This window comes from Furipterus horrens, unplaced genomic scaffold (genome assembly GCF_987537825.1).
Source record: "Furipterus horrens unplaced genomic scaffold, mFurHor1.1.pri manual_scaffold_1, whole genome shotgun sequence".
Classification (NCBI taxonomy): domain Eukaryota; kingdom Metazoa; phylum Chordata; class Mammalia; order Chiroptera; family Furipteridae; genus Furipterus; species Furipterus horrens.
The window spans coordinates 106,032,265-106,104,353 of NW_028327171.1; the positions used below are offsets into that span (position 1 = coordinate 106,032,265).

At 41.9% G+C, this 72,089-nt stretch overlaps 1 protein-coding gene across 2 annotated transcripts; it reads left to right on the forward strand.

Annotated features, from left to right (window-relative positions):
* The first annotated feature begins 6,129 nt into the window (after positions 1-6,129).
* On the forward strand, positions 6,130-45,496 carry CASR (calcium sensing receptor). Of its 2 annotated transcripts, none has more exons than XM_090265914.1 (6): positions 6,130-6,314; positions 8,570-8,876; positions 13,216-14,100; positions 23,419-23,649; positions 42,342-42,495; positions 43,774-45,496. In XM_090265914.1, exons 1-6 carry the CDS (start codon positions 6,130-6,132, stop codon positions 45,291-45,293), a joined length of 3,282 nt encoding a protein of 1,093 aa, XP_090122040.1. In that variant the 3' UTR covers positions 45,294-45,496. The 2 variants fall into 2 exon arrangements, with proteins under 2 accessions (XP_090122040.1, XP_090122050.1); XM_090265924.1 differs by having other exon boundaries at positions 42,372-42,495.
* The last annotated feature ends 26,593 nt before the right edge of the window (positions 45,497-72,089 follow it).

Here is a 72,089-nt window from a genome sequence, read left to right on the forward strand (position 1 = left end):
TCTGCTAGCTCGCCGTAGAGGAGGTCTTTGGGGATACGGCCTGCATCCATTCTTTTGACATGGCCGAGCCACCTGAGGCGTCTCTCGCTAAGAACTGCATGCAAACTGCTCATATTGGCTCGCTTCAGCACCTCGGTGTTGGGGACCTTATCCTGCCAGGCGACATGCAGGACGCATCGCAGGCACCTCATGTGGAAGCTGTTGAGTTTCCTTTCGTGCCTTGCGTAGGTGGTCCACGTCTCGCTGCCATAGAGGAGAGTGCTGAGTACGCAGGCTTGGTAGATGCGCAGTCTGGTTTTCTCAGTGAGGCTGGAATTGTTCCACGCTCGCCGGTTCAGTCTGGCCATAACTGTGGCTGCCCTGGCGATTCTCCGGTTGACCTCCAAGTCGACTGACAGAGAGCTCGAGATGGTGGACCCGAGGTAAGTGAAGTCGTTGACAACCTCCAGGGTGTACCCGTCGATGGTGATGCATGGGGGAGTCCCCGTGCCTTGAGCCATAACATTCGTCTTCGTCAGGCTGATGGCTAGTCTGAACTCCTTGCATGCGTGGGAAAGGCAAGTGACTAGCTGCTGGAGTCCCTCTTCGGAGTGTGATGTCAAAGCTGCGTCGTCGGCGAAGAGCATCTCACGGATGAGCACCTCTTTGACTTTGTTCTTGGCTCGTAGACGGGCCAGGTTGTAGAGCTTGCCATCGGATCTGGTGTGAATGAAGACACCCTCGCTGCAGTCCTTAAAGGCGTATTGGAGGAGCATGGAGAAGAAGATTCCGAACAGCGTAGGCGCGAGGACGCAGCCCTGCTTTACTCCGCTGCTGACTGGGAAGGCCTCAGAGGTTGCGCCGTTGTAGGACACCGTGCTGTGCATGTTGTCGTGAAAGGACATGACCACAGCAAGCAGATGTGGTGGACAGCCAATCTTCCGTAGCAAGCTGAAGAGACCGCTTCGACTGACTAGATCAAACGCCTTCGTAAGGTCGATAAAGGCGAGGTAGAGTGATTTATGCTGCTCGTGACACTTCTCCTGCAGCTGGCGTAGGGAGAAGATCATGTCCACTGTTGAACGGCCAGCTCTGAAGCCACACTGGGACTCTGGGTAGACGCGGGAAGCAAGGGTCTGCAGGCGGGCAAGAGCGACCCGGGCGAATACTTTGCCGACGACGCTGAGGAGAGAGATGCCCCGGTAGTTGTTGCAGTCGCTGCGGTCTCCTTTGTTCTTGTACATGGTGATAATGTTGGCATCTCTCATATCCTGGGGGATGTAACCCTCCTTCCAGCAGCGACAGAGTAGATGGTGGAGCGGCTGTAGCAGGACTGGTTTCCCACTCTTTAGGATTTCTGGAGGGATTCCGTCGCTTCCTGGTGCTTTCCCGCAAGCGAGGCGGTCGATGGCTTTGCTGAGCTCTGCCGCAGTAGGTGGGGTGTCTAGCTCCTCCATGACTGGTAGGTCTGGGGTGGCGTTAAGAGCAGTGTCTGTTACGGTGTTCTTCGTTGTGTACAGCTCGAGGTAGTGCTCGGTCCACCGCCGCATTTGCTGTTCCTGGTCAGTGATGACCTCACCTGTCTTGGACTCAAGGGGGACGATCTTGGAGGGGATTGGGCCTGTTGCCTTCTTGATACCCTCATACATTCCTCGTGCATTGCCTATATCGGCGGCTTCCTGAATGCTTCTGCACAGGTTTAGCCAATAGGTGTTGGCACAGTGGCGGGCGGTCTTCTGGACTTTGTTCCTGGCAGCCCGTAGAGCTTGAAGTGTACTGGGAGTGGGCGTGACCTTGTAAGCCAGTAGGGCCTTCCTCTTAGCCTCAATCACGGGTTCCATTTCTTCCCAGTGAGCCTCATACCAGTCAGCGTTCTTCCGCTCTTTCTTCCCGTAAGCAATAATGGCGGAGTTGTATATGGCGTCGCGGAGACGTGGCCAATTGGATTCGATAATGTCATCTGCCGCCACTCCCTCGCCGAGTGCATCTTCCATCTTGTTGATGAATTGCTGGGTCTTAACTGGGTTGCTGGCACAACTGGTGTTGATGCGTGGGCGACCCTTCATCTTGGAGTGGTGCAACCTCTTCGGCATTATGCGCACCTTGCTTACCACGAGGGCATGGTCCGTGTCGCAGTCTGCACTGTGGTAGCTGCGGGTGAGGAGGGTGCTGCCAATATCCGTTCTTCTGGTGATGACGAGGTCAAGCTGGTGCCAATGGCGGGAGCGGGGGTGCCTCCATGACACCTGGTGGATCTCTTTGCACTTGAAGAATCTGTTTGTCACGCACAGGCCGTGGTGACACGAAAGCTCAAGCAGTCGCTGACCATTCTCATTGATCTTTCCTCTCCCAAAGTTTCCAAGGCAGGTGGGCCAGGCCATGTGGTCGGCTCCTACTCTTGCGTTGAAGTCTCCAAGGAGATAGAGAGCGTTACTTCTGGGGATCTTGGATAACGCTTCGTCCAGTGCATGGTAGAACTGTTCTTTCTCTTCGATGGTGGCGCAGAGGGTTGGGGCGTACGCGCTAAGAATGCTGACTGGGCCGAAAGTTGTTGACAATCGGAGGGTAAGTAATCTCTCTGTGCCTCCTGTGGGTGGCTCTATGGAGTTAACAAGCGTGTTCTTCACAGCAAACCCAACACCGTGCTGTCTTGGTTGGTCCGGAGACTTCCCTTGCCAGTAGAAGGTGTAGTTGGTTTCTCTGATAGTTCCGTTGTTGGCCAACCGGGTCTCCTGTAGAACCGCAATGTCGATGTTTAGTCGTGCCAGTTCCCTATCGATGACAGCGGTTTTCCTGGCACCCTTGATCCACGGAAGGTCTGCAGTAAGTCCGGGGCACATGGTCCTGATGTTCCAGCTAGCGAGGCGAAGAGCCGGAGGCTTCTTTCTTGTTGTTTGCTTGGAATTAACTGGTGCGGGTGTTTTGTGGCCCACTTTTCGAGAGGCGCCTCTCTGATCCCCACGCACCCAGTGGGGCAGGCGAGCCATGGCGAGACGGCACCTAATTGGCTGGGGCTGCCCAGCTTGAGGCGGGCGGTAGCTGTCCAGTGAGGTGCGATGACCTCTCCCACCGTCAGAGGAGACCCCTGGCGCTCGTTTCCTTCGCCAATCGGATGAGCTTATAACCGTTATCTGTCTCCTCCCGTGTTGAGTCGACATCTTGCGATGACGCTGGAGTGTCCTCTCCAGTGAAACTGAAGCTACAGAGCCTGGGCAGGGTGATATGGAGGGTCTGCTGTTGCCCATGCAGCAGACCCCCCCTCTCTTCGCAGCTGAAGGGTCCAAGGGAAAGACAAAGTCAATACAGCTTGGCTTCAGGTGCGCCGCAGGAGTTGCCGGTGTTGACTATAATGTCAAACCGCCTTAGGGACTCCGGCTCCGGATTTTCTGTCGGGGTTTACTCCCTTAGCCTTTCCCCTGAAGAGGTATGCCGCAAGGCAGCGGAGGTTTTTTGGAGTCAGAGTTTTCCTTCTCTGATTTTAGAGATGTCCTTCCTCTTTCCTCCTTTACAGGAGTAGAGATGGCCCACTTGCTGGATTACCACCTCAGAAAAAGCTAGGTTGTGTCTGTTTACACAACACCCGCAAGACTGGACTATTTGGAAAAGACCAATACCAGAGTTTAGCGAAAAGAAAAAGAATTGTTTATTTAACAGTTATATAGATTTAGTTATTTGCAGATTTCTGTTGTTAAGTCTTATGCTCTTTAAAATACCCACAAACACATATCCTTGCCTCCCCTTACCAAACCAGGCTAGTTTTAGGAAAGTCAGAGAAACCGTTTCCCTACTGAATATATGACCCAGGTTCAAGAAATGAAGCCAAAAAACCTAAAAGCAGGACTGAAGTTAGGGAATCAGGGTGGTCATAGTTGTTCAGACATTACTGGAAGCAATTTCATGAATGTTGAGTATCTGCTGGGTGCTCCTTCTAATGGGGCTCAGCACCCTGTTCTAGAACAGCTGTTGGAGGGGCTAGGGGTCTTAAGAGGCAAGGGGTAGCCTATGACAATGACTAAGAGTGTGGGCTTTGGAATCAGGCATTTATGTATATAATTATAATAAGTGTAATGAATATTTCAAGAAGGGAATTCCAATATCCAAGATGTTAAAGACAATAACAGGTGGACCAACCTGGCCTGAGCATTCAGAGAAGGCCTCTTTGAAGAGTCCTATAAGTTGCTTACTGCACAACTGAGGTGTTGGCACAGGTGGAAATCCAGCCTTTGTTCCACTCCCCAGGCAGTAGGTTCACATTGGCCCAAGACTGTATCTTCCCCAGAGGAGTTCTTTCTCTGTTTATTCAAAGTACCCACAATTCACCATGCCTTCCCCGCCTGCTACTCCTCAGTCATGCCTCCAAAGTTATGGGCATCCAAAAGCTGAATGATAAGCAGATGTTTTCCAAAGTTTAGGCCAGAGGGACCAAGAAGGGGAGCAGCATGTATGAAGTCTGGGGGATTTAAAAGAAGCCTGGTGTATTTGAGGACCTGAAGGAAGTTCGTTGTGGCTGGAATGTGGAGTGCAAAGGGAAGACTAGCAAGAGTGAGGCTGGAAAGGTACTCAAATAGCTGACATTTTCTGTGAGTTTACCATTTATGCTGTGCTCATGGATCTCCATGCATTATTATTTTATCTAGAGCACAGAGGTTAAGTGACTTGCCCAGAGTCATGTTAGGAAATAGTGGAACTGTGATTCAAAGCCAGATTTAATTCCAGAGCCTATGTTCCAAACCACTTGTACCATGGCATCCAAAGATTTACAATGGTGGATTGCCAAGGGACAAAACTGGAGAAGGGAAGGCCAGTTAAGAAATAGTTGCAGAATCCAGGTAAGCAATGTTGGTGGACTTCAGATGGCCTTGGGAATGGGAAGGAGTGCCTGGATTGCAGAAAAATATAGGCAGTAGAATCTATAAGACTTGGTGCTTGTTTAAATATGAAGGACAATGATGAGAAGAGGAAGGAGGCAAGGATGACTTCTTATTTTGTGTCCTTGTGGATGGCATGTCATTTGCTGAGAGAGAAATGGTGAAGGAGGGACAAGTCTGAGAGAGAAAACTTGTCTGAGGGACAAGTTTGAAAGGAAGGTGAGCTTAGAGCCTGTCAAGTTGGAAGCACCTGTGGGTCATTCAAGTGGCGATGTCTAGTTGCTGGTTGGAGGCCTGGGTGGGCCTGAAACTCAGGAGAGGCTGTATAGCTAGCTGCCATCTACATGCAATTGTTAACTGACCCACAGAGTGGATGATGTAGAGTGTAGAGTGGGAAAGGCAGGAGTTCCTACTAAAGCAGAAGAACTTTTCCCTATATCCAGCTGTTGAGCTTTGTAGAGCATAACCTGACCCTTAATTTAAATGAGTCGTTTTCAAAAACTATTTTTCAAAAGTCTATGGAGTGTCATATTACAAATTGTAATCAGAGGTCTGTGTGAGGAGACACAAAAAAGGGGGGCTACCATAATAAGTAAAGAATATGTGGTCTTTTCTGACATTTTTGTTCAATTTAAAGTCAGATTTAAATTTAAATATGACTTCATCTATATTTTATATAAGAACATGTTGCTGAATAAAGTATAATTATTATTATCATACAAGGAATTGCCAAGTCTATGCATTATTTGCACAGAATAAATGGATTAAAATATAGTGGCAACATCAGTGGAGGCCTTAACTTACCAGTGGCCTCTTTAAAATGTGGCCCTCACAACTGAACACAGTCCTTTTCCCACATGAGCAATTAAAGTTTTCTGTCTTACATGAAGTGCTATATAAATGAGACTCTGAGCCAAGCCTTCCCCACCTGCTACCCTTCAGCCTCTCAAATAGAACTTCTGAGCCACCTCTGTTGCAGTCGTCATAACAAGATGGGATTTAGGCTTAGCAGAATTCATTTCATCTCTCCTTTCTTTCAGAAAGCATCACAGAAAGGCTCTACATGATGTGGCTTCTAAAGACTCAAGAATCATCTGCCTTACTAGTCTGCAATGAAGAAGGCAAAAATGGAAATTCAAACACCAAAACTTCCATTCTGTTATTAGTTGCTCTGTAGACATGTGCCTCCTCCGCTGGGAGTGAGCTGCACCAAGGGGGAAAGTTCTTGGGTCCCCAAGCCTCCAGCACTCCTTGTCTCTCTTCCTGGAGAGAAAGCAGAACTATGGCGCTTTATAGCTGCTGTTTGATCCTCTTGGCACTTACCTGGAGCACTCTTGCCTATGGGCCTGACCAGAGAGCCCAGAAGAAAGGGGACATTATCCTTGGGGGGCTCTTTCCTATTCATTTTGGAGTAGCAGCCAAAGATCAAGATCTAAAGTCAAGGCCAGAGTCTGTGGAATGTATCAGGTAAGGAAAGGAGCCAAGTCAAAGGGTCTCTTTTCTTCTGTGCAGATGGAGTAAAGCTGTACCAAACCCAAAACAATTTTTTCCAACTTGGTTCTCTCTCTTCAAAAGTGGTGATTAGAAATCAAATCATGCTGAAACTTATTATTCCCCCACCCCTGACTTTTTAAAGAAGTTTTTTTCCAAAAGTAAAATGTCAATGGTACTGAGTAGAAAAATCCATAGCCTGTTGTAACATAGGCTCAGTCACTTGGTAACTGGTACACCTGGTAGCAGTGTTGCTTAACAGAAGACTAAGTACCTTGGTGGAAATTTATTATAGGTCTAGCAACCCTGAGTGGTAATATCTCCATTGACCTTAAGTGCCCCAATGGTCAGTAATAGCTGAGTGTTGGCTGCATCACTCAGACTTTTTTTTTAAAGACTTATAGTCGAAGAAAACCTTGGTGGTTGGCATGACCCAGGCATCTTCAAAATGAAGCCCATGGCATTTTGGAAACACTCCCCTTAGAAAGTCTTTGTTCTAGAAAGCTAAACACCCCTGCTAACACAGATGGAGAAACACAGAATCCATTTAACTCAACTGGACTCTCTTCATCCATTTGAAGACAGCTTACTTATCCCCTTGAATGATTTCTTTTCCAGACCAGACAGTCTCAGTTTTCTAAATAATTACTTCATGACATGATTTCCAGACCCCTCACCCTTCTGGTTGCCCTCCACTTGTTACTCCCTAATTCATTATGACTCTCTTAGAATATGGCAGACACCTACAACTAGGCACATTTCCCTCAAACAGGATTTGCAGAGTCCAGTGGGGTATACATCACCTTTCTTAATCTGGATATCAGAGACCACTACTGCACCCCAAGCCTCAAGCCATATTCTAAGAGAGAATAGCACTTTATTTTTGAGATTTACAACTTCCAAAAGTGGTCTTTCTTCCTGGTAGCTGGAAAATTAAAACTAAAATTAGGATTTTTCCAACGAAACTGGATTTCTGTTTTAGTTTTAATGAGAGCTCACAAATTAGATAATATTTTCACACATTTCTTATGAATGCAGAAACACTAAGTGCAGAATTTTACTGATTCTGATTCTATTCTTCACAGAACCCATGTGACAAATACCCTCTTCGTTGTACCCTGCTGGACAGAGTTGTGCATGTGCCACATATATACCTAAGATCAAGCAAGAAGCTTGAGCTTAAATAATATATATTTTTAATTAAGCAAAGATAACAAAATTAGTTTAGCAATCTAGATGTTTTATGTAATAAAAAATTATATAGTATCTCTGAATAATTGCGGGTTTTAAACAAATCATTAAATAACAGAAACATAAAACGACTAAGAGAAAACATCACATTAAAAGTTAGATCAGGACCTTTAGGACCCTAAACAATACAGTGGAGTAGAATAGATTGTATTTCTTACCTCCTGTCATTGAATTCAAGTAGGACAGCCCATTATGAAAAGAGAGAACCTGCGGAGTTGTTTCGGGCACTGATACACTGATTCAGCACATTTATGGAGCCCTCACTCTAGCCAAGTCTTCGCAGAGTAAAACTGTGTCACTGATCCTATTTCTCTGTGTTAATTTGCTTGATTTTTATTTAAAACAATGTTCTTTAAAAAGTAATCCATACTCATTTTAGAAGAGAAAGTATAAATAAACCAAAAGCACACAATTTTAAAACTCATTCTGCCACCCAGAAGTAACCACTGTTTGTAAACAGTCTTCCTGTGCATATTTGTTTGTTTACAAAGATAAGGTTACTCATTTTCCTTTCCCCTTTAATCTCCAGGGTTGTCATGGTCTAAATTTGTGACTTTGAAAATCTGAGGTTATTCTTGGGCTCCCACATGTTAAAATCCTAATCTATTTTTATTTTCCCTAGGTTTTTTTTTTTTCTTTTTAAATTTCTGTATTACTAAAGTAACCTCACATTAGCTAATTCAAATTCTTTGCTGAATGAGACAAATACAAATTATTCATTCCGTTATGGTCTCCATTCTTATTGCTCCCTAACTCTGTGGACATCATGCTGAGAATTTTGCATAATTATCTCTTGTTTGCAGCCACTCTGAGGGAAGTGTTACCTCCATTTACAGAAAGACCTTGAGTCTCAAAGAACTCAGTGTCATGAAATCAGAAAGTTAACAGAGTCAGGGTTCCAACCCAGCTTTGCCCACTCCTTACTTTAAAGTAAGTGACCAGAAAGCCTTTCATTTTCTTCCAATTCTTCTTTCTTCCAGGTATAATTTTCGGGGCTTTCGCTGGTTACAAGCCATGATATTTGCCATAGAGGAAATAAACAGCAGCCCAGCCCTTCTTCCCAACATGACACTGGGATACAGGATATTCGACACTTGCAACACCGTTTCTAAAGCCTTGGAGGCCACCCTGAGTTTTGTGGCCCAGAACAAAATTGATTCTTTGAACCTTGATGAATTCTGCAACTGCTCACAGCACATCCCCTCTACTATTGCTGTGGTGGGGGCAACTGGCTCGGGCATCTCCACGGCGGTGGCAAACCTGCTGGGGCTCTTCTACATTCCCCAGGTACCTACCTGAGCCTTCTAAGACGGGCGGTGTGGGCTGCGGTCAGGAGAACCAGGCTTGGAGGACTGCCATACCCAGTGCCCAGTTTGCTCTTTTCCTATCTCTGGCTTTACATGGGCACAAAAGACCTTTTAATTAGTTGGGACACTGGATCATGACCATTTGGGAATTCTAAGACCCCCAAAGTCAACATCAACTAGACCTTCACAACTCTTCCAAAATTCATTTAAATATACCTTATATAAAACTTTATATATGCCTTTTATTTATTTATTTTTATACCTTGCATACAACGTTGTTCCCAGAGTGTTCAGGTCTTTATTTTCCACTCTATTCCTTTAGCAAATGACCTTATGTCTGCCTTTACTAAAAGGAATGAGACCATCTGATGTAACTCCGTCCTTTCAAACCCCACATATGTCCCTAATTTTATTCCCTTAAACATCTCTGCCTCTCAACCATCTGGTTGAAAATTTAGCTCAGAGGGAAGTAAAGCATATTTTCTCACAAAGCAGGAACTTAGTTACTATGTTGCACATTCTAAAAACAGAAAACATCCTATTTCATTTAACAACTATGTTTACAGTGTATATGAAGAAGCAGTTTCCACCCTGCAGGAACTCAGCCTAGGTAGGGGGATGTCTGCATTTTCAGTGAATTGGGTATTCACTGAAGCAAGTGCTTTTATAAATATTTGTTCAAAGTTGCATACTTTTTCACCAACCCCCAACCCAGCAAACTCTAAATGTCATTTTATAACTTGATTTTTCCCCTAAACTATAAAGCAAACCTTTTTTAATGTTATTATTTATAGATCTATGGCATCACTTTATCATAGTGAAAAATTGGAAACAACCTAAATGTCTATGGATGGGAGCATCAGCTCAATTGTGATACATTCCTTATATCAATTTTAAAATTAAATTATAAATCACATTTAATAAATCAAATTTAAATTTATTTTTTTCATGTCTAATATATAAAGTGTATAAAGTACCCTTGATAAATTCACATTTCTATATTGTGAGGTCTTTGTTTGCTTGGTGATAGCCATTATCCCTTTATATACACATGACAACTGAGAAAATCTTGTCATCATTTCCCGAATCCTTATTTCAGGGAATAAAAGGTGTTTACCACGGGGAAGCCCCGGCTCTATAACTTTTGTACTAAAATGGTCTAACAAAGCCCACATCAGTGAATGTGTTGTGCAAGATGCAAATATACATTTTGTAAACTTGATATGTTGTGCAGTATTATTTTCAATACACAGTTAAAGTAGATTGTCATTATCCCACGGATAACAGGTATAACATGTAATTATCATAAAGAAAGAACATGAAGAGGAAGATTTTAATTTTTTGTGGTTTGAATGAAAGATAACGTTAAATTGAATTTAAATTTTAGAAGTGCTAAGAAGACTAGAATAATTATCAGTAACAGAAACAGTTACAATAGAAAGTAATTAAACTTAAGCACAATTCCAACACTCATTTTATAGTTTAGTCTAATTCTGTATTTTTTAATTACAGCAGAGAAACATCGTAATTTCTTCATTTTATAGAACTTCTGAAGATAAAAGTCTGGCCTCACATCTTACATAGTCATTCATGTCTTGCATATGTACCTTGATTTTTATTTTTTGTTTTACTTTATTTTTATTTAAGTACAGTCACTATACAATATTAGTTTCAAGTATACAATATAGTGATTCTACATTTATATACCTTACAATGTGATCACCACACTAAGTCTAGTAATCATCTGTCACGGTGTAGATATCAGTGCATCTATGGCAGTGGTTCTCTGCAGTGGCTGTATGTTGAAATCATGTGGGAAGTTTTAAAAATACAGCTGCCTGGGTCTTATTCTCCAGAGATCCTGGTTCATGAGATGCAGCTTGGGCACTGGGAGTTTTGAAAGCTCCTGGGGCAACTCTAACTTGCAACAGAGTTGGGAACCACTGCTCTTAGGGTGGGGTCAGTGGCGTTTCTATGCCACTCATACCTCTAAGTGGATGAAACAAGCAGACCAGCTAGATTATTATACCCATTATAAGTTGTGGTTAGAACAGTTTTCTGAATCACCCATGAAATTCTCCCCTTTTACAATAAAAAAAATTTTTGTGTGTTTTTAAGGGGCTTTTAGGGGGAGGGGGTACAAGGTGGTTGTTTAGCTCCAAACTGGGCAAATGTTATGAATGCATTCTTTAAGAGAAACATACACACGGGGGTATTTTTGTTTATTTGTTTTTTAAACCCTTTTCAGCCCAGTTTAAAAAAAGAAAGAAAGAAAGAAGCAATAGTGGATAGATTTATAAAATGCCTAATTAGGTTTTTCACTTGCAAAAACTTGATTCAGTAGCCTATTGGTTGAGTCTACAAATAGAACTTTCTTTTTTTCTTTTTTAAATAATTTCTTTATTTGTTTGTTTACTTATTTTATTTTTAGAGAGAGGGGAAAGGAGAAAGAGAGGGAGAGAAACATCTCTGTGTTGTTGCCTCTCACTCGCCCCCCAACTGGGGACCTGACGTGCAATCTAGTCATGTGCTGTGACTGGAAATCGAACCAGCGACATTTGGCTTGCAGGCTGACACTCAATCCACTGAGCCACAGCAGCCAGGGCTAGGACTTTCTTAAAAACAATAACATCTCAACAAATTATTTCATCTAACTACCTACCTCATTAACTCCAATAGTAGAGCAAGAAGGGGCTAATTCTGATCAAAGAAAAAAATTGTCAAGTTCATATTATAACTTCCAAATTCAGAGTTCTTATTTTTAAAAATATGTCTGTCCTTTAGCAAGGTTGGCCCAGTTCTTTCATAGATCAATGCCTTTCATGTTTCTGATGTAGAAACTATTCATTGATAAGAATGAACATATTGGAAAATTTCATTTAAAACACTGAATATACAAATGAATTGTTTCAATTGGTGATAAATATTGAAAAAGGCATTCCCCCAAATTTCTTTAACGTCATATTCTTAAGAAGTTTAAAATCTCTCTAGAAAAATGGAAATCAAGTAATATTAAACATCCCTCATTACCTAGAAGAAATTCCTTTAAGTATAAAAATGCTTTGTTCTTCAGAAGAAATGATCCAGTAACTCAGAACTTGCTCTCTGCTGAGCAAGGACACACAGGTGCGCTATGGATTGGCCACGCCTGTCGAGATGCCGATTCCCTCAAAGTTTGGGATGGCAAGGTGGGGCCGAGGGCAGACAGGGCAGCCCCTACCAGGTTTGGTCAGCCTCTTTCATTAACCCCAACTTCTATGCTTGCCACAATATGCAAAGAAAAAGTTGAGAAGCTCTGCACTAAGAAACGCTTTACACAATATTCAGATACTTCTTCAGGAAATGACCTTTTACTGTCAAAGGTAAGGCTTTCTTCCCTTTATGGGCCACACCCATACTTAGATGTAGAACTAGCTATTTCTAAGAAAGTGGAAACACAGCAAGGCAGCTTCTCCAGGCTGCCTTTTCAGCCTCTCTAGGTTTTAGAGACTCACATCAAAAGCATGTCAATTAAACCTACGGAGAAGCCAGGAGAGGAAAGGATGCTTTTCTGACTACATTTAATGATGTACATCACTGTTATCGTGGTACAGGGGAATGGAGCCTCATAAACCTAATGGCTAATTGAACCTAAAGGTAAACAGTTCTTAGAAATGACTGAAATTGAGGGTGCTTTTATCTAAAGTACTGTGGGGAGGGCAGAGCAGAAAATGGGGGAGGGAAGAGAGTAAATGGCTGGAGACTGGAAACAGACAGGAAGGGACAAACTAGGCAGACTAAGAAAGGGGAACCCCTCGGGGCTCTTCTGAAGAGATTTAGGTTCATAACCCAAAGGGAACCTATACCTTTCAGAAGTGAGTCATGGACAAAGCGTTCATCACCATAAAGGGGAAGCTACAATGTTCAGATCAGAACCAGGACCCAACAGGCAGAAGATGTGTACGTGGGTATATTATAACCAGTGAGGCAGTATGGCGGAGGTTAGGAGAAATGTGGAACAGTGCACAAACACTCCCTTGAAAGAATAAATAGATCCTGCTATTGTTGGGTTGACTTTATGGCCAGACCCATGTTTGAAGGTAGAATTGTGAAGACCCACCCACTGGGAATCAGAATGCTCCCTGAGAGACTGACAGGCGCTTGGATATTCACACTGGAAAGGAACAGATTCTGGTTGTCTTCACCCTTTCCCCGCATTTGCAGTGAACAACACATTTGATAAATTATGTTAATAAATGTTCAACAAGCTACCTCCACACAACCTTGAAGCTCACCCAGCACCCCACTCACTCACTCATTGTGTTCTATATTCTTTTCAGGTCAGTTATGCCTCCTCCAGCAGACTCCTCAGCAATAAGAATCAATTCAAGTCCTTCCTTCGTACCATCCCCAATGACGAACACCAGGCCACCGCTATGGCAGACATCATCGAGTATTTCCGCTGGAACTGGGTGGGCACCATTGCCGCTGATGATGACTATGGTCGGCCAGGGATCGAGAAGTTCCGAGAAGAAGCTGAGGAAAGGGACATCTGCATTGACTTTAGCGAACTCATCTCCCAGTACTCTGATGAGGAAGAGATGCAGCAGGTGGTAGAGGTGATCCAGAACTCCACAGCCAAGGTCATCGTTGTTTTCTCCAGTGGCCCAGACCTCGAGCCCCTCATTAAGGAGATTGTTCGGCGCAATATCACGGGCAGGATCTGGCTGGCCAGCGAGGCCTGGGCCAGCTCTTCTTTGATTGCCATGCCGGAATACTTCCATGTGGTCGGAGGCACCATCGGATTTGCTCTGAAAGCTGGGCAGATACCAGGTTTCCGGGAATTCCTGCAGAAAGTCCATCCCAGGAAGTCTGTCCACAATGGTTTTGCCAAGGAGTTTTGGGAAGAAACATTTAACTGCCACCTCCAAGAAGGCATTAAAGGACCTTTACCCATGGATACCTTCCTGAGAGGTCAAGAAGGTGGTGGTGGCCAGATAAGCAACAGCTCTACTGCCTTCCGACCTCTCTGTACAGGGGATGAGAACATCAGCAGTGTTGAGACCCCTTACATGGATTATACACACTTACGCATATCCTACAATGTCTACTTAGCCGTCTACTCCATTGCTCACGCCCTGCAAGATATATCTACCTGCTTACCTGGGAGAGGGCTCTTCGCCAATGGCTCCTGTGCTGACATCAAGAAGGTTGAGGCTTGGCAGGTACATCCTTCACTTAGATAACAGTTCTCTGTGTAATAAAGCAGGTTTGGGCTGATCCAGGCAAGGCAGATAAAATGGTAACCTCAAAAAGATAAGATCTATATAAGATCACTAAATGTAGCTTTGGATTCAAATCGCCTTTTCAAACGTCTGAGCAACTGGCTTCTGAACAATTGATAGTAGTTTCATTTGATTATCTGTTTAAAGCATTGGCTCGGCTGTTCTTTAGCCTAGTGGTTCAGAATATCTAGAGTATGGCTCCTAAAAGATTTTTAATATCCTGGAACAAATTTAGTACTGAGTGGAGGATGTTTTTCCAATGCTTTGAGTTAAAGATACTGTTCCCTTGTGAGTAACAATTATTTGTTGAGTATCTATTATGTTCCACAGGTTAACGAACATAAAACTAGTATTACTCTGCCACTTTTGCCATTATATTACTCAAAATATAACATGCTGGACCACCCAACAGGCCAACTAAGCTTAGGACAGAAGCAAATCAAAGACACAGAAAAAACTTGTCTTAAAAGGATTTGATATTGGATATTTTGAAAAGAAGCACTAAAATAGTTAAAAGAGAAAATAATCAGAACTTAAGTGAATTCCAACTCTCATTTTAGAGTTTAGTGAATATTTGTATTTTTTAATAACATGTAAGAGAGACATCATAATCTTTTTATTTCATAAAACTTCTGAAGATAAAAGTCCAGCCTCACTTACATAGTCATTCATGTCTTACATATGTATCTTAATTTTTATTTTTTAGTTTCAGGTATACAATATAGTGATTTGGCATTTATATACCTTACGATGTGATCACCACACTAATTCTAGTAATCATTTGTCATGGTGTAAACATCGCAATATTATTGACTGTATAACCCTTCGGCTTTCATCCATCCCTCCACTCTCCTACCCCTCTAGCAACCATCAGCTTGATCTCTGTGTCTGTGAGCCTGACTTTATTTCTCTGGGTTTCTTTCTTTTTTTTTTAACATTCTTCATATAAATGAAACCATACTTATCTGGTTTCTGTCTGACTCAGTTCATTTAGCATAATACTCTCTAGAACCATCCATGTTGTTGCAAATGGCAAGATTTCATTCTTTTTTATTGCTGAGTAATATTCCATTGTATATAATTATATACCACGTTTATTTGAAGAAAACAAAAACACTAATTCAAAAAGATATATGCACCTTTATGTTCATTGTAACATTATTTACAATAGCCAAGCTATGGAAGCAACCTAGGTGTCCATTGATAGATAAATGTACCTTGATTTTTAAATCAGATAATGTTTTACACTCCTTTTGTATTTTCTTTAGTCCCAGACTGACTGGGGGAAAGAGTGCATGGCATGATAGGAGGGGCAGGAGGGAGTCCCTGAATTTTAGTTGAATGACCAAGCCCCACATGTACTAACTGCATCTCCTTAGGCAAGTTGCTGCTCTAAGACAGTTTCTTCTTCTGTAAAATGACCCTAATTTCTTGCCTACTCTAGGTCCCTTTGAAGATGAAAATGAGACGATATATGTGAAAGCTATCTGTAAATTTTTAAGCTCTAAACAGGTGGTGATTATTATAGTTGGATTTCAATATGCCTCTAATTAATTAATTACACAAAAAATAACTAAAATAGCTTTGTATAGAGAGCCCAACCACCATAGACCCTTGGGAAAAGATACCAAGAAACAAAGAGTGTACAACCTGTGTCAGTTATTTTAGAGATTCTCAGGGGATAAGGAGCAGCTATCCAGACATGACGGAGTGAGTCAGGACCTGCAAGGACTTAGTTGTATGGGTGTGAGAAAAGTCTCACTCAGGCATCATTGTTGGCTAAAGTTTCTAATCCTATAAGGTCCTTAGGATTTCTTTCCTTGCACTGCCCTCACCCAACCCCCCCCCCAACCCCGTCAAAGAAAAAGAAATGCTAATGAAGATCGGAGATCAAAAAGACTTCAGCAACCATGAGGATAAATTGAGGAGTTTTAAGAAAAAGGTATAAAGGGACAATATTTGAGTAAATACTATCATCTTTTCTCCCTTCCATTGCATGTACCCTGGAAAGAGGAACCCAGCCTTTGAAAGCCTACAGAACCAGGGTGGGGTTGTAGGGAAAAGAGACATCTAGTGGGTAATTTGAGAGTTCTGTTCTTCAGTGAATCCTCTCTCAGACAAGGAAATAAGATCCAGATGATCAAGACCAAAGTTTGGACATATGGGGGGGAAAAGCCAAGAATCAAGAGACTATAGCAAGATAGAGACTTTTAGTTGTATACTATAGAAAACCCAAACCAACTGGCTTAAACAGAAGAAGAAACATTATTAGTAGCTCATAACACTGAAAATCTCAGAAGTATTCCAAATAACAATAGATGCTTTCATCTCCATCTCTCTGTTCCTTATTCCTAGGGATTAAGTTTTCAGCCTCTGCAGAAGCTTCAGGTTCATAAAGTCCTTACTTCTGGGCTCTCCTTACTTCCCAGGATCTCCTGTAAAAGTCCCACACTTCACATTGATTGGCCAGTCCAGGGCCACATATTCCTCTCTGAAGCTAGGAGTAAAGTCCTCCCAAACTACATAGACTGAGAGTAAGGCAGGGAACAGATCCCCCAAGTTAAATCAGGATGCCTTTTCCAAAAGGAGGGGGAAAGAGAAGCAAAGCAGCCAAAATAAAGTGTCCACTACACAGACACCTCAGCTGACCCTCGAGCAGGTAAAGCTGTGGCCTCCTGACTGACACACCATCTGGCACAACTTGTCCAGGAGAGGAAACAGGAAAGCAGGGTCAGAGCTCTAAGGAAGAATAGCATGAGCATTAGCCAGAATGTTCCAAGTGCTCACTGTAAGTCTCCTTTGAGCCTCAGGATTCCAGGCAGTTGCGTGGGCATTCAGAATTTAAGATCTTGGCCACGCCTCTATCTGAAGATGAACCAGCAATTATTCACACTCATTATTAAGACCTACGTGGAAACCTGTCACCCATATGATCTATACAATCTAATCCAAGAATCTCAACCTGGGATTCTGTTCTACCATTTCTCAATTCTCTTATAAGCCAATCTTCCTGACATCTCCCCACAAAACACTAATTACTTTTGGTGTAGAATTATTGCTTATACACTATCCCACATACAAAGAGGCATCAGTTTTTGTCTCCTCTAGCATTGTGCGCCACAAACTTTTAACTCTTTCACAATTCACTTTCCCTGAAAGTTTTTTCAAATCACATGCCCACACACATACTTTCTAATGAGTCTTTCTTCCTCATTTTTGCCATTTATATACTCAGCTTAAGCTTCCACAGCTCTTTGGTTGGCTGAAACAGTAACAATCTTCTTTTGTTGACCTTTTCCCCCCTGAAATTAATCAACTAACTCATATGTCTTAAAATTAACACTAACATGTAATTTATGAGCATACAACACACGATTTCTTCCTGACCTCCACAGAGACCCCCAAGCCCTGCTTGTGCTGATCACCATCTCTCTCTTCACCCTGAGTCCTCCATGGTACTACTCTAAGCTTCAAGAGAGCAGGAACCATGTGTGTATTGTTCAGCACTGTTTCCAGAACACCGACACCTGAATATGTGTAGAATAAATGAATGAATAACTAGCAGCCTAGTTGATTTGACCTGACAACACTACTTTAAGTCCTTTGCAGAGAATTGTTCAACCTTGAATCAAACACTGTGGCCATGGTATTCCAGGCTCTGATTGGAGGAGCCTGGGTCAGACGCCCAACAATCAAGTTTGTCTGGAACATCATGTAAGTCAGTATAGAACTGCCTCTCCCTTCTCTTGGGGTGATTATGCACAAGACATGCTTCCTACTTCCCTCTGCTTTACACAGCCCATTCAATAGACAAAACACAGGCATGCATGATGACAGAACCATGGTAATAACAGAAGCCAAACAAAATTGATCTTTCCAGGAATTGCTTGTGCTTTTAGGGGTTGGGAGAGAGGAGGTGAACTGGGGTGAGAGCCAAAGGAGATGGAGAAGATGGAGCCAGAAAATAGGGTTGAGGTTAGAGAAGGGAATTGGTCTCAGATTTTCTCTACATTCTTAGCACAGGAAGTGGACAAGAAGCAGCAAGTTTCTTATATGTGTGAACTCTCCCTCATTATCTGTGTGAATGGGGTGCTTGGTGCTTCCCATGCCACTAGCCTTCTGTGCTAAGAAGTGATGCCATGAGTAAGAGGTGGAAATCATAGACAAGAGTGGAGTGGGGAGGGTTTCTAGTCCGTAGTCTTTGGTTTAATTCAATTGACCCATGCTAAAGCGTGATTCCCATATATGTTTATACTGAGCAACAGTTTGACTTTAAAACCCTTTAGAGGAAATATCATAAAAGGCCACAAGATGGAAATATTACCACATTAAAAATAAGATAATATGTGACCATCTGTGTGTATATTATACATTTTTTTTACCTTTTTTCTTTAAATAATTGTGTTTATTGATTTTTAGAGAGAGCGAAGAAGGAAGGAGGGGCATCAGTTTGTTGTTCCACTCACTTATGCATTTACTGGTTGATTCCTATATGTATCCTGACCAGGGATCAAACCCACAATCTTGGTGTGTTAGGATGATGCTCTAACCAACCAAGCTACCTGGCCAGGGCTATACCTCTTTTAGTATATGTCTTCCTCAATATTTAGTGTTCTTTTTGAACCTGTCAGTCTCTTTGTGTTTGTATATTATCTTCTGTGTTTAAGTCATTTTATTAGCCTTTTTCCTTTTCTCTTCCCCATCATTTATTCTTTTTCCTCATATTCTCCCTCAAATAAAATAATTTAGAAGCATATATACTGATTTATAATCTCAGTATAATTTCTTATATTTTTGTTTTTTAATGAAGCTATTAGTTTCTTCTTTTAAAATTCTAAAAGAAGAACAGTGTTCTCCCTGGGGGAAATATCTCAATTTTTTTGTAACTCGTGTTGCTCCCCTATGTGTCAGTAACTACCAACTTAAAGATTCCTTACCATTGCTTTTCAGGGTGAAATGGTTTCCATCTCCACCTTCCCTGGTGTGCAAGGTTACTATGCAGGAAATTGGGTACTCAGATGTAAAAGTTGCAAGTGAACATGGCAAAAGAAATATTAAAGATGTCTAATGAGATAACTTTGACATATGACAAAGTAAACAAATAATTGCTGACTAATGGACAAGGTGAAATTTTGACTCAAAAAATTCATACTTATGTGGCTTTATCTGTACACCTGCTATGAAGATGAAATACTAGAGTACTATTCAGGTTAGGATTTGAAGTAAAGAAAATAAAAGATGTCATTCAAGATGAGCCTTGAAGGCTGGATGGAATTTGTAGAAAGGATCTGTTCCTTGGAGAAAAAATATCCAAACTAAAAAAAAAAAAAATTCATACTGTATGATTCCATTTATATGATATTCTACCTCTAATGATAGAAGGCAGGTAAGCAGTGACTTAGGGCTGCGAGTGCAGGTTGGACTGACTTGGAAGGGGAGACTCAGGGAAACTTTGGCATGATGGTAGTGGCAGTTACACAGGCATATACATTTGCCAAAACTCAGAACTATAACATTAAAATGGGTGTGTATTTTATTCTATGAAAACTATACCTCAATAAAGTTGATTTAAAATACAAAACAATGGAAAGTCCCCGAGGTGGGAAAGTACAGGCCTTTCATGGAGATCTGGGTGTCATTCAGTTTTGACCACTTTTTTTATTACGGCCTCTTGGGTTGCGATGAGCATAATATGTGTGTCCACCTCCCCATTTTAAAAATATGTCCATTTTCTCAGCCTCAGTTTTATATAAGTTAACCTGTTGTAACTAGAGATAGATAACTTAATATACAAGCTGTCTAATTTAACTCCTACACTGAAATAGGTAGTATATAGGGTATGGTCAAGAGTTTGGACTCTAGAACTAGACTAACTGGATTTAAGTCCCAGTTGCTACCTAGTAACTTTATGACCTTGGGAGGTCACTTAATGTGCCTCAATTTCTTTACCTGAAAAATGGAGGTAATGGAACTTATAAATTTATTATGAAGATAACATTGATTAATATGTATGAAGTGCTTAGGATACTGCCTATGTATGCTAACTGTTCAGTAAGTATCAGTCTTGAGTATTATTCTTTTGTAAGTGAGGAAAGTAAGACTCAAAGAGGCCAAACTGATTTTCCCAAAGTCATATATCTAACCAGTAAGAAAGGCAACATCTGCCCCAGGTGGTCTATTCCCTCGATGAGGCCAAGGTAAAGAACCATGTGCCCCGTTGTCCCTCTGGCACATGCTCTCTGGCTCCTGAGAGGTGAGCCAGGTCAGCTGATCATTTCATAGTGAAGACCCTGGTCCACAGCCTTAAGCCCTGGGTGTTCACCAGAGGAAACCAAGTGTCCTGAACTCTGATTCATACACAGACACACAAAGAAAGTACAGTGTGCCAGTAAGTGAGAGTGGACACAACTAACCAAGTCAGAGTATTTGAACACTTACTTGTCCATCCTGAACACTGCTGTATATCTTATCCCTAAAAAGTGCTTGCTTGGCCCATACTGGTTGTTCAATAAATACTTGTTGAATGAACAAATAGCTAAAGGAAGAAAACAGGACAAAGTAAAACCTGAGTGAAGATAGAGGTTAAGTGGATGACAAGAACAGTATATGGATACAGACATAGAAAAGGAACAAAGTAAGTAGTCTCAGAGAAGCTCGCAGAAAATTTTCATAGGATAAAACTGCAGTAACTCTGACTTTATAAATTTGGGCTAAAATAGGCCTCTTCATTATTAGGTAATGGGATGAATGACTGGGGGAAGACACCACTTTGGTAAAAAAATTTAAGAGTATAAACAGGATTATTGAGAAATAAAGATCAACAAACAACTAAATTTCAAATTTTTATTTTTTTTAAATTGACACAGGATTCCTAAGAACCTGTATCAGGACCAACTTATTAGCCTAATTTATACCAATAAGTATTCCTAAAAGAACTAAAGAACCTTTTTTAAAACCTATTTTGGCCTTTTTTAATTAAAAAAAGAAAGGCTGGTCTTTTGTACAATTCATCTGGATTAATTTATTATAGCTAATTGAATAATTCTGGGCTCTCTGTATTAAGAGACTTCCAGTCCTTCATTGCAGCTGTTTGTTGCTCCCTTCACTTTCTGGCATACTGCTGTGCTGATTCTTACATGGAACAGTTGTTTTTAGGACTTACCCTTCTCTTCAAGCAGCTATCAGCTGTTACTGACACATTATTGTGCTGCGGTGATGCCAGCTTCCCTTTTCCTCACCAATGTGGTGGAAGTTACATAATCAGTTTATTCCATGTTTTGAATTTTTACCAAAAATTAACTGTATGTATGCTCATAATCAAAACATGACATGTAAAAAATAATATTTAGCTGCATCTTTCTCAAAATATCACAGAGGAAATCTTTCCCCAGAAAAATTAGGATTCCTTTTTTTCCTTTATGATGATGAGGTTAACATTTTATGCAATGAAAACCATAATTCTTCTGATATGCCTACCATACCACTCTTAAATAAAATCTTTTAGCACATTTTAAAACAAATTTTATTAGTGTTTCCCTGTTTGCCTACTTGTTTCTTTGTTTTAATCTGGAAGGTTTATTTTTCTTTTTAAATCAGAACACAAGAACATAGATTATGGTTATAGCTCAAAGGGAGAAACTGTGTTGGCCCTTTACTTCATACTATAGTTTTCAGTAATCTACTTTTCAATAAACAGGTTTAAGTTCTAACCAATTATATAAAAGCCTTAATTTTCATTATCCTCAATGGTTAGTTTTTCAAAAAGTGAGTCCTATGTCTTTTCACTTGATTTGAAAGTTCTTTTGTTTTTTGCTTGCTTTTGTTTGAGTGTAGAACTTAGACCTTTATGTTTCTAGTCTGAGTCAGCTTGGTCCAGTGCAGCTGCACTGGTTAGATCCTCCAGTACAATGTTGGGCAGCCATAGTGAGAACAGACATTCTTGTTGTGTTCCAGATCTTAGAGGGAAAGCAGTCAGTATTTCACAATTAAGTATGATGGTGTTAATGTCGGTTTTTCATAGGTGCCCTTTCTAGGGTTGAGGAAGTTCCTTTTCATTCCTAGATTGCTGAGAGTTTTGATCTGGAATGGAGGTTGGGTGTTATAACCATTTTTTGAATCTCTGGAGATGATCATGTGGTTTCTATTTTGTAGCATGTTACTGTAATCAAGTGTTAAACTAACCTTGCATTCCTTGGATAAAAATTATTTGGTCACAATGTATTCTCCTTTTTGTAGTCAGCTAGATTTGATTCGAGGTGCAGTGGAAGTGATATCCCTGCACTCACAGCCTGGACTGTGTCTCATTCTTTCTTGGTGCCTTGGTGACCCCTGGCACTGAGCAGGTCCTGCATGAAAGGTAAGCTGCTGAGTGCCTGCTGCCTCCTCTTAACCCATGTCAGGGGCATGCAGGAAGCAGAGCCAGGAGCCTGACAATGCTGCTGTAGAGCATAGCCATTAAGAGCGCAGGCTTTGCACCCTTCGCTAGCTGTGTGGCCCTGGAAAAGATACTTTTGTTTTCTGTGTCTCAATTTCCCCATCAGTAAAATGGGACAATAGTACTATTTGTTGTGCGGATTGGATTAGATAGTGAATATAAAGTATTTAGCATTGTTTCTCAAAGGTAGTAAAATGAGTAGGAAGGTTTAGTAATTATTATCATTACTTTTTTTTTGTACAAGGGCTTTGTGACCCACAAAACCCTGTAAAAATACAGGATTGGCCACAAGTATTACAACAGGACTCCATTCAGAGCCTCATTTATTCCTTCCTCCCACTCCTCTCTCTGTGATTTTTGCTAGCAGGACACTTCCACAGAAGCAGTGGCATAGAGAAAGATGGCACAGTCCATAAAAGCTCTCAGTGCCGCCACTCCTTCAAAGCCCATCAAAGAAAACACTAAGAATGGGCTCTGGCTTACAAATCCTCTCCTCCTAGAGCACCACCAGCTGACAATGTACCTGCAGAAGCCTTGTATTGGCCTTTGGTGAGATGTATCCCTTTTCCTTTCCTAATTTCAAGAAAGTATTTCCTACCCCAGGTAAAATGTGAGTCCACGTAAAGTCCCTAGCTTACCAGGACTGTTGCCAGCACATGCAAGTGCCCTAGTGTAAATTAGAAAAAGGTGCCTCTTCCTCAAGTCATGTTCCTTCTACTTTGTTAGAAGAGAGTGTACTGTCCTTGCACAGGGCACAACCTACATAACCATATGTGGCAGTCCTGTGGCTTGTACTCAGAATATTTGTCTCTGTTCCTCTTTAGGTCCTGAAGCACCTACGTCACCTAAACTTTACCAACAATATGGGGGAACAGGTGACTTTCGATGAATGTGGTGACTTAATGGGGAACTATTCCATCATCAACTGGCACCTCTCTCCAGAGGATGGCTCCATTGTGTTTAAGGAAGTTGGATATTACAACGTCTATGCCAGGAAAGGGGAAAGGCTCTTCATCAATGAGGAGAAAATCCTGTGGAGTGGGTTCTCCAGAGAGGTATGTGCTGTCCATCAGAACACCAGATGCCTCCACCATGGCAGGAAGCTGTGCTGGGTTCTGGAAGGCCTTGGACTTCTCACCACTGGACTTCTAGAGTGATGAGTTCAATTCCCTCAACTCTCACTCACTGCTCCCTGTGAAATCAGTGAGTGTTTAGTGTACAGAGGAGAATCCTTGGAACCTGAGCCTCATGCTAATTATGTTGAAACAATTTTATTCTTTACAAATCTGACTCCCTGGCTAGTAACAATTTCCTTGACTAATACTTTCTCCAATCAGAACAAAATATTTAAGCAAACTTAAACATCACTCAAGGCAGAGGTAGTTCCCTGTGATTCAGACAGCTCAAGACTGCTGACCTGTCAACCAAAACGACATTTTCTTTCTCTCTTTGGGAGACCTGTAGCAAATAGGAGGATGTTTGTGACCATGATCAGGATCCCTCTCCTGAATACCACTGCATCTAGATGCCTGATTAGTAATGAGAAGCCCATCACCCAGCGAACACACACTCAAGGAAAAAACACGTGCTGAAACGATGACCACTCTATAGTGGTTGTGTCCCAGCAGGCAGCAGGCTGCTGAGGACACGAGTCCTCTGTGGAAACAAATGCTGGGCAGGGCATCATCTTTAACTCTTCCAAGAAGCCTGGATAAGACCCACTACATTACTCTTTGCATTTGCCTTCCCAGTATCACCTTTGAGCATCTTGAACTACTTTTTATAACATGACCAAAGATTCAGCTTCATCTTTTTACCAAATGCTCCTTAGGTTAGTGAGTTTCTGATCAGATGCTACAATTTCATTGTTTCCCAATATGTAGGATAGTTATCCATGCAAAAGTCTCCTATAGATAGTGAATCTTATCCACAGTGTGCAAGTCATTGTGAGCTTCTACCTCAGAGCATAGGTTCTCAATTATAAATATGTCATGACCTTTTCCAAACAGAGACTTACAGGCTCCAGACAACTCGGTCCACTAGTTATATCCTTGTCTAAATTATCACGTTCAACTGACTAGAATTTAAATTGATCAATTATACTATCTCTGATTTCCTGCTGTTGAATCAACCAGGTTATCTTCAACCTCTATTAATGCACATAATTGATTGTCTTTAATTGGTATATATCTCATATCCCTTTCTGCATGGAAACTATTTCCTGTATAGGTTTCTATAACCCTAATGTCCCCTACCAGCCTGTGCAAACCATCAGCTTAAGCATTGGTTAATGAATAACAAGGAATCCTCATGAACTTAATCATTTATGTTTCTGGGATAGTTCACAGAGATATAAATTAAATCTAATATTTTTTATAGAAATGTTACCTCAAACCTAGCACACATAAGCACTCAACAAATATTAGGGTCTAATTCACTCTTTTTTTCCATGTTTTTATACAAATGGCCACAAAAATGCCATCTATATTTAACTAAATAATGTATTAATAATTTCCCTATATAGTGCACAAAGTTATTAATGAGATAAAGGATACAAAAACATACTAAAACTAAATTATACTATATAAATGCAGACTTATTAATATAGCATTATAGTATCTTAATCAATGTCTCGATATACTTTCTGATGAAGCACTTTAGAGCTAGAAGGTCTTTAACTATCCTTGTATCCAATACCCCAATTTGAAGTTAATGACACTGAGGTCTTAGGGAGGTAAATGTCACTTCTAAGATCAGATGGACGGTCAATTGGACGGTCAATGTAAGAGTTGTGACTATGATCCTGGTGCTCTGACTCTGATCCCAGTGCTCCATCCACTATACCAGTGATTTTCAACTTTTTTCATCTCAAGGCACACATAAACTATACTAAAATTCTGCAACACATCAAAAAATATATATTTTTGGCCCCTCTGACAAAAAGTAGGTATAATTTTGATTTATTCACACCAAGCTCCTTTTGTTGCATTGGCTGTTGTCTTTTTTTTTTTTTTTTTTTCCAATCTAAAGGAAAATAGGTCAGTGCTCCTGACTAAATAGTCAAGTATGGTGTCTTTTAAAAATTCTTGTGGCACAACAGTGTGCCATGGCACATCAGTTGAAAATCGCTGCTCTACTCTCCGTAATTATTTCCTGTTTTATACGACAAATCAGAAGGAAAAAAGGAATCTTCATTGGGGACTTCAAATTCAGACGGAATTTTTTGGCCACAATTGGATAAGCATCTTTGATGACACTCTTAGGGAGACTGAAGACACTTGCTTGCTTTTTGCAAATTGGATCCATTTGGTGGCTACCTCAGCCCACTCCTTGGGTGGTGGGATTTCTCTTTAGCTGAGAGATGCAGAAGGATGCAGTAAGAGGGCTTGGAGGGTGGCATTCTACTACTCCTTGACTACTATAAAGCAGGGTTTGGTACAGCAAAAAGTGCAAACTTTAGGAGACTAGGTGTGGATGCCAGCTCTCCAATGAGTCACTTATTGTTTTTTAACCATTATGAAGAAGAGAATTAGAGGATTGGCAGAGACTTCCATTCAACTTAATTTCTGATAGTTCTGAGTAATGGTTGTTCTATATTTTACTTGCAATTTTGATGTGGTTGTGCAAAGAGGCAAGCCGTGTCTGCCTGCACCAACATCTTTTTTAAAAATATGTTTTATTAATTATACTGTTACAGTTGTCCCAATTTCTTTTCCCTCTGCTTCCCTCCACCCAGTGACACTCCTTCCCTCCAGTTGTCCCTCCCCCATTAGTCCATGCCCATTGGTTGTGCATATAGTTCTTCTCAATCTCTTGTCTACTCCACTCCCTCCTACTATGCTTCTTAATTCCTGCACCATCTCCCTCCCTTTCCTCCTTTCCCCCTCCCCCCTTACATGCTCCCCATACCTATAATTCTTTTTCCACTCTCGTTGCCTACTTAGTTTGCCTTTGTTTCAGTTCCCTAGCTTCTGTTGTTGATTGTTGTGATACAGTTTTCATTTTAATGTTCATAGTTTTGATCCTCCTTCTCCTAAACAAGGCCCTTTAACATCTCATATAACAATGCTTTGGATCTAATGAACTCATTCAGTTTATTTTGTCCTGGAAGCACTTTCTCTTCCCTTCTATTCTGAATGACAGCCTCGCTGGATAGAGTAATCATGGCTGTAGGTTTTTGCTTTTCATTACTTTGAATATTTCTTGCCAGTCCCTTCTTGCCTGCAGAGTCTCTTTTGAGAAATCAGCTGATAGTCTTATTGGGACCCCTTTGTACATAATTCTCTTCTCTCTTGTTGCTTTTAAGATTCTCTCTTTATCCTTAATTTTTTGACATTTTGTTTATAATGTGTCTTGGTGTGGTTCTCCCTTGGTCCAGTTTATTTGGAACTCTCTGTGCTTCCTGGGCCTGTAAGTCTGTTTCCTTCCCCAAGTTCGGGAAGTTCTGCTTCATTATTTTTTCACATAATTTTTCAATTTCTAGTTCTTCTTCTTCACCTTCTGGAAACCCTATGATTTGGATGTTGGCCCGCTTATAGCTGTCCCATAGATTTCTGAGCCTCTTCTCATTTTCCTCACTTTTTGTTTCCTCTTTCTGCACTCTTCGACGGTTTGTTCCTTCCCTATGTTCCGATTTGTTGATTTGATCCCTGGTTTTCTTTTCCTCACCACTTTTTTTCTATGTGTTTTTGTTCATTTCACCAAGGACTAGCCTTCATTCCTTCATTCCTTCCCTGTCTTGATTAAGTCTTGCTGTTATTTCTGTAAGCTGTCTTATAACTATAGCTCTGCACTGAGCCTCAGAAAGATTATCTATCTGTTCGTCTGTTAATTCATGTATTTGCTTTCTGGTCAGCTGCGTGATTGGTATCTCTATCATTATCCCTGCCATCCTGGCAGTTTTTTGCTTCCTGGGCGGGGCTGTCACACCTCCTATGCTATCGAGGGCAGAGCCCTGTGCACTTGTCACTACCGGGCGACCCTTCTTGTCACACTGTGGCGCTTTGTGTGGGGGTGGGGGTCGAAGATGGATTCCTGCCGTTTTCTCTCCACTGAGAGACTAGGAGCCTCCTCCTCCATCCCCACGTCCTCTGGGCCTCACAGTTCGAGGCAATGGGGTTCTGCCTTCCGGTGTTGGAATCACAAGCTGACGGGTTTGGTCTGCAGCTAGTGGTGCTCCTAGGAGCTTCTCATCTCCTGTTAAATGCAGGCATCTGTGCTTACCACAGTCCCGCTGCCCGTCGCTGCCGCTGCCACCGGCAGCACAGCTTGACCTCTGCCCCGGCTTCACCCCTCCTACCCATCCGGACAAGCACCACTTGTTATAACTTCATGCATTGGACTTCCATGTAGCTTTACTTTCTGGAACTTCTGGTTATTTCTTGTTTTGCAATAGTTGTACTCCTTCTTAGTTGTGGAGAGAGACAGAGAATGTCAGTGTAGGCCTCCATCTTGGCCAGAAGTCTGGAAAGATTCTTACACCAACATCTTGACTGGAAGTAAGGATCTTCTTTTAGAAGAAGGAGAAAAAAAATAGAAGAATATAGTTATAAGGAATAAAATGGCAATAAATTTGTACCTAGCAATACATTTACTTTAATTGGAAATGGCTTAAATGCTCTAATCAAAAGATCTAGGGTAGCTAAATGGATGAGAGAACAAGTCCTGTCTATAAGAGACCCACCGTAGAATGAAAGATACATACAGACTAAATATGTCATGGAAATGGAAATGAAAAAAATAAGCTGGAGAGAGCATTTGAGATCTTGTTCCCTAGCATATTGTCAGTTTGGCTCACCTAATATCTTATAAAAATTCAAGAAAGAAAGAAAGAAAGAAAGAAAGAAAGAAAGAAAGAAAGAAAGAAAGAAGCTGGGGTAGCAAATCTTATATCTGACAAAATAGATTTTAAGACAAGGGCTATAAGAAAAGACAAAGAAGGACACTACATAAAAATAAAGGAGTCAATCAAATAAGGGGCCATAACTCTTATAAACATTGATGCACCCAACATAGGAATACCTAAATATATAAAGTGAATCTTGATGGAAATAAAGAGAGAGATCAATAGCACAGCAGGAAATTTACACCCTACTGACATAAATGGATGAATCTCCAGACACAAAATCAACAAGGAAACAGCAGCCTTAAATGACTCACTAGATTGGATGGATTTAATTGATATCTTCAGAGCATTTCATCCCAAAACAGCAGAATATACATACTTTTCAAGTGCACATTTTTAGGATAGACACAAAACAAGTCTCAATGAATTTAAGAAGATTAAAATCATATCAAGTGATCATCTCTGACCATAATGATATGAAATAGAAATCAATCACAAGAAAAAAAAACTGAAAACTCATGAAAACATGGAGGCTAAAACATGTTGCTAAATAATGAATGGGTTAACAATGAGATCAATGAAGAAATCAGAAGATACCTTGAAACAAATGAAAATGAGAACACAGTAACCTAAAACGTATGGAACACAGTGAAAGCAGTCCTAAAAGGGTAATTCATAGCATTACAGGTCTACCTTACGAAACAAGAAAAGTCCCAAATAAGCAATCTAACTTTACACTTATAGGAACTAGAAAAAGAATAACAAAGCCCAAAGTGAGTAGAAGAAAGAAAATAATAAAAATCAGAGCAGAAATAAACTAAATGCATTCTAAAAACAATAAAAAAAAAATCAATGAAACCAAGAGCTGATTCTTGGAAAAGATAAACAAGATTGACAAATCTTTAATGAGACTCATGAAGGAAAAAAGAGAAAGGACCCAAATAATAAAATTAAAAATGAAAGAGAAGTAATAACTGACACCAAATTAATTAAAGGATTACAAGAAAATATTATGAACAACTATATGCCAACAAATTGGACAATCTGGGTGAAATGAATAAATTCCTAGAAACATACTATCTTTCAAAACCAATTCAGGAAGAATCAGAGAATCTGAACAGACCTATAACAACTAATAAAATTGAGGGAGTAATCAAAAAATTCTCAGGTCTGTCTGGTGTGGCTCAGTGGATTGGGCACCAACCTGTGAACCAAAGGGTTGCTGGTTCGGTTCCCAATCAGGGCACGTGCCTGGGTTATGGGCCAGTTCCCTGGTTGGGGGCATGTGAGAGGCAACCACACACTGATGATTCCCTCTCTTTCTATCCCCTTCCCCTCTCTCTAAAAATAAATACGTAAAATCTTTAATAAATGCTTTAAAAAAAAAAAAAAAAACTCCCAACAAACAAAAGTCCTGGATCAGATGGCTTCACAGGTGACTCTTACCAAACATTCAAATAAGAATTAACATCTAGCCTTCTTAATCTATTTCAAAAAATTGAAGAGGAGGGAAGACTCCCAAGCTTATTTTACAAGGTCAGCATTATTCTAATTCCAAAACCAGTAAAGACACTACAAGGAAAGAAAATTATAAGCCAATATCCCTGATGAACATAGATGCTAAAATTCTCAACAAAATATTAGTAGACCAGATCCAACAATACATTTAGAACATTATACACCATGATCAAGTGGGATTTATTCCAGGATGCAAGGTTGGGAAAATATCTGCAAATCAATAAATGTTATATGCTGCATAAACAAAATGAAGAATTAAAACCACATGATTTTATCAATAGTTCCAGAAAAAGCATCTAATAAAATCCAGCACTCATTTATGATAAAAACTCAGCAAAGTGGTAATAGAGGGAACATACTTAAACATAATAAAGGCTATATCTGAAAAACCCACAGCCAACATCATACTCAATGGAAAAAACTAAAAGTGTTTCCCTTAAGATCAGGAGCAAGACAGGAATGTTCACTTTCACACTTGTTATTCAACATAGTAATAGAAGTCCTAGCCAAAGTAATCAGACAAGAAGAAAAAAATAAAAGATATCCAAATTAAAAGGAGGCATTAAAACTGTCATTATCTGCAGACAAAACAGTACTGTATAGGGGGAACTCTAAAGATTCCACCAAAAAACTGCTAGAACGGATAAATTCAGTGAGGTTGCAAAATACAAAATAAATACCCAGAAATCAGTTCCATTTTTATAAACCAATAATGAACTATTAGAAATGTAGACTGAGCACACAGTCCCATTAATAATTGCATCAAAAAATAACTAGGACTTCCGGCCAAGATGGAGGCCTAGATAGACATGCTGCATCTCCCTCCACAACTATGAAGGAATACAACTACCTCAAAAATAGAGGCAACCAGAAGTTCCAGAAAATCGAGCCACATGGAAGTCCAACAAACAAAGATATAAAGAAAAAATACTCATCCAGACAGGCAGGAGAGGCAGAGCTGGGGCAGAGAGGATGTGGTGTGGTGGTGGCAGCAGCAGCTGCAGCGGTGACAGTGGCAGGCCAGTGTGAAAAACAGTCACATGTTTTAAAAAGTGGGGAGGGACACATGGGGAGTGCTCCCAGCCCCAGACCAGACTGCACAGCTATGGTTCCAGTGCCAGGGAATATAAAGCCTCATTGCTTCTGACTGCAAGCCAGTGTGGGTTGGGATGGAGGAAGAAACTGCTGGTCTCTCAGCAGAGTCTGCCTGTTTAAAGGGCCACCACAGTCCTAGAAAGTCCACAGACCCACCCACTCTTGGAACAACGGCCAAAGCAACAGCTAGAGGGACACCAGTCCCATATGGAAGTATCTGGAACAGGAGTGAGTGCTGAGCAAGCGGCATTGTCCCCTCTCAGACCCCTTCCCCACATACAGTGACACAATGTGGTGAAACAGGTCGCCCATACTGATGAATACCTAAGGCTCCACCCTTTACAACATAACAGGTGTGACAGCTCTATCTAAGACACAGGCAAACAAGCACAGGAACCTGTCAAGATGAGGAGACAGAGAAGTATGGCCCAACTGGGAGAACGGATCAAGGTTCCAGTGGGAGAACTAAGCAACGAGGAGATAGCCAGCCTAATAGACATAGAGTTCAAAACACTAGTGATAAAGATGCTCACAGGCTTGACAGATATGCTTTAGTACGGCAAACACATAAGGGAAGAAGTAAAGGCTATGCCTAATGAAACGAAGGAAAATCCACACAAAACCAATGGTGAAGGGAAGGAAACCAGGGTTCACATCAATTATCTGGAACAAAGGGAAGAAAAAAAACAGTCAGCCAGTACAGAATTAGGAAACACAAACTGAAGAAATAAAAATGAGGAGAGGCTTAGAAACATCTGGGAGAATTTTAAACGTGCAACATCTGAATCATAGAGATGCCAGAAGGAGAAGAGGAAGAGCAAGAAATTGAAAACTTATGTGAAAAAATAATGAAGGAAAACTCCCCAAATTTGGTGAAGGAAATAGACATACGAGTCCAGGAAGCACAGAGAGTCCCAAACAAGCTAGATTCAAGGAAGACCACACCAAGACACATCATAATTAAAAAGCCAAAGGTTCAAGATAAAGGGAAAATCTTAAAAGCAACAAGAGAAAAGCAGAGAGTTATCTACAAAAGGGTGCCTATAAGATGGTCAGCTAATTTCTCAAAAGAAACTTTGCAGGAAAGAAGGGACTGGCAAGAAGTATTTAAATTGATGAAAAGCAAGGACCTACAACCAAGATTACTCTATCCAGCAAAGCTATCATTTGGAATGGAAAGGCAGATGAAGTGCTTCCCAGACAAGGTGAAGCTTAAGGAGTTCATCATCACCAAGCCATTATTATATGAAATGTCAAAAGAACTTAAGAAAAACAAGTTCAAAACTATGAACACTAAAATGACAACAAACTCACAACTATAAACAACTGAATCTAAAAAACTAAAACAAAATCCAACTAAGCAAACCAGAATAGGAACAGAATCATAGGTATGGGGATCATTTGGAGGGTTATCAGCTGGAAGGGGGGAGGGGGAGAAATGCGTAATCTATGGACATGAACTAAGCGGGGGAGTGAGGGGGTTGGATTGCAAGAGGGAATGAGGGTACTGGGCGGGGTGGGTGTGAAGAAAGGAAAAAAATTAGGACTACTGTAATAACATAATAAACTATACATTAAAAAGAAAATAAATAACTAGGAATAAATTTAACCAAGGATGTAAAAGACCTGTGCTCAGAATATTGTACGATACTGAAGAAATTGAAGAAGATACAAATAAGTGGAAGCACATACCGTGTTCATGGATAGGAAGAATTAACATTATTAACATCATTTTGTGTAGTTCATACTACCCAAAGCAGTCTATATATTCAACACAATTTCTCTCAAGATGCCAATGATGTATTTCACAGAACTAGAACAAATAATCCAAAAACTTATGTAGAACCACAAAAGAACCCCAATAGCAACAGCAATCTTGGGAAAAAAGAGCAAAGTTAGAGGAATCACACTACCTGATATCAAACTATACTACAAGGCTGTAATAAGCAAAACGTGATACTGGCCTAAAAACAGACATACACACCAATGGAACAGAATAGAGAGCCCAGAAGTAAATCCATGCCTGTATGGTCAATTAGTAGTTGACAAAGAAGGCAAAAATATAAAATAGTGTTGGGAAAATTGGACAGATACGTGCAAAAAATGAAACTATACCACCTTCTTACACCATATACAAAAATAAACTCAAAATGAATTAAGGATTTACATGTTAGACTCAAAACCATTAAAAAACTATAGAAGAAAATATAGGCAGTGAAGTCTTGGACATTCCTCACAGCAAATTTTTTCTGATATATCTCCTTGGGCAAGGGAAACAAAAGAAAAAATAAACAAATGGGTCTACATCAAACCAAAAAGTTTTTCACAATAAAGGAAACCATCAACAAAATGAAAAGACAACCCACTGAACGGCAGAACATATTTGCCAATGATATATCTGATAAGGGGTTAATTTCCAAAATATATAAAGAACTTATACAACTCAACACCAAAAAAAGAAAAGAAAAGAAAAGAAACAATCCAATATTTTTAAAATGGGCAAAGGGCCTGAACAAACACTTCTCCAGAAAGGACATACAGATGGCCAACAGACATATGAAAAATGCTCAGCACCACTAATCATCAGGGAAATGCAAATTAAACCCACAATGAGATATCTCACGTAAGTCAGAATGGCTATCATCGATAAATCAACAAGCAACATCTGTGCAAGACTGTGGAGAAAGGGGAACCCTCCTGCACTGTTGGTAGGAATGTAGACTGGTGCAGTCACTGTGGAACACAGTATGGAGTTTCCTCAAAAAATTAAAAATGAAACTGCTTATGACCAAGTGATTGCACCTCTGGAATATATCCGAGGAAACATTTAAAAGAATGTATGCACCCCTATGTTCATTGTAGTGTTATTTATGTACATCTCTATACAATTTTATGCAATAACCAAGATTTTGAAGCAGCTCAAGTGCCCATCAGTAGATGAGTGGATACGAAAAGCTGTGCTACATTTACACAATGGAATACTACTTAGCCATAAAAAGGAAGGAAATCTTACCTTTTGTGGCAACATGAATGGACCTGGAAACTATTATGCTAAGTGAAATAAGCCAGTCTGAGAAAGACAAATACTGTCTGATTTACTTGTATGTGGAATATAGTGAGCAAAATAAACAAACAAACAAAAAATAGAAATAGGCTCATAGATATGGAAAACGGACTGACAGCTGTCAGGGGTGGGGGGGTTGTCAGGAGACAGGGTGAACAAGGTAAAGGGATTAAGTAAAAAAACACAGACAACAGTATGGTGATTACAAGAAGGAAAGAGCAGTGGTGGGAGGTAGAAGGTAAAGGGGGATAAATGGTGATGGAAAGAGACTTGACTTTGGGTGGTGAACACACAGTACAATGTACAGCTGATATATTACAGAATTGTACACTTGAAACCTACATAATATTATTAGCCAATGGGACCTCAATAAATTCAATAAAAATTTTTAAAAATAATGAAACTTGGGTTTTATTTTTAAGAACAGTGACTGTGGCATTATTTCAAATAATTTGATTGTTGGCTCTTTCGGATTTCCTACATGGACAATCTCATCATCTGCAAGTAATAATAGTTTAATTTAGTCCTTTCCAATATTTATGCCCTTATTTTTCTTGTCTTATTCTACTTCCTAGTTAGGAACTCCAGTGCAGTGCTTAATAATAGTTGTTATAGGAGGCATCCTTGTTTTAAAGGAAATGCTATTAATATTGTCTCATATAAAATGGTTATTTTTGTTACTATTTTTGAATTAGAGATATTTATTCCTGGTCATTTTCATTAAATTTTTATCACTAGTTTTTGTTGAATTCTATCAAATGTTTTGTCTTCATCTATTGATGATCATATTTTTCTGTGTTAATTTATTAGTCAGTGAATGACACATATTTTCTAACATTAAACTTGTTCACATTTCTGGCATAAACCTAATATGATCATGGTGTGTTTTCTTTTTTATGTCTTTTTGAGTTTGTTCATTGTTTTAGTATTTTTTCATCTATTTTCAGGAAGTGGAAAATAGTGGTGCTCTTCTCAGGTCCTTTCACATTCTTTATACAGTAGTCCCTCGCTATATCGCGGTTCACTTAATGCGGCCTCACTGTATCACGGGATTTTAAAAAATATTATATTTAATTATTTATCGCAGATTTCTTGCTATATCATGGGATTTTGTGGTACTGTATATGTATGTTGTTAAAGTTACATAGGTTTAAGAGTGTAGAATATGTTTAAGAACATAAGTAGTGTTTATAAAAGTGTGGGAAAGGTTAAGGGACTGGGAACAGTTTATAAGTGTGTGGGAAGGGTTTATAAAGCCTTAAAATATATATAAATACTAAAATAAATGTAAGGTTCTTACTTCGCAGATTTTCACCTATCACGGGGGTGTCTAAAACGTAATACCCATGATAAGTGAGGGAATATTGTACTTTGTAGGCACCTCCAGGACTTCTGCATATTTTTGCTTCCAATAACCAGAACTTTCTGCTCTTTCTCAGAAAACTATCCGCAGGCTAATGGAACCCACTTTGCCCACAGACTCAGAAAGGCAGAAGAGCCTAGGAATTTATATTTCCCTGAGGTGACCCTTAACCTATGAGTGAGGTGGAAGTCTGAAAGCCCTAGCCCCTTCTCCTCAGATCAGGACTGTTCTGAGGCATAACTTACAGTCCAGAGTTCTCCTAGGGATCAGGCAAAAGTTACCCTCTGAGGGAGTTTGATCACACCCTTGCTTCTCCCCCTCCCTTCTGTGTTCTACTTCCTGTATTTTCTTCCTGTTTCCATTGGAAGAACTTTCTTTATAAATCACTTGGACACAAATCCCTGAGTTAGGTCTGCTTCTGAAAACAACTTAGTAAATGAGACGGGCCTTTAATTTTTTTCCTTTTCCATAAGTGTTCTTATCTGATTTGGGAATCAGGGTTATAATGACCTTACAAGACTGAGTTAGAAGGTGTTCCTTTTTTTGTAATTTTTTCCTAATCACTAGTAGAGGTTGTATAAAATTAGACTGATCTAGAGTTCTGGTCAAGATGGCAACATAGGCAGACATGGCTCATTTCTTTGCACAACCACATCAAAATTACAACTAAAATATAAAATAAAATAACCATCACTCAGAACTGTCAGAAATCAAGTTGAATGGAAGTCTGACAACTATGAAATCAAGTTGAATAGAAGTCTGACAACTACGGAAATAAAGAAACCACATCCACCCACACTGGTAGGGGGAGTGCAGACATGGAACAAGCTGGTCCCACACCCACATGTGGTGGATAAAGTTCAGGAGGGATGTCTCATGAGCAAGGAGTCCCAGCCCCCCACCAAGACCCCATCCCAGGGTTCCAGTACCAGGAAGATAGTCCTCACAACTTCTGGCTGCAAAAAAACAGTGGGAACTGAGTCAGTGGAAGAAACTGCTGGAACCCCAAGAACTTCCTCTTAAAGAATCCACACACGGACTCACCTACTCAGACTCCCTCTGAGCTTCAGCACCAGGGTAGCAGCTTGAAAGGCACCAGTGATATAAAGGGAGAAACTGAAGTGTCTGGTATTAAGGCAAGCAGAGGGCATTGTCCCTTTGCTAAACCCTCCCCCCACCAAGCGGGTAAACTGGTGCCATATCTGAAAGTTGATCAACCTGGCTAGCACCATTTGACCCACACCAGAGATCCCCAGAGACTGCCCCATCCAACTGAGGGGCCCACCCAGTCTGCTTTCCCATATGAAAAGATAAGCATAGCTGGTCTTGGCTTATGCTTCACAACTTTCTAAATCCTATTAAACAAGCAACAGCTGGCCGCAGTGAGTCCCAGGCCAAGCACTAGCAGCAGCAAGCTTAGATTCACAGCCTGGCTTCGCCTGGGAGTTTCCAAGTCCAGCACAAGTAACAGCCATCTCAGATTGCTTTATAGCTCAAGCAGGGTGGCCCCAGGCAAAACACAGGTGGGGGCTGACCTTGGTCTGCATCACCTGGGAAACCCCAGGGCCATCACACCCAGTGGACAGCTACAGACCACATCAGAGTACCACCACCATGCCCCTGCACAGTGAATCCTCCACAGAGGGCAGAGGTTGGTGGTCAGTGGTCACAGCCAATCCTTGCAGCTGATCCCTCCCATTGGTCTGCCAACAGCAACCAAGGCTCAACTACAAGAGGAGGGAGTACTCAGCCCACACCAAGGGCGTGCCTTGAGTACCCAGCTTGAGTGATAGGGGAGGCTGTGCCACTGGACCCTACATGACACCTACTATATTAAGTCACACTACCAAGATACAGAGTCAAATCAGCTCTACCTAACACATAGAAACAAACACAGGGAGGCTTCCAAAATGTGGAGAGAAAAAAACATGGCCCATATGAAAGAACAGATCGGAAACTCCAGAAAAAAGAGCTAACTGAAATGGAGATAAGCAATCTGTAAGATGCAGAGTTCAAAACACTGTTTATAAGAATGCTCATGGGACTTCCGGCCAAGATGGAGGCTTAGACTGACACGCTCAGTCTCCCTCTACAACTAGAAAGGAATACAACTACCTCAAAAGAAAAGATAACTAGAAATTCCAGAAAATAAAACTACACGGAAGCCCAACGTACGAAGTTATAAACCAGCAGCGCTCGTCGGACAGGTTGGAAGAGCAAAAGTGGGCGGTGCTGTTTGTGGTAGCACCAGAAACAGCAGCAGGGAGAGCAATCGTGGCTGCAGTTGAGCCCCAGCAGCTCACGACCCCAATACTGGGAAAAGCAGCCACCACATTGCCTCAGACGGTGGGCCCGGAGGGCGGGAGGACGGATCCTGGTCTCCCAGTAGAGAATAACAGCAGGAATCCATCTTGGACCCCCGTCCCCACACAAAGCACCACAGCACAGCGAAAAGGTTGTGGATCGCTCCTGGGTTGTGATGAGTACACGGGCTCCACCCCCTATAGCCTGCCCAAGAAGCAAAGCAAAACACCCATCTGTCAAAATGAGGCAGACAACTATAGAAAACCCAGTGACGCAGCTCACCCGGCAGCAGATGAAGAATCTGACAGACGAACAAATAAGAACCTTTCAGAGGCTCAATTCAGAGCTATAGTCATTAGGTGGCTTACAGAATTAACAAGATTTGGAACAAGACGAGAAAGGATTGAAAGCCACTCATACTGAAAAGAACGAAAACACATATGAGACAAGTGGTGAGGAAATAAAATCCAGAGATCAATTCAACAAACCGGAACATAGGGAAGGAACAAACAGTCAACCAGTGTGGAAAGAGGAAACAGAAAACAAGGAAACTGAGGAGAGGATCAGAAACCTCTGGGACAGCTATAAGAGATTGAACATACGGATTATAGGATCACCAGAGGGAGAAGAAGAAGCACTAGAAATTGAAAAATTATGTGAAAAAGTAATGAACCAGAACTTCCCGAACTTGGGGAAAGAAATAGACTTACAGGTCCAGGAAGCACAGAGAGTTCCAGAAAAACTGGACCCAGGGAGAAACACTCCAAGATGCATTATAATCAAAATGTCAAAAATTAAAGCTAAAGAGAGAATCTTAAAAGCAGCAAGAGAGAAGAAAAGAATCATGTACAAAGGGGTCGCAATTAGACTATTAGCTGACTTCTCAGGGGAGACCCTACAGGCAAGAGGGGACTGGCAAGAAATACTCAAAGTAATGAAAATCCAAAACCTACAGACACAAATACTCTATCCAGCGAAATTGTCATTCAGAATAGAAGGGCAGAGAAAGTGCTTCCAGGACAAAATAAAACTGAAAGAGTTCATTAGATCCAAACCACTATTATATGAGATGTTAAAGGGACTGGTTTAGAAAAAGGAGGATCAAAACTATGAACATTAAAATGAAAACTGCATCACAACAACCAACAACAGAAGCTAGGGAATTGAAACAAAGGCAAACTAAATAGGCAACGAGAGTGGAAAAAGAACTATAGGTATAGGGAACATATTGGGGGGAGGTCAGCAGGGTGGGGTAAGGGGGTAAGGGAGGGAAATGATACAAAAATTAAGAAGCATAGTAGGAGGGAATGGAATAGACAGGAAGAGGTTGAGAAGAACTATATGCACAACCAATGGACATGGACTAAAAGGGGGGGACAACTGGAGGGAGGGGGGCCACCAGGTGGAGGGGAGCAGAGTTAAGGGAAATTGGGACAACTGTAACAGTTTAATCAATAAAACATATTAAAAAATAAAATAAAATAATGAAAATGAAAAGAAATGCTCATGGAACTTAGTGAGGACTTCAACAGCATAAAGAAGATCCAGTCAGGAACAAAGGACACACTAATTGAAATAAAGAACAACTTACAGGAAAACAACAGAAGAGTGGATGAAGTTGAGAATCAAATCAATGATTTGGAACATAGGAAGCAAAAAACAACCAATCAGAACAAGAAGAAGAAAAAGAATTTTTTTAAAAGTGAGGAAAGTAAAGTGGCCTCTGGGACATTTGCATCATAATGATGCCAGAAGGAGAAGAAGAGCAAGAAATTGGAAATCTACTTGAAAAAAACTAGTGAAAGAAAATTTCCCTAATTTGATGAAGGAAATAGATATGCAAGCACAGAGAGTCCCAAACAAGATGGATGCAAAGAGGCCCACTTGCAGGCACATCATAATTAAAATGCCAAAGGTGAAAGATAAAGAGAGAATCTTAAAAGCAGCAAGAGAAAAGAAGTTACGATATTTTTCACTCCATAAGACGCACTTTTTCCCCCAAAAAAGTCGGAGGAAATGTCTGTGTGTCTTATGGAGCGAATATTGCAAAACAGATCATATGTACTACCTGACCTGTCAGCAGTGGTGACAGCTGTTAGAAGAGGAAGCAGTGGGCCCATGCAAAACCCCTGGGGATGCTTAAATATCCCATTTTACTGCTGAATCTCAGGGCATCTGGTCAGCTGCTGTCTGCTTCTGCCCATCACTTAAGACCTGGGAGAGTGCAGAGAGCCACCTGACACTCCCAGCTTCAACAGCTAACCTGTCAAATCAGCTGAGGCTAATAACGCGTATGAGGTACAGTGCCAATTGCCAATTACCTTTGACACTGGGTGGGGTTTGTATCAGTAGAACTGCCTCCAATCACCATCACTGTGTCTTAAGCTCTGCCAATCACAAGAGGCAGATGGGTGGAGCTGAAGTAACATGTCCTCGGCTGGCTACTGGCTCTGTTAGATGCTACAGCTTTCTCGTCTACCTCCATATTGTTTCCAGTGCACACCAGATTTCTGTGTGAGGAGGCCAGCAGTAACTGAATGAGAAGCCATAAATGCTGAAATTTCTAGTATATAAAGGGAGTTATGGTGGGGTCACTATTCTAGTAGTAACACAGGCACTAAGGGGATTAAGGGGCATCACTACCTGTAACAGGCACCGGGGGTAGTCCGCCAGAACCTGTAACTAGAATAGTGATACTTTCATTAAGTGTTACAACTAGTGATACTTCTTAACTCCCTCAATGCCTGTTATTAAAGGCCCCCAAAAATTCTGACACTAGCGATGATGAGTTCTTGGGGTCCCAGAAAACTAGAAGAGTACTTGAACCTTGGTCTCTCTTCATTTGTTAATGACAGTGATGATGGTTCTTAATACGGCTGTTGACTGCTGTTCACTTTACATGGTTGAAATATTATTCTGTTATATTTTATTAAGCATTTTAGTACCCCATTTGGTTCGGATTTTTTTTTCTTTTTTCCCCCTCTATACCTAGGTGTGTCTTCTGGTCAGGTGCATCTTACAGTGTGAAAAATACGGTAGTTACCTACAGGGGCATTCAAAATACACTGTCACCTGATTTCTCAAAAAAAACTTTGCATGCTGGAAGGGACTGGCAAGAAATATTGAAAGTAATGAAAAGCAGGGACCTACAGCCAAGATTACTCTACCCAGCAAAATATCATTTAGAATCAAAAAGGAAATGAAGAGCTTCCCAGACAAGAAAAAAACTAAAGGAGTTCATCATCACCAAATCATTATTCTATGAAATGTTAAAGGGACTCATTGAAGAAAAAGATCAAAATTATAAACAATAAAATAGCAAAAATACATAGCAACAATTGAAAATAAAAAATAGACTTAAGTAAAAGAAAACAGAGACAGAATCATGGCTATGGAGAACATTTTGATTGTTGCCAGATGGGAGAGGGGCTGGGGAGAATGGGTGAAGAGGTGAGGGGATTAAGAAGTACAAACAGGTAGTCACAGAATAGCCATGGGGATGTAAAGTGCAGTATAGGAAATGGAGTAGCCAAAGAACTTACACCCATGACCCATGGACATGAACAGTGGTGTGGGGATTGCCTGAGGGAGTTTGGGGTGCTGGGTAGAGGGGGCAAAGGGGGAAAAATCAGGACAACCGTAATAGCATAATCAATAAAATATAATTTTAAAAAGATTAGATTGCTGTGTTCTTTGAAAATTTAGTATTACTTGCCTGTGATGAACCTAGGATATGAATATGTGGTAGAGGTGAAACTAAGGGGCAGAGGGAATCATATAGTTGGATATAGGGTTATTGTCCCAGTCTTAGCTTTTGTTTTTGGTAGTAATTAAAAATGACTAATTAAAAGTGATTTAAACATGAACGGGTAATGGTGGAAAGGACAAGAACTATGATTAACCAAATTCTGAAGTTCATTAAGGAAATAAACAAACTAAAATATGTTATCTGAAATTAATGTGGCTATGCAGCTTTCTTTTAGTTAAGAATTGCCTGATACATCTTTCTGATCCATTTACCTTCAACCCCTCTATACCTGCCCTGCCTGCCTCCCTGACGATCTCAGAAATCTCCCTGTAAATCCTAAAATAAAATAGCAAGAAATGCAAATTTTAGTCTCATTTTCAAACAAATATCTCCTCATTTCCACATCTCTTCTTGTGACTGTCCCTCTGTGTGTAGGTCCATGTCCCTGCATCTTTTAGTTTGTCTCAAACTTTTACTTCCATGGAGAGTAAACAGATGTCCCATTCTGGGACCTGGAGGGAATGAAAGGGGGGTTATTTAAGGAGGATTTTGGTCATGGTGTAGACTCCCAACAATTAATCATCCTAAAATACCACAGGTGTGTGTGTGCATGCATGTGTGTGTACAGAGTCCACATTTGCATGCTCACTCATCCATAGACATTTCTCCCCTTCATAGATACAAGAAGATGGGGCGTCTGAATCTTTCTCTGCCCGGAACCAGCCTGGAGTCTGCCACACTGGTCCTTGCACCCAACTTCTTCCCCTTGCATGTGTCAAAGAAGCTGTAAGGCTGATTCCACAGCTGCAGCCCCTCACTCTTATGCTCTCCATCTTGCAGGTGCCTTTCTCCAACTGCAGCCGAGACTGCCTGGCAGGGACCAGGAAAGGAATCATTGAGGGGGAGCCCACCTGCTGCTTTGAGTGTGTGGAGTGTCCTGATGGGGAGTACAGCGATGAGACAGGTAAAGGAACAGACCTTTGTGGACAGCTTGTGGGGCTTGGTCCACTTTGGGACCCTGGGGTCAGTGACGTTCCTGGAAAGGATAGGCTGAGATAGTGCTTAGCACCATTTCTCATTTAACAAGGTATGTCTGAGCATCGGTGCTGGACTGGGCCCTGAGAAGGATAGAAAAGGAACATCGGATGTCTTATAATACCATAAGAACTTACACACACACCTGTTACACATCTTTCTTTTACTTTGATACTGCTTTCCATATTGTTTTCTTTTCTTATAGTTCAGTGGCCCTTAATAGACAAAATTCTGTCAGTTCCAGGCTCCCGAGTTAATAGGCCATGCTACATTGCCTGCTAGGTGCCCAGCACAGTACTTGCTGTCTTCCTCATGTTTTTCCTGTGCCTCAGTTTCTTCATCTCTAAAGTGGGAATTAGGTGAGTTAATATTGGTAAAGCACATGGTAAGTTTTAAATGTTCAATAAAAATTTTGATTGCCATATTGGAAGCACTCTAAAAATATTAACTGTAATTGTTATTATCTTATTTCATCCTCCCCACAATAATGAGGTTATTATTGCTTCCAGTTCATAGATGAGAAAACTGAGGCTCAAAGAGGGTAAGGAACCTGACCAAGGTCATATAGCCAGTAAATAACAGGGACAAGATTCCCATCCAGATCTCTGACTGCAAAGCCCACATTCCTTTCACCTTCCCAAACTGCATCCTGTGAGGGGCACAGCGGAGAGTTAAATGTTTGTCGATTGAATGAGTCTGTAGCCTCCCTCATTGGAAGGAAAGTCATGGATGTGGAGTGAGGGGGGCACAGGTTGTATGTGTGAGATTCTCTACCTTGATTTAAGAGGACGTCTACTCTGGCACATCTACAAAGCCCATCCATATATCCAAAATGAGTCAGGATGAGCTTGAATCATCCTGTAAACACTTTATGGACTGTCATACCTCTGGGAAGCCACCTGTCCAGCAAGACTGATCATTCTCTGTTACAAACCATCAGCAGATAGTATTTAAGGAAACAGGTACACCCCCACCATGTTCAAAGGGGAGAAAATCATAGAATCATTAAAGGTACATGAAATTAACTATGTTTAATAAGTCAGGGTTCAATATATTATTTGATAATGTAAAAAATCACAATTTTTCATCAGTAAACACAATGTAACGACCACATCCAATAACCTGTGTACCTTCACCACCACATTCACACTCACAAATTTTAATCTATGCCACTCAGTCACTACCTCTTCACTGGGACATTTTACAGATGCAAGCGCCTGTGACAAGTGCCCTGATGACTTCTGGTCCAATGAGAACCACACTTCCTGTATTGCCAAGGAGATTGAGTTTCTGTCGTGGACGGAGCCCTTTGGGATCGCACTCACCCTCTTCGCTGTGCTGGGCATTTTCCTGACGGCCTTTGTGCTAGGCGTCTTCATCAAGTTCCGCAACACACCCATCGTCAAGGCCACCAACCGAGAGCTCTCCTACCTCCTGCTCTTCTCCCTGCTCTGCTGTTTCTCCAGCTCCTTGTTCTTCATCGGTGAGCCCCAGGATTGGACGTGTCGCCTGCGCCAGCCGGCCTTCGGCATCAGCTTCGTGCTCTGCATCTCCTGCATCCTGGTGAAAACCAACCGCGTCCTCCTGGTGTTTGAGGCCAAGATCCCCACCAGCTTCCACCGGAAGTGGTGGGGGCTCAACCTGCAGTTCCTGCTGGTCTTCCTCTGCACCTTCATGCAGATCGTCATCTGTGTGATCTGGCTCTACACCGCGCCCCCGTCGAGCTACCGGAACCACGAGCTGGAGGACGAGATCATCTTCATCACCTGCCACGAGGGCTCCCTCATGGCTCTAGGCTTCCTGATCGGCTACACCTGCCTACTGGCTGCCATCTGCTTCTTCTTTGCCTTCAAGTCCCGGAAGCTGCCGGAGAACTTTAACGAGGCCAAGTTCATCACCTTCAGCATGCTCATCTTCTTCATCGTCTGGATCTCTTTCATACCAGCCTATGCCAGCACCTATGGCAAGTTCGTCTCCGCCGTGGAGGTGATCGCCATCCTGGCAGCCAGCTTTGGCCTACTGGCCTGCATCTTCTTCAACAAGGTCTACATCATCCTCTTCAAACCATCCCGTAACACCATTGAGGAGGTGCGCTGCAGCACGGCGGCTCACGCTTTCAAGGTGGCAGCTCGGGCCACGCTGCGCCGCAGCAACGTCTCCCGCAAGCGCTCCAACAGCCTCGGGGGCTCCACGGGATCCACACCCCCCTCCTCCATCAGCAGCAAGAGCAACAGTGAAGACCCCTTCCCACAGCCCGAGAGGCAGAAGCAGCAGCAGCCACTGGCCCTGACCCAGCAAGAGCAACCACCACAGCCTCAGCCACCCTTGACCCTGCAGCAGCAGCAACAGTCACCGCAGCAGCCCCGATGCAAGCAGGTCATCTTTGGCAGTGGCACGGTCACCTTCTCGCTGAGCTTTGACGAGCCTCAGAAGAGTGCCTCGAGTGCCACGGCTCACAGGAATTCCATGCACCAGAACTCCCTGGAGGCCCAGAAAAGCAAGGATACCATGACCAGACACCAGGCGTTACTCCCACTGCAGTGCGGGGAGACAGACTCAGAACCAACCACCCAGGAGACAGGCTTGCAAGGGCCTGTGGGTGGGGACCGCCAGCCAGAGATGGAGGACCCTGAAGAGATGTCCCCAACACTTGTAGTGTCCAGTTCCCGGAGCTTTGTCATCAGCGGTGGAGGCAGCACTGTCACAGAAAACATACTGCATTCCTAAAATGGAAGAAGGCCAGTCCAGGGAGGATCCAGAGAGGTTTCCTGGGATCACATTCTCTAACAGGGATGAGGGGCTGCCCCTAGCTCCTTTCCTCTGAGAAAGGAGGAATAAGAGACATGCCAAATGCCTCAAACTTAGTTGCACTGTTTTAAATGACAGTGAATTGACCAAAGTTCCCTTTAAAATTAAAAGAAAAGAAAAGAAAAAAAGACAAAGCAGAGTCATGTGCTCGTGTGGTAGGGCTTGTTAGAGTTCTGAAATTGCCAGAGTCAGATTGGCTGTTCATGTCTCTTCTGTTCTCTTCCTCTGTTCTAACCCACCTGACAGCCAAGAGATGGAACCAGGCTTTAAGCGACTCACCTACCCCTCCTTTTTTTTTCATTTTGAAATGACTGCCCTAAACTTTACACATAGCCTGGCCCAGACACTGTGCAGAGTGACTGGGCATAAGCTTGACTGCCACTAGAATTAAGAGTCTGAAAGACAGAATGTCACCAGTGCTGCCCAACACCTTGACAATGGGAAGACTTTAAATGTTCAAAACCATAGGTGAATGTGTCCTCTCCTATTTATGAAAACCGTAAGATACTTGGTCTTCTACTTGCTACTGCTGTCATGTGACATCTGGAAGGTTAGCATCCCTCCTGTACCAATAGATCTGGTTTTGTCCAGAATGTGATAGTGAGGCCTTGTTTAGATTCCAGGATGATAAAGAATCACCTCAAATTGTTGGGAAGGAACTGCATAACTCCAATGAGCTGTATCTGTAATTAATATTGCTATATGTAGCTTTCTACTTAAGAAAATGCTTCTGTTGTAACAGTCCATGGACAACATAAACTGAAAAAAGTTAGTTTGGTTTATATAAGGCAGTATTATTGAGCTCCATTTTTCTTGCTCACCCCACCACTCTCACCCCATGAGCTAAGCCCTGTGTGAGCCCTTTCAGGGCTCCAGGGGTCCAGAATCTACCGCCACCCCCATCCTTGCCCCAAAGGCTTCCTGAAGCCAGATTTATCCTTGCCCCTGTGGAGAATAAGCTTTCCATCATTGGTCCCTTGCCAGTTGTTGGGGTAAGAAAGTATGGGTCCAAGAGAGCTCTCTCAGGGTGTAACCCTGGCACTACACCCCCAAATTTCATACCACGTTCCCTCCAGCAGTGGAAGTCTGCCCATGGGTAGTTAAAGAGGTTGAATGGCATACTGCTGAGCATTCAGACTCTAGAGCCAGAGAGCCCTGGGTTGAAGCCCTGGGTTGGCCACTTACAAGTTGGGTGACCTATGACAGGGAACCCTAACCTTGCTAAGCACCAGTGTCTTTGTCTCTAAAATGGGGGTAATAATCATTCTTTTCCCTCAGAACTCTTATGTGGATTAAATGAAATAATGTATGTAAAGTACTTTAGCATGGTGCCTAACACATAGTAAGCACACAATAAATATTAATTAATATAATCACTGATATTGTAATTATTTTTTCACTTGTTTAAAATACAAAACAAAGCTTGTTTTAATGACCAGCCCACTGATTACAACAACTTTCTCCATAATAAGCCCAAGAACTCAGGGCCCAATTCAAGGTGTCAGTGCTTGTTATGCTGTTTATGCTGAAGAAGCCAGTTCAGTCACTCACCCAGAGGACTCTACTGCTCTGCCTCTGGGGCGTCAGCACCCAGAGCTCCAGCACCAGGGGAAGATTGTCCCAGCTGACCACTATAAATGCTGCTCTTATGCCAAGGGCAAATATAGCAATTTTATCTGTGTGAGGCTTCAATCTTTATAACTCCTGATAACTTCTTCCACTGACCTTTTACTTCCAAAGGGCTGCTTTCCATGATTTTTGAAGTAACCTATTGATATGACAGTTGTTAACTTGAATAAAAAGACAATGGAGGGCGCCTTGTGGGAGCATGACTGACACTAAGAAGATTGCACATGGGAAGACCCTGGTGAGACATCTGCTGCCCTAGCCGGGCCCAGCCTGCTGCTCCCTCCAGGGTCACACCTCTGAGTGGGCCATAGAGATGAGTGAAGATTTATATTTAATATTTTACTCAGTCTTTTTTTTTTTTAAGAGCAGAAAGTTTGATGGCTTGGATTTTATGTGTCAGCCAATATAGTTATGTAAAAATAGCAATTAGCTATGCAAAATGTCACACACTCCTGAGATTGACTCCACTGTGCAGCTCACCCACATGACTGACCTGGAGGAGGGGCTCATCACAGAAAACACACACCATTTACACTGAGCTTCATGTCACCAAGTGCCGGCAAATAAAGCAGTGTCTTCCACCATTCTTGTCAAAAAGGGAGAATCTACGTCACTGTCTTTATTTACATGTAGCTGGGATAACTCAGCATAAAATCAGGAGTGTAAAATATGGACTTGCATTAGTTTTCTGTAACAACCTAGTTTCCATCTCAAATTCCCATTCATCCTAGTGACAGAAACTATATCTTAGTCAAACTAGGAGTGTTCTCAGTAACTTCAAAGTTTTATGAACAATTTAAATGTCTTGGTGTCACATCAGAGGTTTCTCCCTTCCCCCTTCCAGGGGTGTGCTTTGTAGTGTAAAGGGGGTGGGGTTCCTCTAACATGGGCAGCTGCTGCTGACATCTCTGAGAGCATTCTCACCTCATCCCTCAGTAACTGATAATGCCTCCACACCAGCATCCTCTGAGGTATCACATCCTCAGATGACCCCCAGTTATGGAAACCACAGTGATTTCCTCAGCTGCATCACTTTGTCCCAACTGCCAGGCCCCTCCCAGACCTGCCAGTTCTCTTATGAGAGAGGGCACTGCGGCCTGGGACTACTGAGCAGCTCTCAGGACCCTCCCTCCTGGCACCTTAAACTGCCAGTGTAAAGAATTCATGGCGGCTAACAAGCTTCCAAGTCACTAGAAGAAAAACAGGACACATATCTCTAAACTTGTATAGGCATTTTTGGAAGGCTGAGTAAGGGCCACTCGAAGATGCCCATGTCTTAATCTCCAGAACCTATGATGATGTTATGTTACATGGAAAGAGTAAATTAAGACTGCAGACAATAGAATCCACTCTAGCTAGTTTAAGCAGAAAGGGATTTGTTATAGGGTATTAAGATGCTCCTAAACTTCTGATGATCAAGGTTGGATGCTTACGTAATCAGGAACAATGCAGCCAGGAGAAATTCCTAATCCCTCCATGGGTTTGTTCTGAAAGAAACCTCACTACCTCACCTGCCTTCCACTTAGCACCCATGACACAGGGAACCAGGCACTAGAACCTTCATTGCAGCCAGAGGAATCAAACTCCTCTGCCACAGTGCCTGGTCCCATTTACATCAACTTTCCAAGTTTCCCATTGACCATGTGTAGAACCTTAGCAGCAAGGGAGTCTGGAAATGTAGCTTTTGTGTCCAGCCTGGATGATATAGGAAGACATGCTAAAAGGATGTCAAAGTAGGTAATAAATGAGGCAATCTGGAATATCTACTGCCCACAAACAAAACATTTTTAAGATCAAACACAAACTGAAAAACACTCCTGGGCAGCAGGGGAGGGAGGAGACAATCATAATATGATTCCCTTTCATTCTAACAGCTGTGGTAAATCAGAAAGATATTGTGCTTAAAACAGCTGCAGTGGCATTTTTCCATGACAGAGAGCCTGCTGTCAGATAAGAGAGCAAACAGGGGCAAGCACTTCAGGGAATAGGTCTGAAGGGGATGGGAGGATGGGAATCAGTATGTTTGATTATAAGCCCATCAGTACTACTTGAATTTTTAAATAATATGCATATGTTAGTTTGTATGTCTGTGTATATCTGTGTCTGTTTAGTAGCATGGAGAAAAATGCATAATCATTTAATAGTGATTATATCTGGGTGTTAGAATTATGAATAATTTTTATTTTCATTTTAGTATATTGGAGGTTTTAGTTTGGGGGGTTGTTGAAGCTGGGTGATTGATACATGGGGCTTTATTATTTTTAATTTCTATAATAAAAAATTAATGGTAAAATCAGCCAAAGGATTAAAAACATCATTAGTCAAAAAATTCACACAGCCTCAGAGGGCACATGCCTGAGCTGCAGGTTTGGTCCCTGGTAGGGGCGTATACAAGAGGCAACCAATCAATGTTTCTCTCCCCCTCTTTATCCTTTCCTTCTCCTCTAAAAAATCAAAAATAAAACTAAAATTCAAAAGTAACACAAAAGAATTTCAGTAATTTGACTGGTTCCATCTGTCACAAAAGAAGTCAATCCATTAAACACTCAAATAAAAACAACCTAAAAGTCTTCCAAGCAGCAAACATTTTAGTTGAAAAAATTTTTTTAATAAAATTAAGATCTTTACAAGATTCAAAAAGTAATTCTTTGATTCTCCAACTGCAAGCTGAGGCTCTACCAGAAACTAACCTAGCTGATACTTTGATTAGGCTTCCAGCCTCCAGAACTCTGAGAAAATAAATTTCTGTTGTTTAAAAAAACAAATTAGAAATTAATTCTTTGAAGTATATCAGAAAGGCCTTAAAAGACAAGTCTCCCTGCATTTTCTGATATGCTCTATTATGATCTTATCCTAAGATGAACCAACTGTGTGGGCTGGTTCAAGTTTTCTGTATTGTCCTCTGGCAGAAGGTTTAAAAGTCTTTAACAGATCCTTCTTAGCCTTTGCACCAGTAATTTCTCTTTTATGTATACTCCCAAGGAAATAATGCAACAGACAACAAAATTAATTAGCACCAATGTGTTTTGGCTACATAAGAACTGCCTGGGTTACTTGCCAAGAGGCCTATGCCCAGGGGAGACAGACATGCTGCTGAGGTCCTGTGTTACAAACAAAAAAGAATCCAGATGCTCAACCCCAGGGGATGGCTAAGGAAATGAAATTACACTATCATCCCATTGTGGGAGAGCCACAAACATCAGATAGGACAAGTGTATGCACTATGTCAAAACATGTAATCCTGTTTAGAAGGTTAAGGGAGAGAGCAGGACACAGGACAGTATGTCCACACAGAATAACATGAATGAAGTTTCAATGAAAAGGAAGAAGAGGGAACGCAGGGAGGAAAATAGTTTATTGTTTACTTCTTTCTTTTGAAAGGTATATAACTTCACTGAAATGAGTAAAGGAGTGGGGGGGAGAGCAAGAAACACAGACTTACTAAGATATTTTAGCTACAATTTAAGGACCAAGAATGCCAAGATTAGAGTGGACAGTAGATTAGAAGAAATCACTTGTGGGCTCTTGATTGGATAGTCTATGGAGAATGTTAACCCATTTCCCCACACCCTGTCCAATCTTAAGTGACTTTAGATAAGGTGGAGCATTCAAAGAATAACTCAAAATCACTTTTTGGTTATACAAATGTGATTAAGCCAACTTTAAGCCAATTCTAAAACAAACAAAATGGTATTAGCATTCCTAAATCTTGCCTCTTTTTCGGTCTGTTGACCCTCCTCCACTCCTCCAGCACGCTAATTCAGGCACCAGGTATCTCTGCCCTGGGCTTTCACACTCGTAACAATCATATTGAACAAACAAGACTCATGGGATATAATCCTAAAGTAACTTTTTATTTCCCATTATTCATCTAAAATCTGCTCCAGGAGGCTACTTCTCCTGCCTCTAAATAAAAAATTTGGGTATGACTTTTCTGGTAACTCTTATGAGATACAAGGTCCTAATCAGTAATTAAAATGTCCAATTTTGTGTTGTAGTCAAACTCTGAACAGCATGGTTTCATTTAGGCCTCCTCCCTTTCCCTCAGCTCAGGCTCCTGCAGAAAGAGAAGCCAGTAGTCAGCTATTTCCCTGTTCACCCCATGTGGACTATGACCTTTCCTCCCTACATGTATGGTTAACACTTCTAAGGTGGGGCATACGGAGGAAGAAAAATTCAGTTGGGCAGAAAACCCCCATACTGACTAGTACCCAGCCAGTGTTTAAGGCTGACTCATGTTCATGTGGCCCTCATAGGTTCTCCGGAGACCCTCTCCATTGCTGGAGACCCCTCTCCTGGAGGTTCCTTGATGGTGATGAGGGGTGATGCACTCTCCTCGCTTAACTCCTAAGCATCCTGCAGCATCTCTGGTTTCTCTGTTTGCCCCTACAGGTGGGTCTCTTGGTCAGGATCTAAGAACACATAGAAGAATAAGCTCTAAATTCTCATGGCCTGGGGTTTTTTCCCACTGGGTAGACTGATGTAATGCAGATACACAAAAACACTCTGGTTTACTTCCCCTGACGCAACCACTTTGGTGGGACATTCAACATAGTTAAAGTTCCCAAGATATACTTCTTTAAAACTTTTTTTTTTATTGATTGATTTTTGGGGGGTGGGGAGAAGGGAGGGTGAGAGATCGATTTATTATTGTTCCACTTATTTATGCATCCATTGGTCAATTCTTATATGTGACCTGACTTGGGATCAAACCCGCAACCTTGGCGTAGTGGGACAACAGTCTAACCAATGCACTACCCAGCCAGGTCTCTGAAGATATTCCTGATCTCCCTGTGATTTGCAATCCAAGACCATGCCCTCAGGGTCACTTCCTTGGTCCACTGCATAAAACCCTCCCAAACTCCTTCAAGACCAAGGTCAGTAGTCCAAATTACATTCTCATGACCAGATGGTTCTGAAGGATAGTGCTGATTTGTATAGCTGATATATCTAAGTCAGATGGTTTCACTTGTTAGTTTTGTTTGATTTTTGATAGGGAGTTAAGTGTTTTCTGTGACTATAATTACAGTTCAACTCAACGTTCTAGCTGTCTTCTTCCATCCCTTCAAGGAACAGTAAGAGTCCTAAAATGTAGGTGGGTTCACACACCACCTCCCAGGGTTATCTGTTCAAATGAGATTGGAAGTGGACTACTGACCTTGGTGTTGTTTAAAGCCACTATTTTTGGAGTAATTTGTTACAGCAGCAATAGGAAAGTATTATACTTATCCTTTTCTAATGGTGTCAGTGGGGAGTGGGCTTTCCTGCTTTGGCATACTATGGTTGCATGTCTTCCATTAAAAGAATCAGGCAATAGAACCAGAGGCATGTAAACAAGGAACAGACTGACAGTGACCATAGGGAAGTGAGGAGGGGAAAGAAGAGGAAGGGTCTAGTCAAGAAACTAGTATAAATGACCCATGGATATGAACAACGAGGTGGGGATTGACTGTGGGAAAAGGGGTGGGCGGGGTGGGGGGAGCAATGGGGGGGAAAAGTGGGACAACTGTAATAGAAAAACAATAAGTAAATTTTTAAAAAGTTAGAGAGAAGAAGAAGAAAAAGAAAGAAAAGAATCAAGCAAACCAAAAGAATGGCTTCAAACCATTACAACTCCTGATAACTTTCACATGGTAATAGAAATTCATTGTCATAAAGTTAATTTGACAATATGCTCATAGAATTAAATGACACTACAAGAAGTCAGACAATTGCCCTAGTATAATTTTTTGAAAGACCTTTCTAGATTAAAAAAAATTCTAAATAGCAACCAGTAGTAATGTGTGAAACTTGAATTTGAGGGAAATTTGGAAAATGTGAATATGGAATAGTTTTAGAAGAAATAAAGAAAGCATTGTTAGTTTTCTTAGAGGTGGTAATATAGTTATATAGGAGAATGTCCTTATTTTTAGGGAATGCTGACTGAACAGTTTAGGGATAAGTGTCACAATATCTACAACTTACTATTAAATGTTTCACCAAAATATATACATACATATTAAAATGTAAGGTAAAATATTAATAATTGTTTAATTTTAGTGGTGGTATAAGGGTGTTGATTGCTCAGAAACTTTACATTGTGGTTTTAAATACTCTCTGTGTATAAAACTTTCTAAAATCATTTGTAGTCGCTTAGATTTGTGGCTAGGATGTGACAAGATAAGTAACCATCATATGTAAAATAGTTTAAATGAGTTTCCAGTTAGAAAGCTGACGGGGAAAAAGGTGATGTCATTCTATGAATCAATGGAAAGTTGCTGCCCTGTAATTAAAGAAAGCAACCTGGTGGGATGGGGATTTTTGGTCTCAGCAGATCACATATTTTCATTTCTTGATTTTGTCAAGAGAAGGGATAAAAATGAAACTTCGAAAATAAAAAAAAGGAAACTTAAGGTCAAGCAAAAAAAGATAGGCACAAATTTATTCACTAAACCCCAACATCCTAGAACCAGTAGCAGAAGGAAACTACAAGGAAATCATGTTACCCAGTTTCTTATTGACATATTACTACAAGAGAACATCAGGGGAAATTAAGAAATAGCATTCTAATCAGTCCAGAGATAAGAACAGGTTTAGCTAGTGATAAATAAAAAAATATTTTTGTATAGCTTGTCTTTTAGAGTTTTTAATTACATACATATATAATTCGTCGTCGGCAGCCGTCCGTCTCAAGAGACGATGGTGTAGCTTCTTAAGAGTCTATCTGCACCGCCAAGAATGGCTGTGCAGTCCAACTCGGGAGTGACACGGTATCTGTCTCCTCCCGTGTTGAATCGACATCTTGCAATGATGCTGGAGTGTCCTCTCCAGTGAAGCTGAAGCTACAGAGCCTGGGCAGGGTGATATGGAGGGTCTGCTGTTGCCCATGCAGCAGACCCCCCCTCTCTTCGCAGCTGAAGGGTCCAAGGGAAAGACGGAGTCAATACAGCTTGGCTTCAGGTGCGCCGCAGGAGTTGCCGGTGTTGACTACAACGTCAAACCGCCTTAGGGACTCCGGCTCCAGATTTTCTGTCGGGGTTTACTCCCTTAGCCTTTCCCCTGAAGAGGTATGCCGCAAGGCAGCGGAGGTTTTTTGGAGTCAGAGTTTTCCTTCTCTGATGTGCCCTGACTGGAAGATCGAACCAGCGACACTTAGCTCGCAGGCCGACGCTCAATCCACTGAGCCAAACCAGCCAGGGGAAACATATATAATTATACACACACACACACACACACACACACACACATATATGAATGATTGGTCAATGGTGATTTCTGTTTGTATTAAAGCAACACTAATAATTTAAATTTGTATTAAAATATTTAATGTTTTTTATTTTTATTTGAAAAATATTGTTAAAATCTACAATGGAAGTTAAGCAGAAAACTATAATTTGATCTTCTAGATGGTATAGCCAAGATATCTAGTACCACCTAGTGGAGCATAACTGAATTACAAGGGGAAAATACCTGAGATGAACAGGAAAGAGAACTAATTAAAAAATCAAAATTCTAGTTCTCTGAAAAATATTGCAAAAATCAAACAAAATAATGAATGGCGAAAGATAAATAACCACTGAAACAAAAATATTTTTTTAATTTATAAGAAACTACTTTGTACATCACTATGCAAATACATTTGAAAAGTTAAATAAAATGGATTTCCTACTAAAATTACAGTCAATAAAATGAGACTCCAATAGAAATAAAAACTTAAACAAACCAATGTCTATTAAAAATTAAGAAGCTATCAAAGAACTACCCGCAAAAAGGCACCATGCTCAGTTTCAAAGGGGAATTATATCACTTCTCCTAAGACCAGGTAGTCCCAATGCAACATAAATTACTCTAGAAAAGAGAAAATATCCAAATTCTTTTCATGAATTAAAGAATAATATTGATTGCTAATCCTGACAAAAATGACACAAAGGAAATGACAGAACAATATTACTTACGTACATTGATGCAAAACTCCTGAAATAAAATAGTGAACAAAATCCAATGCCATGTTAAGAAAATGACACACTATGTCTAATGGATTTTCTCCAAGAATACGAAGGTGGGTTATTATTAGAAAATAGATTACTAAAATTCACCACATTAAGAGGTCTAAGTGGAAAAAAATGTATGATAATCTCTAGAAAGACTGAAAAAATATTTGACAAAACTTAATACCTATTCCTGGTATTTAAAAATGTATTTAAGAATATCAAAAACAATGGGTAGTTTCTTAATATAGTAAAATATATACAACTCTGTCTTTAAGCCAGCATCTTACAGATGACATAATAGTATATCCACAAAATCTTAGAAAATTCATGATAAAACTAACCAACCCATTAAAAAATTCTCAAGTTAGCAGGATATAAAGCTTACATACAGAAATTAAGGGCCATCAGGTATGCTAACAATTACCAGTTGGGAGATACAATAGATGGAAAAGTCCTTTTTACAATAACAACAAAATAAGATAAATTCTAAGAAATAAACTTAACAATAAATGTACAAAGTCAATATAAGAAAAATTTAAAACGACACCTCTGAAACACCCAAAAATAGACTTGAACAAATGGAAAGACATTTCATGTTCTTAAATACGATCACTCCCATTAAAAAGATGTCTGTTCAGACTTCCATCCAAGATGGAGGCTTAGACAGACACGCTGGGTCTCCCTCCACAACTAAGAAGAAATACAACTACCTCAAAACTAGAGACAACCAGAAGTTCCAGAATATCAAACTGCGTGGAAGTCCAACAAACAACGATATAAAGAAAAAATACTCATCCAGACAGGTAGGAGAAGCGGAGCTGGGGCGGAGAGGATGCAGTATGGTGGCGGCAGCAGTGGCAGCAGTGGCAGGAGAGGCAGGCCTGCAGAAAGTACTTTTACATGTTTTAAAAAGTCAGGAGGGACACCTGGGGAGCATTCCCAGCTCCTGACCAGACCCCACAGATCATGGTCCTGACACCAGGGAAAATCAAGCCTCATTGCTTCTGACTGTGCAACCCAGTGGGGGTTGGGGCGAAGGAAGAAACTGCCAGTCTCTCACCAGAGTCTGTTTGTTTAAAGGGCCCCCACGGTCCTAGAACATCTGCAGACACACCCACTTTGGGAAAGACAGGCAGGGCAACAGCTAGAGAGGCGCCAGTCCCATACGAAAGTGGGAGAGGTGCCTGGAAAAGGGGCAAGTGCTGAGTAAGCAGCATTGTTCCCTCTCTGACCCCTCCCCCACATATAGCACCACAACGTGGTGAAATGGGTTTCCCTGTACTGACAATACCTAAGGTTCGACCCCCTGTAACATAAGAGGTGTGACAGCCCTTGCCCAAATCACAGAGGTAAACGCAGAAAGACGAGGAGACAGAGAAGTACAACCCAGAAGCAGGGGCAGATCAAGGTCCCAGTGGCACAACTAAGCAATAAGCAGATAGCACACCTAACGGATGAGGAGATAGACAACTTAACAGATGCACAGTTTAAGGCAGTGGTGATTAGGATGCTCACAGCTCTGACAACAAAGAGTAAACAGGACAGGGAAAGAATGAAGGCTATCTTGGCTGAAATGAAGGAAAATCCATATGAAACAAGTAGTGAAGGAAAGGAAACCAGGGTTCAAATCAACAAATTGGAACATAATAAAAAAACAGTCAACCAGTACAGAAGGAGGAAATGAGAACTTTTAAAAATGAGGAGAGGCTTAGAAACCTCTGGGACAGCTAGCTATAAACGTACCAACATCCGAATCATAGGGTTGTCAGAAGGTGAATGAGAACGAGAAATTAAAAAATTATGTGAAAAAATAATGAAGGAAAACTTCCCTAATTTGGGGAAGGAAATGGACATACGGGTCCGGGAAGCACAGAGAGTCCTAAACAAACTAGACCCAGGGAGGACCACACCAAGACACATCATAATCAAAATGCCAAAGGTTAAGGATAAAGAGAGAATCTTAAAAGCAGCAAGAGAGAAGAGAAGAATTATTTACAAAGGAGTACCTATAAGACTGTCAGCTGATTTCTCAAGAGAAACTTTGCAGGCAAAGGCTCTACAAGCAAGATTACTCTATCCAGCAAAGATATCATTCAGAGTGGAAGTGCAGATAAAATGCTTCCCAGACAAAGTAAAGCTGAAGGAGTTCATCATCACCAAGCCATTATTATATGAAATGTTGAAGGGACTTATTTAAGAAAAAGGATCTCAAAACTATGGACATTAAAATGAAAACAGTATCACAACTATCAACAACAGAAACTAGGGAATGGAACAAAGGTAAATTAATCGGACAACTAGAGTGGGAACAGAATCATAGGTATGGTGAGCAGGTGGGGAGAGGGTAGCTGGGAGGGGGAAGGGGAGAGGGAGGGAAATGGGGCATGAATTAAGAAACAAAGTAGGAGGGTGGGAAATAGACAGGGGGATGTTGAGAAGAGCTTTATGAACAACCGATGGACATGGACTAAGGGTGGGGGACTGCTGTAGGCAGGGGGGTTTCTGGGTGGAATGGAGCAAAGGGAAAAGAAATTGGGACAACTGTAACAGCCTAATCAATAAAACATACAAAAGAAAAGAAGATGTCTGTTCTTCCCAAGCTAATTTAAAAATTAAGTAAGATTCTCCATTAATATACAAATAAGCTTTCTTCTGGAACCAGAGACCAGATGCTACAGTTTATAAGAACAAAAACATATAACAATATCTTTCCACAATACAATCAGGTAAAAAAGATGAAATTGATTAAAATTGATATAACTAACATTTTAAAAAACTGAAAAAGAAAAGCTAAAAGGAAAAATAGCTGAATAAGATATTAAAGTACATTATAAAACTGCTATAATAAAAGTTTGGTACTGGCTCATGAATAGACAGACAGATCTATATAATAGAGGACAAAGTCCAGAATTAAACCTACGTATATTTGAAAATTTAGAATGTGATAAAGGTGGCATCTAAAAATCACTGGGGTAAATAAATAAGGTCAGTCCATAAAAAATCCAGCCAATATTAATATACTGAAAATGGTTTGCACCACATTGATGTAACCAAGCAGCCAAGGAGAGTGGAGTACAATGTGCATGCATGAACAATGACGACTTCACTGTACTAGTCGGTTAAGGCAGTAGACACCATTGAAAGAGCATGTGTACTGTGTGGCCTATCATTCAAAATGACTGAGTGAGTAGAGCAACAAATCTGCCTCAAATTTTGCATTATGCTCGAACATTCCACTGCAAAAACTATTTGTATGATTCCAAAGGTCGCAGCTATGGCAACGAGTGATTGGCAGCTTCATCACATCAACATGCCTGCTCATGCATCATGCATCATGCCTCATGCAGAGTTTTTTGATAAAACATCAAATCATCCAAGTGACTCAGCACCCCTACAGTCCAGATTTGTCATCCTGTGACTTCTGGCTTTTCCCAAAACTTAAAATCACCTTTGAAAGGGAAGAGACTTCAGGCCCTCGATGAGATGCAGGAAAATACAACAGGGCAGCTGAGGGTGATTGGGAGAACTGTGTGAGGTCCCAAGGTGCCTACTTCGAAGGGGACTGAGGCATCATTGGCCTATATACAATGTTTCTTGTATCTTGTATCTTCTTTAATAAATGTCTCTATTTTTCATGTTACATGGTTAGATACCTTCTGCACAGACCCTGTATGGTGTGAGGTCAACTAGATAACCATTTTGAAAAAGATCGTGTTGGATCCACACCTCAAACCTTATACAAGATAAATTCTAAATGGGTCAGAATTTCTAAATGCAAAAAATAAAATAAAATAATTCTGGCCAAATGGAGGCATAGATAGATATACACTGTGTCTCCCACAGCAACTAAGAAGGAATATAACTACCTCAAAACTGGAGACAACAAGAAGTTCCAAAAAATTGAGCCACATGGAAGTCCAACAAAAAAAGATATAAAGAAGTAATACTCATCCAGACAGGTAGAAGGGGTGGAGCCAGGGTGGAGAGGACTCCGGTGTAAAGGTGATGGTGATGATAGTGGCTATGGCTGGCCAGTGGAAAGCACAGTTACATATTTTAAAAAGCCAGGAGGGAAACCTGGGGAGTAATTCCAGCCCCAGGTTAGACTGAACAGCTCACAGTTCCAGCGCCAGGAAAAATAAAGCCTCATTGCTTCTGACTGTGAAAACAAATGGGGTTTGGGGCAGAAGAAGAAACTGCCAGTCTCTCAGCACAGTCCACTTGTTTAGAGGGCACCCACGGTCTTAGAACATCTGCAGACCCACCCACTCTGGGAACCACAGCCAGAGCAATAGCTGGAGAGAGACCAGTTCCATACAGGGAGTGGGAGAAGTGCCTGGAAAAGAGGTGAGTGCTGAACAAGTGGCATTGCTCCCTCTCACCCCTCCCCCACATAGAGCGCCACAATATGGTGAAACAGGTTGCCCTGCACTGACAAATACCTAAGGCTCCACCCCTTACAACATAAAAGGTGTGACAGCTCTACCTAAGACACAGAGGCAAACACAGGAGCCTGTCAGAATGAGAAGACAGAGAAGTATGGCCCAAAAGAGGGAACAATTCAAGGTTCCAGTGGGAGAACTAAGTGACAAGGAGATAACTAACCTAACAGACTAGGAGATAGCCAACCTAACATATGAAGAGTTCAAAACACTGGTGATTAAGGTGTTCACAGGCTTGACAGATACGCTTGAGTACAGTAAATGCAGAAGAGAAGAAGTGAAGCCTAAGCTAAGTGAAATGAAGGAAAATCCACATGAAACCAATAGTGAAGGGAAGAAAACCAGAGTTCAAATCAACAATTTGAAACATAAGGAAGAAATAAACAGTCAACCAGTACAAAATGAAGAAACAAAAATTGAAAAACATGAGGAGAGGCTTAGGAACCTCTGGGACAACTTTAAACATGCCAACCTCCAAATCATAGGATTGCCAGAAGGAGAAGAGGAAGGTAAAAAAATTGAAAACTTCTGTGAAAAATAATGAAGGAAAACTTCCCTAATTTGGTGAAGGAAATAGACAAACAAGTCAGGAAGCACAGAGAGTCCCAAACAAGCTAGACGCAAAGAGAACCACACCAAGACACATCATAATGAAAATACCAAAGGTTAAAGATAAAGAGAGAATCTTAAAAGCAGCAAGAGAAGAGAGTTACCTACAAAGGGGTTCCTATAAGACTATCAGCTGATTTCTCAAAAGACTTTACAGGCAAGAAAGGACTGGCAAGAAGTACTATATTCAACATGATGAAAAGCAAGGACCTATGAGCAAGATTACTCTATCCAGCAAAGCTATCAGTTAGAATGGAAGGGCAGATAAATTGGTTCCCAGACAAGTGAAAGCTAAAGGAGTTCATCTTTGTCAAGCCATTATTATATGAAAAGTTTAAGGGACTTATTTAAGAAAAAGAAGATCAAAACTATGAACATTAAAATGACAACAAACACAACTATCAATAACTATCAACAACAACAATCTAAAAAAAAAAAAAAAAATCCAACTAAGCAAACCAGAATAGGAAAAGTCATAGGTTTACAGATCATCTGGAGGGTTATCAGCTGAAAAGAGGAAGGGGACAAAATAGGGAAATGGTGCAGGGATTAAGAAGCATAATTGTTGGTACAAACTAGACAGGGGGAAGTTAAGAATAAAATAGGAAAGGGTGAAGCCAAAGAACTTATATGCATGACCCATGGATGTGAACTAAAGGGTGGTGGGATTGCTGGAGGGAAGTGGGGTACTGGGTGAAGGGGAGCAAAGGGAAAAGAAATTGGGACAACTGTAACACCATAATGAACAAAATATACTTAAATAATGAAATAAATAAAATCATATATAAATACTAGAAGAAGTCAGCAGAGAATTACTTTATAAACTGAATGTGGGGAAAGCCTCTTCTCTTTTTCTTTACTATATACAGATTTAGTAAAAGAAAATGCTAGTAAAGTTGACTACATAAAATAATAAATCATCATATCATACAAAAGAACACCAAAAATAAAGTCAATTAAATCATTAACTGAGCAGAAAATATTTACAACATATATTGCAGACAGTGGGTAATATTCCTAATATATAAATTATTTTTAGAAATTATAGAAAACAAAAACTCAAAACCCAATATAAAAATAGGCAAAAGATATGAACACCTAATTGACTAGTATGTGAGAGAGAAAAAGGCTGTGAAAATGAAACGTTCTTGTACTGATGGGTTGGAAGCAGAGTTACAAAGGCCACCGAGTCCTCTTTTTATTAAAAGATAAACTTTTTATTAAAAGCTGCAAAGGCTTTTAAAATTAGGTTGTTTTAAAACATCCCTGAAGGGTACTTTATTAAAAATAACAGAATTAGTTAGAAAGCTGTGATAGTCTAACAGGAGGATTAGTTTTATCAATGATTAATGACAATTGAAGACCTGGGGATGGTGCCAAATTGTATCTGTGGTTTTGAATTTTTTTATATCTGCATTTAAAAGTGACTAAGTATGTAAGTTTATCTCTTAAAAAATGTTCATTTTTTATTTCTAACAATTAACCAGGCAGCATTACGATCTCTTTAACCAATGATTCACTGGAAGTTGTTGAAAGATAAGACCTGTTCCAATCATGAGACCCTGTGACACTATAATAATTTTCTGATAGCTCATTTGGTCAAATATAACGAAGGTGCTTTTGGCCACTTGGTAGCAATAGATACTAATTGCCTGGGAAGGAGAAAGAGAGAGAGGGAAACATCCATCAGGTGCCTCTCATATGCGCCCCAACCAGGGACAGATCCTGCAGCTCAGGCATCTGCCCTGACCAGAATCCAACGGGCAACCTTTCACTTTGCAGGATGATGCCTAACCAACTGAGCCACACCAATCAGGGCTACCGGTAAAGTTCTTGAAAGGCAATCAACAGCCTTCAAATGGATTTGGAAACTAATTTACAAAGACATTTCAGGCAGTTCACAAGATGCTTTAGTTGGAAAGGTTAGCAAAATCCTTCAAAAGGGCATTAAAAGCAAAGCAAAACATATCCTGTCTTTGTCAAAAAATAGTTGCACATACACTCTAGCACATTCCATTAGGAAAGATCTTTGAAGCTAGAAAAGATTCAAAGGGAGAAGAGCACTGCTGACTGGTAATGATAACTAAGAAGAGGCAGACTAAAAAGACATATCAGGAGACTTCTGCCCAAGATGGAGGCTTAGGCTGACATGCTCGGTCTCCTTCCACAACTAACTAGGAATACAACTACCTCAAAACCAAAGATAACCAGAAATTCCAGAAAATGAAACTACTTGGGAGCCCAACATATGAAGTTATAAACCAGCGATGCTCGTCCGGATGGGTAGGAGGGGTGAAAATCGGAGTTGAAAGGTCGGGCAGTGCTGTCTGTGGTAGCAGCAGAGATAGTGGCAGGACTGCGAGAAATGCCAGGGGAGCAATCCTGGCTGCAGTCAAGACCCATCAGCTCTCAATTACAATGTTGGGGAAGGTAGACCCCCCCCCCCCCCATTGCCTCAGACAGTAAGGCCCAGAGGGTGTGGGGATGGAGGAAGAGGATCCTGGTCTCTCAGCAGAGAGTAACGGCAGGAATCCATCTTGGACCTCCACCACCACACAAAGCGCCACAGTGCAGCGAAAAAGGTTACCAGTCGCCTCCGGTTGCCAAGTAGTGACGAGCGCATGGGGCTCCACCCCCTATAGCCCGTCCAGGAAGCAAACCTAAACACAAAACTGTCAGGATGAAGCAGACCACCGTTAAAATCCCCGTGATGCTGCTCACCAGGCAGCAGATGCGGGACCTGACCAATGAACAAATAGGAAATCTTTCTGAGGCTCGGTTCAGAGCTACAGTCATAAGGTGGCTTGCAGAATTAACAAAAGATTTGGAACAAGACAGGGAAGGAATGAAAGCTAGTCATACTGAAATGAACGAAAACACATATGAAACAAGTGGTGAGGAAATGAAAACCAGGGATCAAATCAACAAATCGGAACATAGGGAAGGAACAAACAGTCAACCAATGCAGAAAGAGGAAACAAAAAGTAAGGAAAATGAAGAGAGGCTCAGAAACCTCTGGGACAGCAATAAGCGAATGAACATTCGAATTATAGGATTGCCAGAGGGCGAAGAAGAAGAACTAGAAATTGAAAAATTATGTGGAAAAATAATGAAGCAGAACTTCCCTAACTTGGGGAACGAAATAGACTTACAGGTCCAGGAAGCACAGAGAGTTCCAGAAAAACTGGACTCAGGGAGAACCACTCCAAGGCACATTACCATCAAATTGCAAAAAATGAAAGATAAAGAGAGAATCTTAAAAGCAGCGAGAGAAGAAAAGAATTATGTACAAAGGGGTCCCAATTAGACTATCAGCTGATTTCTCAAAGGAGACCCCTGCAGACAAGAAGGGACTGGCAAGAAATATTCAAAGTAATGAAAAGCAAAAACCTACAGCCACTAATACTCTATCCAGTGAAACTGTCATTCAGAATAGAAGGGCAGAGAAAGTGCTTCCAGGACAAAGTAAAACTGAAGGAGTACATTAGATCCAAACCCATATTGTATGAGATGTTAAAGGGACTGGTTTAGAAGAAGGAGGTTCAAAACTATGAACATTAAAATGAAAACTGCATCACAACAACCAACGACAGAAGCTAGGGAATCGAAACAAAGGCAAACTAAGTAGGCAACGAGAGTGGAAAAAGAACTATAGGTATGGGGAACATATTGAAGGGAGGTCAGCAGGGAGGGGGGAGGGGGAAAGGGAGGAAGATGGTACAGGAATTAAGAAGAGTAGTAGGAGGGAATGGAGTAGACAGGAAGAGATTGAGAAAAACTATATGCACAACCAATGGGCATGGACTAAAAGGGGGGGACAACTGGAGGGAGGGGTGTCACCGGGTGGAGGGAAGCAGAGGGAAAAGAAATTGGGACAACTGTAACAGCATAATCAATAAAACATATTTTTTTTAAAAAGACATATCAGGAATACTGTAGTCCCTCTCTATATCGTGATTCATTTATTGCAGCCTCACTGTATTGCGGGGTTTTTTAAAAATTATATTTAATTATTTATTGCAATTTTTCACTAAATTGTGGGATTTTGCGATACTGTATACAAATGTTATTAAAGTTACGTAGGTATAAGTGTGTAGAATATGTTTAAGAACATAAGTAGTGTTTATAAAAGTGTGGAAAAGGTTAATAAGGGAGTGGGAAAGGTTAATAAGGGACTGGGAGTGGTTTATAAGTATGTAGGAATGGTTTAAAAAGCCTTAAAATATACATAAATACTAGAATAAATATAAGGTTCCTACTTCGCAGATTTTCACCTATCGCGGAGGGGGGGTGTTCTAGAGCGTAATACCCGCGATAAGTGAGTAAATATTATATTACTAAGATCCTACTACTGCTTAGCCATCTGAGCTCGAGCGAGCCAGTTACCCTATCAGGGCCTCAGCGTCTTCGCCTGATCTCAGAACTAGATCAGGAGTCAGCAAACTTCCTCTAAAGTGTCAGATAATCAATATATTAAACTATGCAGGCGACACATTGTCACAACTACTGAACTCAGTCCTTGCAGCAATGGATAATAGGAGTACATGAGCAAATAAGCATGGCTGTGTTCCGGTGAAATCTTATGGACACTGAAATTTGAATTTTACATAGTTTTTACATGTCATGAAATATTATTCTTCTTTTGATTTTTCCCCCTCCAATTATTTAAAAATTATAGGAACCACTCTTAGCTAGCAGGTAATTGGAAAAAAAAAGGCAGCCAGGCTGGATTTGACTCACAGGATGTAGTTGGCCGGCCCCCGGGCTGCTGGTCTCTAAGCTCCCTTGCAGCTCTGTGTCTCTGTTGATTAAACTGCTATTGATTCCCTGTGTAGCTAACAGTGGGGTCATACTTCTTTTACACCTTCTGGCACCTTCTTTTACAGCTTAAGCAGTTTTCTCAAGCTTTATTTACTCATATTCCCATTAGGTATGAATTAGAAAGATGTCACATCATATGTAACTCATATTACTTTAAAAGTAGTTATCTTTGGTCTTCCCAAGAGATTTACAAATATGGGTTTTCAAATTTCACATGTCCTTCTTGCCACAAAGAGATTCCCACGCTTGTCCTCATGTATTTGAAAATCCCTGTCTCACAGCAACTTTTACTTGAAAATTCCCAGTTAGAAAGCCCCCTGAAAAACCTTACTTCTCCTTTCTGCTGGAGAAGAACATCAATGTCCCACAAGCTCTGCTGTAAGTGAGGATGGCTTACTTAAACTACTTCATGGGACAGTGACTTCCAGGTAAGACTGGACTGGATTTCCTCTCCTCAGTGCTTGCTTTCTGCCACACAGGCAGACTCCACAGCATGAGAGGGCACTAGGATCCCTGCATTAGTTCTTCTCCCCTGATCAGCTTGATGGTTTTAATAGTTATAAGAACAAAATGTAGAGAATCTACAATTATGGACAGTCTGTGTGAAATGTCTGTAAATTGTGGATAAGAAGAGAAAGAAGTTAGCTGCTTTTAGACCCATACTTGGCAACGAGCAGCCTTAAAACTTCTCCTGTGAGACCACAGGGTTTATAAAATAGTCTGTCTCCATAAATAAGTCTTTCTCTGTGAAGAAGCCTTATCAGAAAAGAGAAAGATGCTGGGGACATGAACAGAGAATGCCCACCATGAGCCATTGTCTTTGCAGCATTTGGTCACATCATCTCTCACGTGAGCCTGTCCATGGTGTGAAGTTGGTGGACACTATTAGCACCCTTGTGGCACATGAGGAGCCAGGGCTTCCAGGTTTAATCCACTTACCCCAGGTCACATAAGTACCAAGGAGGAGCTGGGACTCTAATTCAGACCTTCCTAGAAAAGCAGTTATCCATTCATTAAATTTGCCAGTCTCTGCCTCTCTATCCTGCCTGTCTGTCTCATCTCCTCATCTCTTCCCTGGAAAGCATTAGGTCACTTATGTTTGAAAAATTAAAGCCCTCTGGGACTTATCTGGCCAATCAAGCCAGGTTAAAAAAAACTCCAAAGAGAAGTTGCCCACTGGGAACTTACCAGATAATATAACCTACAATGTTCTCCATCCAATCCTTATCACAAATCCAGTTATGAGAAATGTTATTTTTGCAGGATAGCCAGAGAGAATAGAGCTCATGCTCTAAATACTCCAAGTTTGACTCTTAAATAATCCCAGAACATTAGAGACCCTATAAGCCACTGTTTGACTTTACTGAATTGTAAAACATGTGACATTCACCTGTACTGAGAGTTAATATAAAATAAACTAAAACATATGTTTAAAGTTCTAAAGCAAATTTTAACATTTCTAAATATTATGAGTTAATTCTTTAAGTGTCCAAATCACTGCTCCTTTCCTTTGAAACAGTGTGAAGGAATATCATATACGTTTTTTAAACTCCATGATATTGCAATATTATCAGAATTTGCATTAATTATTTCCCCATAAAACTTTCAGCTCCATAAAAAATGTCCTTGGATTTGAAACAATGTAGGTGGAAATGACACTGTTTCCATTAGAACTCTTAAGATGTTTTTTAAATACTTACTAATTTTTACAGAAAATATAAAAATTAGCGTGGGTATAAATCTCAAATCAGAAGCCCAAATATGAAAGAACTATCACTTGATTTTCTATATTTTTGCTTCTATTTTGGTTTCTCAAGAAAACACCCTTAACTCTTTGGGGGGGTCCCCCTCACTACCTTTGGGTTACGCCACATTCCAGAACCTTACATGGTGCCGAAGATGGGGAATAGGGGTTGTAGTCTGATTCCAAGTGTCGAGTGCACCCAGTTTGCAGTGGAGCTCAGATGTCCTTCATTCCAGTCAGAGCGTGCGTTTCTGACCCTGTCGCACACTCTGGCACAGGAGTTTTTGCATCCCATCTGCCTGGTAGCACCGTGAAGGAAGTTCCTCTTTAAGGTTTTGCTACCACCCTCCTTTGCTCCAGGCCCCACAGATTTCTGTTCCTTCATCACTTCCTTCCCCCTTTGCCAGGACAATATTTTCAAGTTTCACTTTGGTTTCAGACAGACACCTAGTGCACCTCATCGCTACTCTAGAATTTAACCTCTTAGAAGCCCGAAAGTTGTAGACTTCTGCTTTCCAACATGCAACATCCTTCCCTTAAGACAAGAAGACCAGGTTGCTGCAACTTCCGGAGCCGCTGAGCTCGGGCTCCGCGGAACCGAACCGCCATCACAGCGGGCCTGAGCCAATGTGACCCCTGTGATCTCTGCCCGTCGCTGAGCTGCAGTTAACCGGGCTGCGCTCCCGCCGAAACCGCGGCCCAGGAAGCAGGAGGTGAAGGCGGAGGAGGATGGATGTGAGGAGCCAGCGCCCCAAGCCCACCTGGGCCCCCACCCCGCCCGCAATGTCGGGGCGCTTCCTGGCCCCGCAGGCCTGCGGCCCTGACAATCCCGGCCAGGCCCGCAGCTTCCCAGCGGGTGATCATGGGGAGCCAGTACAGAGAAGAGGGCAGAGGATCAAGCTCGGGACGTGCCATGTTCTGGTCGGGTAGAGGAAGCAGAACCATCAAAGAGACTGGGAAGGAGAGGTAAAACCAGAATTCTGCGCTGTTCCAGAAGAGGGGAGACTGGCGAAGGAAGGAGTCACCACCAAAGTCGTGCTTCCAAAAGACCACGTGAGATGCGGAAGAGAATGGAAAAATGCCGCAGGCCAGTTTCAGTGAGAGACTCATAAGAATGTACAACTGGCAGAGATTAGAAATTCTCTAATCCAGTCAACTCACTTTGTGTGTAGGGATTTATGTGTAAGGGCCCAATGCATGTTTGAACTACTTTCCCCTACCACTTCACAAACTAGGGTGACCAAATGTCTGGATTTGCTTGGGACACACAGCTTTAAAATTAATAATAATAATTTATTTATTTTAGAGAGAGAAGGAGAGAGAGAGAGGGAGACAAAGAAACATCAATCTGTTGTTCCACTCAGTTATGCATTCATTGGTTGATTCTTGTGTCTTGGAGATTGGACCTGCAACCTTCAGGTATGGAGAGGGGGAGGAAGCTCTAAACAACTGAGCTTCCTCCCCACGGCTGGAACAGTTCAGCTTTAAAACTAAGGTAAGTGCTTCCTGGGATGCCTTACCTTGAACAGAGGCTGAACCTTGAGTAAAGTACTGTGCCCAGTGCATCTGCACTTATGTGTGTTCCTTCCCATCAGAATAGAAGATTTTTAGTTTTAGCTCGTGCTTTGATCTGAGAATCTGCCTCAGCATATATAGGTCTTCTCCACTATCCAAAAGAAGAGTATTCCTATGAAACCTTTATAAGCCAAAATGGCATAAAGCAAAGAATTACCATTATTTTATATAGAAAAATTTTTGTGTGTCTCCAAGCCCCCAAAATAACCTACCAAATCATACCAAATAACAGCAACATACAGTAAAAGCCTTATGAAGAAAGGAAGGCAGAAGCCACAGATAAATAGGAATATGATTTGGATAAGGCAGGCAAGGAAAGTGGGAAGGGAACTCTGTGCACTTTGGAATCACCTATGCCCTCTGGGGCCAGGAGACCTCATACAACCACCACCTTGACTCCTGAGAGCTGATCAAGCCCAAGCCTTCCACCCATCCCCCTCTGATCAGAGTCAGGGAATCAGGTCCTGGAGGGGGCAGGTGGCTCAGACACCAAGTGGGCCATCTCTACTCCTGTAAAGGAGGAAAGAGGAAGGACATCTCTAAAATCAGAGAAGGAAAACTCTGACTCCAAAAAAACCTCCGCTGCCTTGCGGCATACCTCTTCAGGGGAAAGGGTAAGGGAGTAAACCCCAACAGAAAATCCGGAGCCGGAGTCCCTAAGGCGGTTTGACATTGTAGTCAACACCGGCAACTCCTGCGGCGCACCTGAAGCCAAGCTGTATTGACTTTGTCTTTCCCTTGGACCCTTCAGCTGCGAAGAGAGAGGGGGGGTCTGCTGCATGGGCAACAGCAGACCCTCCATATCACCCTGCCCAGGCTCTGTAGCTTCAGTTTCACTGGAGAGGACACTCCAGCGTCATCGCAAGATGTCGACTCAACACGGGAGGAGACAGATAACGGTTATAAGCTCATCCGATTGGCGAAGGAAACGAGCGCCAGGGGTCTCCTCTGACGGTGGGAGAGGTCATCGCACCTCACTGGACAGCTACCGCCCGCCTCAAGCTGGGCAGCCCCAGCCAATTAGGTGCCGTCTCGCCATGGCTCGCCTGCCCCACTGGGTGCGTGGGGATCAGAGAGGCGCCTCTCGAAAAGTGGGCCACAAAACACCCGCACCAGTTAATTCCAAGCAAACAACAAGAAAGAAGCCTCCGGCTCTTCGCCTCGCTAGCTGGAACATCAGGACCATGTGCCCCGGACTTACTGCAGACCTTCCGTGGATCAAGGGTGCCAGGAAAACCGCTGTCATCGATAGGGAACTGGCACGACTAAACATCGACATTGCGGTTCTACAGGAGACCCGGTTGGCCAACAACGGAACTATCAGAGAAACCAACTACACCTTCTACTGGCAAGGGAAGTCTCCGGACCAACCAAGACAGCACGGTGTTGGGTTTGCTGTGAAGAACACGCTTGTTAACTCCATAGAGCCACCCACAGGAGGCACAGAGAGATTACTTACCCTCCGATTGTCAACAACTTTCGGCCCAGTCAGCATTCTTAGCGCGTACGCCCCAACCCTCTGCGCCACCATCGAAGAGAAAGAACAGTTCTACCATGCACTGGACGAAGCGTTATCCAAGATCCCCAGAAGTAACGCTCTCTATCTCCTTGGAGACTTCAACGCAAGAGTAGGAGCCGACCACATGGCCTGGCCCACCTGCCTTGGAAACTTTGGGAGAGGAAAGATCAATGAGAATGGTCAGCGACTGCTTGAGCTTTCGTGTCACCACGGCCTGTGCGTGACAAACACATTCTTCAAGTGCAAAGAGATCCACCAGGTGTCATGGAGGCACCCCCGCTCCCGCCATTGGCACCAGCTTGACCTCGTCATCACCAGAAGAACGGATATTGGCAGCACCCTCCTCACCCGCAGCTACCACAGTGCAGACTGCGACACGGACCATGCCCTCGTGGTAAGCAAGGTGCGCATAATGCCGAAGAGGTTGCACCACTCCAAGATGAAGGGTCGCCCACGCATCAACACCAGTTGTGCCAGCAACCCAGTTAAGACCCAGCAATTCATCAACAAGATGGAAGATGCACTCGGCGAGGGAGTGGCAGCAGATGACATTATCGAATCCAATTGGCCACGTCTCCGCGACGCCATATACAACTCCGCCATTATTGCTTACGGGAAGAAAGAGCGGAAGAACGCTGACTGGTACGAGGCTCACTGGGAAGAAATGGAACCCGTGATTGAGGCTAAGAGGAAGGCCCTACTGGCTTACAAGGTCACGCCCACTCCCAGTACACTTCAAGCTCTACGGGCTGCCAGGAACAAAGTCCAGAAGACCGCCCGCCACTGTGCCAACACCTATTGGCTAAACCTGTGCAGAAGCATTCAGGAAGCCACCGATATAGGCAACACACGAGGAATGTATGAGGGTATCAAGAAGGCAACAGGCCCAATCCCCTCCAAGATCGCCCCCCTTAAGTCCAAGACAGGTGAGGTCATCACTGACCAGGAACAGCAAATGCGGCGGTGGACCGAGCACTACCTCGAGCTGTACGCAACGAAGAACACCGTAACAGACACTGCTCTTAACGCCATCCCAGACCTACCAGTCATGGAGGAGCTAGACACCCCACCTACTGCGGCAGAGCTCAGCAAAGCCATCGACCGCCTCGCTTGCGGGAAAGCACCAGGAAGCGACGGAATCCCTCCAGAAATCCTAAAGAGCGGGAAACCAGTCCTGCTACAGCCGCTCCACCATCTACTCTGTCGCTGCTGGAAGGAGGGTTACATCCCCCAGGATATGAGAGATGCCAACATTATCACCATGTACAAGAACAAAGGAGACCGCAGCGACTGCAACAACTACCGGGGCATCTCTCTCCTCAGCGTCGTCGGCAAAGTATTCGCCCGGGTCGCTCTTGCCCGCCTGCAGACCCTTGCTTCCCGCGTCTACCCAGAGTCCCAGTGTGGCTTCAGAGCTGGCCGTTCAACAGTGGACATGATCTTCTCCCTACGCCAGCTGCAGGAGAAGCGTCACGAGCAGCATAAACCACTCTACCTCGCCTTTATCGACCTTACGAAGGCGTTTGATCTGGTCAGTCGAAGCGGTCTCTTCAGCTTGCTACGGAAGATTGGCTGTCCACCACATCTGCTTGCTGTGGTCATGTCCTTTCACGACAACATGCACAGCACGGTGTCCTACAACGGCGCAACCTCTGAGGCCTTCCCAGTCAGCAGCGGAGTAAAGCAGGGCTGCGTCCTCGCGCCTACGCTGTTCAGAATCTTCTTCTCCATGCTCCTCCAATACGCCTTTAAGGACTGCAGCGAGGGTGTCTTCATTCACACCAGATCCGATGGCAAGCTCTACAACCTGGCCCGTCTACGAGTCAAGAACAAAGTCAAAGAGGTGCTCATCCGTGAGATGCTCTTCGCCGACGATGCAGCTTTGACATCACACTCCGAAGAGGGACTCCAGCAGCTAGTCACTTGCCTTTCCCACGCATGCAAGGAGTTCGGACTAGCCATCAGCCTGACGAAGACGAAGGTTATGGCTCAAGGCACGGGGACTCCCCCATGCATCACCATCGACGGGTACACCCTGGAGGTTGTCAACGACTTCACTTACCTCGGGTCCACCATCTCGAGCTCTCTGTCAGTCGACTTGGAGGTCAACCGGAGAATCGCCAGGGCAGCCACAGTTATGGCCAGACTGAACCGGCGAGCGTGGAACAATTCCAGCCTCACTGAGAAAACCAGACTGCGCATCTACCAAGCCTGCGTACTCAGCACTCTCCTCTATGGCAGCGAGATGTGGACCACCTACACAAGGCACGAAAGGAAACTCAACAGCTTCCACATGAGGTGCCTGCGACGCGTCCTGCATGTCGCCTGGCAGGATAAGGTCCCCAACACCGAGGTGCTGAAGCGAGCCAATATGAGCAGTTTGCATGCAGTTCTTAGCGAGAGACG

Coding starts and splice junctions, on each gene's coding strand:
- CASR (XM_090265914.1), top strand. CDS start 6,130: ATGGCGCTTTATAGCTGCTGTTTGATCCTCTTGGCACTTACCTGGAGC. Junction 8,877..13,215: donor GGCTCTTCTACATTCCCCAG/GTACCTACCTGA, acceptor TATTCTTTTCAG/GTCAGTTATGCCTCCTCCAG. Junction 23,650..42,341: donor GGAGTGGGTTCTCCAGAGAG/GTATGTGCTGTC, acceptor CCACAGCTGCAG/CCCCTCACTCTTATGCTCTC.